Source organism: Scyliorhinus torazame, chromosome 1 (assembly GCF_047496885.1).
Source record: "Scyliorhinus torazame isolate Kashiwa2021f chromosome 1, sScyTor2.1, whole genome shotgun sequence".
Lineage (NCBI taxonomy): Eukaryota > Metazoa > Chordata > Chondrichthyes > Carcharhiniformes > Scyliorhinidae > Scyliorhinus > Scyliorhinus torazame.
The window spans coordinates 358,886,076-358,958,164 of NC_092707.1; positions in this window are offsets into that span (position 1 = coordinate 358,886,076).

A 72,089-nucleotide genomic window follows, 5' to 3' on the forward strand; every position below is an offset into this window, starting at 1 on the left:
GACACCACCATGTCTGCAATGTCTGAAGGAAAAAAGGCAGGTTAATATTTTGAGTGAAAGCCTAGTTCATTCCCTATTTAGGATATTGGCCCCCAACCTCTGGCTAGCGGCGGGAAGCCACGAGCCGCCGATCTTGAAAGAGGAAATGTGCGCATTTACCTGCGTTCCGATGTTGCGAGGAACCTTCCTTTCTCTTCGGCCACCTACGGCCTCCTGCGTCCCGGTATGCGCAGGTTCCAGCGTGGCGCAGGAGGAGTGCAGCCCTGCCCCTTATGACACGGGCAGATTGGGAACGCCCACTGAAGGCGGGCATTTAAACAGATAGAAAACAACAGGCAACCATTTTAACAAGTGTTTTAAAGGTACTAGAAATGAATAAGTTAATTGAAGTAAACAAGGCAGAAACACATTTAACACAGGTAACACGGTGGCACACTAGTTAGCACTACTGCCTCCAGGGACCCGAGTTCAATTCGGACCTTGGGTGACTGTATGGTGTTTGTACACTCCCCCGTCTGCATGGGTTTCCTAAACCATGGAATAGAACCATAAAATTCTTACAGTACAGAAGGAAGCCATTCAGCCCATCATGTCTGCACTGACCCACTGGGGTCAACATCTCAACATCTGAAAGAGCACCCTGCCTGGGTTCGCTCCCCCACCTTATCCACGCAACCTAACCTCTACAAATGTTAGGTGGGGTTTCAATTAACTTATTTAACAGTTGTTTTGCTCTATCTTTTGAACAGGCATTACTATTGTTTATTCTTTCAAAGTAATTTTTCCCTTTTTTTATGAGTAAGGTGATCATTTATAAGTGAATGTATGTTTGGGTATTTGTTTTAAATCAGTGAAACTTAAATTTGCACTATTTTATTATATAATTTAATGAGCGACAAGCTTTAAAATGTTCATAGCTTTAATTTAGATTATGGTCATAAAAGTTTAAAAGTGCCCCAGGGCGTTTTGCTGTCACTGTCCTTGTAACATCCCATTTTATTGTATTAGTGTTTATAGAATCATTGTAGTGCAAAAGAAAACCATTTGGCCCATCAACTCTGCACTGACACTCTGAAAGAGCACCCTACCCAGGCCCACACCCCAACCCATCCCCAAAACCCCACCTAACATTTGTAGAGGTTAGGTTGCGTGGATAAGGTGGGGGAGCGAACCCAGGTAGGGTGCTCTTTCAGTGGGTCAGTGCAGACATGATGGGCTGAATGGCTTCCTTCTGCACTGTAAGAATTTTATGGTTCTATTCCATGGTTTAGGAAACCCATGCAGACGGGGGAGTGTACAAACACCATACAGTCACCCAAGGTCCGAATTGAACACGGGTCCCTGGAGGCAGTAGTGCTAACTAGTGTGTCATCGTGTTACCTGTGTTAAATGTGTTTCTGCCTTGTTTACTTCAATTAACTTATTCCTTTCTAATTATCTCATAATTAAATGTTGTGTTCCGATGTTGCAAGAAGATATTTGTAGAAGCTTGTAAAGTTCAATGTAAAACATTTATTAACAAAAATAATTTTATAAATACAAAACTTTGAAACTAGTTTACATTTAGCTTAATGTTTAACTTTATCAGTTCTAGGTGGCATGATGGCGCAATGGCTAGCACTGCTGCCTCATGGTGCCGAGGACCCAGGTTTGATCCCGGCCCCAGGTCACTGTCCGTGTGGAGTTTGCACATTCTCCCCGTATCTGCATGGGTCTCACCCCCCACAACCCAAAGATGTGCAGCGTAGATGGATTGGCCACGCTAAATTGCCCCTTAATTGGGTACTCTAAATTTATTTTCAAAAACTTTATCAGCTGAACAATGATATAAAATTACCTAATTTTCTTGCAATAAAATATATTTTCGCACTTAAACACAACAGTTCCATCTATTTGTAAAGAGGAGGGACGGAGGAGGAGGGAAGGGGAGGGAAGAGTGGAGGGAGGGAAGAGGGGGCAAAGGGGAGGAGTTTAACATATCAATTGTTAATTGACAAGCTCAACATCTGAAAGCAGCAACTGCTGAAGCGCAGTGTCCTCGCACACATCTGCTCTGACCTCATTTTGGATGATCTTAGGCAGTACACTCTTAGGGGTGGGTGATTGATTCGCTGCAACACCTGTTCACATTAGCTTACAGGAGGCTTGCATATATCAACCAAGGCATTAAACCTTGTTAAACCATTTGAAGTAATCACTGAGACTTCTAAGGATGAACATCACATTAGGGAGACTTGTAATCAACTCAGTTTAAAATATATTTTAAAATCCAGATGTACTTTAGCTCTGAATCAGCTGGGAGGACAGGTGTGCTAACATTAGTGTCCTTGAAGGAGTCAATAGCACCAGTAGCGAGGCCATGATCATCCAAAACCAACTCCGCTGTCAGAATCCTGACTGCCAAAGCAAATCATCTTCACCCAGCTCAAGGAAGGACCCAATCAAGAGGAGGACAAAGGAAGCTCTTCAAAGGCACCTTGTAGGCTTACTTCAAGAAATGGATCATGGACGTCAATGCTCGGGAGACCTTTATTCAGATGAGACCTACTTGGATGAGCCTCCTGATTGAAGGGTCACAATTCTTTGAAAACACCCGATGGCAAGAGGAGGCCCAGAAAAGGAGCCTGAGAAAGGAATACCCGTGACTTAGCATCCAAGAACCAATCCCACCTTTTGGAAACTCCTGCCAAGTGAGTGTTTGAAGATGCAGCTCTAGGATCGGGTTCATCAGCCACACAAGGACCCACGGAACCCATGACTAGTAACATGGAGTATCTTCGGTGGACAACCTGTTCTCGAGTGATCACCGCATTCTATCCATTATAGTTCCTTTAATGGATTTAACATCCTCGTGACAAACCAAAGTTTTTAAAAAATCATTCTTTCACCTTCTGTGACTTCAAATTCGCTTTCTACAGTAAAGTACCTTTTCTGGAATTAATAGCCTCATGGCAAACCAAAGTTGTAAAAAAATCTTCCTGTTACTTAAGCATATTTATAAATGCTAAACATATTAACCAACCAAAATAATGTCTCCCGATGTCTCCTGCCTCTGTTAAACCAAAAAATTTCAGTGTAAATGAAAAGGTGTAAAAACTCGCCTAAAATCTAGGTAAGTGGCCCAATTTAGCGCTGTAGCTGCATTTTTGATTCAGCTGTTCCAGCGCAGCGCGGGGCTTCAAGCTGTCAGGAGTCTGAATGCCGCGCACTTCCAGTGTGCACATCTGTACCCCTGCACTTCCGGGTCATCACTCTGCACATGTGGGGCATACCAGCGACTTAAGTCACAAATCATGCAGGAAGATACGGGCTGATTGGCTTGCTGGAACTCTATTTTTGTTATTTCAAATTTCAAACATTCATAGTTCTTGTTTTAATGTCAAAAATTAGAATCTGTTACACTCGGATAAACAAAGAGAAATTCTGTGAATAACAAGGAAATTATTTGCAATTGTTTGAAACAGAAGTGAATTTATACAAGGTGTAATCATAAAATAATACCCTCTTAAAATAGCTGTTTCTCAGGCTGATACTTAAATTGGTGAGTACATTTCCTAAAATACTTCCGACAGTCTATTCATCAACATGTTGCACTTGAACAGTGATTAAAAACACAGGAAGCCATAGAATGTACCAACGTCACAACTTATGAGGAAAAATGAAGGAATGCAGAGCTCCCCTCGAAATATCAGGTGCATGTTGACAGGCAGAAAATAACATGCATCCATCAATGATCAAGAGGCTTTCCAAAAAACATATACAAAATATTCTGTTCACATGAAAGCAATCAGTGTGACTTGCTATAACCTAACTATCTGGCTTTGTTGTAACTTTGTGCAGTTCCATCCTGTAAGCCATCACAGCAATATAATCAGGGCTTTTGCCAAGGAGAATGTGAAGAGAAGAATTCGACTTATTATGTAAAAGTGATTAAATGCTTTGCGTTTATTCCATTCAGTTACGCAAAGGAGTTAATCCAGTTTGATGGAGTTACGCAGAAACTTTACAAAATGGGATGAAAGAATGAATCAAGAAAATTTCACTCGCATGGATCGTATTGAACTTGAAGATTGTCCGATCTTGATTGGAAGAGGTTTTGGTGTCTCCTGCTGGCTTTTGACAAGCCCATTACTATTCTCGTAACTGGCGCTTCTCTCCAAGATGTAATTGTTGTCTTCCCTGAGCAAGTTGACAAGTTTTAGCCATTTTGACCCAAACTGGTAAATATGTCCCATCATTATTTCTGGAACTGTTAGTCTCTGCAATAATTTTCTGAAGTCGCTGCCAACTTTTCATACCGATCTAGTTGGTATTAGAAAATTCAGGAGACTGTCATGAGCTCTTTCACAACTCGCTAGTTCAATGATTAACAAGCAGGCACATTCTTTGGATCCTCACTGTCTTCAGGTGATGTCCCGGAGGACTGGAGAATAGCCAATGTTGTTCCTTTGTTTAAGAAGGGTAGCAAGGATAGTCCCGGGAACTACAGGCCGGTGAGTCTTACGTCAGTGGTAGGGAAATTACTGGAGAGAATTCTTCGAGACAGGATCTACTCCCATTTGGAAGCAAGTGGTTGTATTAGCGAGAGGCTGCACGGTTTTGTGAAGGGGATGTCGTGCCTCACTAACTTGATAGAGTTTTTTGAGGAGGTCACAAAGATGATTGATGCAGGTAGGGCAGTGGATGTTGTCTATATGGACTTCAGTAAGGTCTTTGGCAAGGTCCCTCATGGCAGACTGGTACAAAAGGTGAAGTCACATGGGATCAGAGGTGAGCTGGCAAGATGGATACAGAGCTGGCTAGGTCATAGAAGCAGAGAATAGCAATGGAAGGGTGCTTTTCTGATTGGAGGGCTGTGACTAGTAGTGTTCCGCAGGGATCAGTGCTGGGACCTTTGCTGTTTGTAATATATATAAATGATTTGGAAGAAAATGTAACTGGTCTGACTAGTAAGTTTGTGGGCGACACAAAGGTTGGTGGAATTGCGAATAGCGATGAGCACTGTCAGAGGATACAGCAGGATTTAGATTGTTTGGAGACTTTAATCCGGACAAATGTGAGATAATACATTTTGGAAGGTCTAATACAGGTAGGGACTGTACAGTGAATGGTAGAACCCTCAAGAGTATTGACAGTCAGAGAGACCTTGGTGTACAGGTCCTCAGGTCACTGAAATGGGCAACACAGGTGGAGAAGATAGTCAAGAAGGCATATGGCATGTTTGCCTTCATTGGCCAGGGCATTGAGTATAAAAATTGGCAAGTCATGTTGCAGCTGTATAGAACCTTAGTTAGGCCATATTTGGAGTATAGTGTTCAATTTATGTCGCCACACTACCAGAAGGATGTGGATGCTTTAGAGAGGGTGCAGAAGAGATTTACCAGGATGTTGCCTGGTATGGAGGGCATTAGCTATGAGGAGAGGTTGAATAAACTTGGTTTGTCCTCAAGGGAACGAAGGAGGTTGAGGGGCGACCTGATAGAGGTCTACAAAATTATGAGGGGCATAGACAGAGTGGATAGTCAGAGACTTTTTCCCAGGGTAGAGGGGTCAATTACGAGGGGCATAGGTTTAAGGTGCGAGGGGCAAGGTTTAGAGATGTATGAGGTAAGTTTTTTACACAGAGGGTAGTGGGTGCCTGGAACTCGCTGCCGGAGGAGGTGGTGGAAGCAGGGACGATAGTGACGTTTAAGGGGCATCTTGACAAATACATGAATAGGATGGGAATAGAGGGATACGGACCTCGGAAGTGTAGAAGATTTTAGTTTAGACGGGCAGCATGGTCGGCGCAGGCCTGGAGGGCCGAAGGGCCTGTTCCTGTGCTGCACTTTTCTTTGTTCTTTGTTCAATCAAGGAAATTTATTAGTCCAGCCTAATTGTGAGTTTGCTGTTTTCCTCTCTTTTTTCTTATTCTATCGGAGAATCGTGGCGCATTCGCGCTGCCTCTGTGAGTGGCATTCAGGTGCGAGTCTCACTCTTTAACCATGCAAATTTATGCATGGTGGAGAGCTCACTGAATTCCATCAGAATCCTGGGATCAGGCTGCCATTTTGAGCAGACAGCCCGATCACAAGACCACCGGCAAGCCCCCCTCCACCTCACAATGCAAATCCTGATCCCCCCCCCCCCCCCCCCCCCGCTGACAAGAAGGGGCATGCTCACCCCCAACACGAGGATAGTAGGTCACGCCTCCAAACCACACTCACATGAGGGTGACCCCCACCCCACCCCCATCAGCCACACTGCATTTCACTCTGGTCCAATTCTAATTAAGGGCAAAGAACAGACGTTACTTTTCAAAAATCAATGATTTAAAGACTTACAAATATAGGAAGTGTGCAATGGGAAAATTGATTCCTGTGCTCACCCAAGGAAGATGGAATCCAATTATCTTACACTGAATTATTTTTTTCTCAATATTTGTTGCAATTAAAATAAAAGAGAAGCTGGAGTTTATGACAAAGCTTAGCACAACACTTATTGAGTATCATTTCATATTGAATATTACATTATCAGTCCATATTTAAAGCGATAAAATTATCCATAATCTGACCCTGATGTTTTCCTGTAAATAATGTTATTATTTTACAACGTATGGAAATTAAGGAGGGAAGGTCAGAGTGAGCTGGAAATTTAACGCCATTACGTTATATATCTAAATGCAGTATAACTAAAGACTGTGAAAGAAGTTTTGTGCTTTAAAGATTTTGCACCATTCCCTCCATTCAATTTCTCACAACACCTATATTGTTTTTTGTAAATGGTAAAAGGTTCATCCCAAATTTTTGTAAACTTCAGGAGATAGTTGTATATCTTGGTAACCAAAACATCTCCTGATTAATGGTAGCCACTCACCAACCCCTTGACCTGACACATGACAGCTAGCAAAAATAATGTTGTTATTATTTAAAACAAAGTACTAAAAGATTCTTGGGAGCCTCCATAGATTGCTTCTTAGGTGTTTTAAGGCAATTGGGTAAAATGAATTCTCTACAACAAGGTTTAGACTGGCAAAGGAAATTGTTATTTTTTTATCCATCAAGCTTGCTTTTAGTGGCATGCTCTATACACAGGGTGTTTTCTGGAGTACACTAACACTTGAAATTCTTTGGGTGCCTTCATCAGTGTCAACTGATGTTTACATATATACTCATCACGCCATAACCTGCATAGCATAGAATCAGTATAATACACCATATACCCTCATGGGAGTAAAGCTGCATAATACTTGGGAAGATAAAGATCAGTGACATTTACCTCCCGGATACTTGCTAACACTGAGTTATTTCCTGGCTCCCTTGCAAAATTAACAAAATGACATGGTATAAATAAACCTAAATCTGTTCATCACATTAACATCATTCTGTCATATTAATGAAAGACTGCTTCAAAATGGTCAGACCACACAATATATCTCGCCTGGAAAAAAATACAGAAACTGATCCAAAGGAGGTATGAATTTAGTTAATGCAAAACATATTGAGGAAAGTACATTACCATTCAAAAAGTATTGTCGGAAGTACTTTAGAGAAATGATGCTTGTTGTTGTTCTTCATCAGAGTTTCTTGGGAGAGATGAGATGCTATGTCGTGCCACCATTTTTCCAAACTGACCAATCTACTTCCAAAAGGAGATGAAGTTATCATCACCTTTTTGCCCTCCGGAGTACATATAAACATTAACATTGAAATCAAACTTATCTGAACAAAAGATTGATAGAAAGTTTACCCTGTTAAAAATAGTTGTGTTCCTATGCAGTTGGTTTTCTTGGGAGTTAGAACATTTGAGTTACAGTCACTACATTTTATCTTTAATCCTAGTACCGAGCACTGACATAAACCTGTAAATTAATCACCCATTTAAATGAGGTGACTGATAAGTGATAATGCTACTCCCAGCACTATCTAAATTGTTATATTCATAGAAAAATGAAAGCAGTGGTAACCTAACCAAATATGGGCAATGCATATTAGCAGGAATATTTTAACTTGATGTTACAACGTTGATGCTATCCTTTAAGATTGCCATGGCATTATGCACAGTACACTGTTGGTGGCACTGCATGTTTGACATGTGATGCAAAATATCTCTGAAATGCGTGCTTTCTTTAGGTAGTGAATCCTTTCCTGGGTACAGTTGAGGCAGATAGCATGACTGGTATATAAACCTTGATCGTAGACGTGCACAGTATTCATACAAAATGGTGTTGATGACAATATCACACATAATGCTATTACTTTGACAATGGGTCATCTGGACTCGAAACGTTAGCTCTTTTCTCTCCTTACAGATGCTGCCAGACCTGCTGAGATTTTCCAGCATTTTCTCTTTTGGATGCTATTCCTTTAAGTGATCTCATTTAACACATATGAAATTAAACCTGGTGTTTTATCCAGCTCAGTTTGCTGCATAGCTGGCTCATGACGCAGAGCGAGGTTAACAGCATGGATTCAATTCCTGTACTGGCTGAGGTTCTTCAAGAAGGCCCCATCGTCTCAACTTGCCCCTCATCTGAGGTGTGGTGCTCCTCAGGTTAAATTGCCACCAGTCAGCTCTCCCCCTCAAAAGGGAAAGCAGCCCATGGTCATCTGGGGCCATGACAACTTTATTTTACTTTTACCCAACTACTGACGTTGTCCTATAATAAATCTTGATTTAGAACTCCATTAAGTATAAAGTTTATAAGAAGTAAAACACAAGCAACAGCATTGTAAAATGCATGAAGTTGCCTTTGTGAGTTGTTTAAGCATTCAATAACCAATAGGACAGCTGGCATATTTTCCATTTGTAGCATGGTTGTATCGCTAAGTGAGCTAAATATTTTAAAAATACCGCTTATGTGCATCATACTCAAAGTTAAGTGCAATTGAACCTTAATTGGTCCAGTGACAAATTCTCTTGGTTCTCCTGACTTCTCACTATATATGCTGCTCACCGATTTAAAATGGGTGCCTCGCAACTTTTAAGCTGTTCATTAAAACATGTCCATTGGTAAAGCTGGAACGGATTGGATTTTCTGCACATTGGATTTTGCTGCGTTATCATTTTTCATATTTGCAACACAAATGTGAGCAATTTTTAATATGTTATTGGAAAGAAAACAGGATCAAATTGTTGCTATCTAATTAAGGGCAGCACGGTAGCATTGTGGATAGCACAATTGCTTCACAGCTCCAGGGTCCCAAGTTCACTTCCCGGCTTGGGTCACTGTTTGTGCGGAGTCTGCACGTTCTCCCCGTGTGTGCGTGGGTTTCCTCCGGGTGCTCCGGTTTCCTCCCACAGTCCAAAGATGTGCAGGTTAGGTGGATTGGCCATGCTAAATTGCCCACAGTGTCCAAAATTGCCCTTAGTGTTGGGTGGGGTTACTGGGTTATGGGGATAGGGTGGAGGTGGGGCTTGGGTAGGGTGCTCTTTCCAGGAGCCGGTGCAGACTCGATGGGCCGAATGGCCTCCTTCTGCACTGTAAATTCTATGATAAATTATGCCTTGGGTTGTATAAGAGGAATTACTGTGAAATCTGCATGAGGAGATAGGATTTGATTTGCTCATTGTGCTGAGAATATCTGTGATTGTTTGGAATGATGATGCACACTACATAAGATGAGTGTTGACGAACATGAATAGAGTGCTGAATATTTTATTGCTTAAGGTGATTTGGCTAATTTCTTGGGTGCATGTGGACAGTAAAGATTTCTCAACTAGCCAGCTGAGGCACTTAATTAAATATATTTTGTATCAGCACCTGGAATACTAGTTTTCATGGTGTTTAATAGTGTTTTTGGAAATAATTGCTGATGAAGGTCAGGATGTGGTCCTCTGAGAGGGATCGCTCTTTATGTGGGGGCTGGTTTAGCTCAGTTGGTTGGACAGCTGGTTCATGATGCAGAGGGAGACCAGCATCGTGGGTTCAATTCTCATACCAACTGAGGTTATTCATGAAGGCCTCACCTTCTCAACCTTGCCCTTGCCCTTGCCTGAGATGTTCTGAACCTCAGGTTAAATCACCACCAGTCAGCTCTTCCCTGAAAGCAGCCTATGGTCATCTGGGACTATGGAGACTTTGCTTTTATAACTCTTTATCTGCCTTACGGTCTTCACCTCTGCTTATCAACAAAAATTATTGGTCACCTTGGTCCAGTGACAAAATAAAAGGTGGACCGCTGGTAATACATTTAATCATGCATTGCATTTGCAATCAATATTTCTCTCATGATATGGAAACCTAGTCATACAGTGACAGATATTCTCTATCTTAAATTAGCAATTAGGGTCCTATGTAGATCATAATATCCCTAGTTTCATGGCTACTGCCTGAGCTGATTGGGCTGTCTGGTTATAGGCCTTTGTAAAAATAACAGCAAGCCAATCATTGACATTAACAGGATAATCACTCTTCTACCCTCATTTTGCCTGCTACTAACCCATTACCACAAATTTTGGCAAGTTATAGTTGACTTCTATTTGTAGAAGCTGACTGTTTAGATATGGGACTGTTATGCATATGCACTCATTTTGAAAAAAAAACAATTCGGGCAATTCCGGATTGGTCAGAGATTACAGTCACCATGCCTATGCACTCACCCATTTCAGTCCAATAAAGTGAGAGACAGTTATGCTCCTTGTCCTCTGCCAGTGCTGCATTATGACCAACTACTAAAATATATATGAAAACAGCCAATGATGACTCACCTGTAGAATTTTCTTTAGGGTAGCATTTGGCCTCACCCTTATAATTCAGCTAAATGTTGGCAGCTCATCACGTTGGTGATAGTAATTCTATTGATAAACCAATGGAAAATCAAAGCCGTTCTTAGGCCTCCGGGCACATGCACAACATTTTGAATAGATTTACCCCACGGTGTAGTAAGACAGAGATATTCCATCCCTTGTCCTGGATCAAATTCTGTGCCTACACCATGTTTGTGACATTCATCATGAGTGGGAGTGTGGCTGTATCATATCTCCAATAGCAAACAGTTAAAGTATTAAAATCCAGTCAGCCATCTCAAGTTACAAATGTCGAAGAATAATAATACATCATTGTCATAAATCATTGTCTGCAAACATAATAGCACTGGTGTTAATAGGATTTTCAATGGAATAGCACAGAACACGTGCAAGTCACTGTCAAGGGTTTAACATCAGTTGTGCTGCAGGGCACATGGCTGTGCATAAAGAAAAGCTTTACTTGGTCATGTTACATGAGGAGTAGAATGATTTACACATATCTGGGTCTGCTGAATAATTGCAGAATGATAGTAACCCAACTGTGATACCAGACAAAATAAATTCAAAGGAAGAAACTTAAGGTAAATCAGTAACTGAAAGTGGAATTTTGCACTCTGGAGATAAAGTTGTCAACTGCCCCCACAGCCTTGGACACACCCATACCTACCATCATAGCTTCAGAAGTTGGAGCAGCCTTCTTGAAAGTGAACTCATGAAAGCAACAGGTCCTGGCGGAGTACCTGGTTGTGCAGTCAGGTCTTGCATGGACCAGCTGGCGGGTGTGTTCGCAGAAATCGTCCAAACCCTCCCTACTCCGTTCTGAAGTTTCCTCTGCTTCAAGAAGACCACTATCACACTGGCACCAAAGAAGACCCAGACAACGTACATCAGCGACTATCGTCCAGTAGCCTTGACATCTATCATTATGAAGTGCTTCGACAGGTTGGTCATGTGACACATCAACTCCATGCTTGCAAAATGCCTTGATCCACTGCAATTTGCATACTGCCACAACCGGTCCACAATAGACACCATCTCCCTGGCCCTACTCTCATCCCTGGAGCACAACAAGAACTCCTACATCAGACTCCTATTCATTGACTACAGCTCCGCCTTGAGCACTATAATCCCAACCAAACTTACATCACAACTCCAAAACCGAGGGCTTGTTTCCTCCCACTGCATTTGGATCCTCGACTTCCTGACCCATAGACCACAATCAGTAAGGATAAACAACAACATCTCCTCCATGGTAATCCTCAATAACAGGGCCCTGCAAGGTTGCATACTTAGCCCCCTACTATACTCCTCATACACACACAACTGTGTGGCAACATTTGCTGATGACACGACCATATGGGTCAGATTTCAAACAACGATGAGTCAGAATACAGGAGGGAGATAGAGAACCTTGTGGCATGATGCGAGCACAACAATCTCTCCCTCAACGTCAGCAAAACTAAAGATCTGGTCATTGACTTCAGGAAGTAAAGTATTGTACACACCCCTGTTTGTACCAATGGTGCTGAAGTGGAGATGATTGACAGCTTCAAATTCCTTGGTGTGCACATCACCAACAATCTGTCCTGCTCCACCCACGCCGATGCTGTGACCACAAAAGCACAACAGCGCCTATACTTCCTCAGGAAACTAAGGAAATTTGGCATGTCAACATTGACTCTTACCAATTTATACAGAGGCACCATTGAAAGCATCCTATCTGGCTGCATCACAGCCTGGTATGGCAACTGCTCGGCCTAAGACCATAAGAAACTACAGAGAGTCGTGAACACAGCTCAGTCCATCACATGAACCTGCCTCCCATCCATTGACTCTGTCTACAGCTCACGCTGCTTTGGAGAAGTCGGCAGCGTAATCAAAGACCCCTCCCACCCAGGTTATTCTCTCTTCCAACCTCTTCCAGAAAATACAGCTTTATACAGCTTCAGAAGTACATCCCTGGTCTCGTATTCTAGCCCTCTTGACATGAATGCTGACATTGCATTTGCCTTTTTAACTTCAGACTGAAACTGCACGTTAACTGTCATGTTGGGTGTTCCGATGCACAAACGATCCAACACGGCTGTAGATGGTACAAGTCTGTTTTATTGTCTTAAACAATGACAACTACTAACTGCTGGCTTAGGTTCGTGCTTCACCAGCTAACCTGTGGACCCAGCCCTATCACTATCTTGGTGAGGCACTCAGCACATGGTGTATGTCTGAGTGGCACGCTGTGAGCTCTGTGCTCAGGGCTATCTCCTGGTAAAATGAGCGGGAACTGTGGTGTTCCCTGTTTTATGGTGCGTGTGCTCTCACTGGTGATTGGCTGCGATGTTGTGTGTGTGTTGGTTGGTCCAACTACCTGTCCATCAGTGCGTGTGTGATTGCACCATGATATGCTGATGTGGATATCATGACATCCCCCCCCTTTCACAAAGGATATGTGCCTACATGCTAATAAATAGAAATGTGTACTGAGTGCGTCTGAGTATGTGTGCGCAATATTTACAACATGTACATGAGGCTAAACTATATACATAGGAAGGTGTCAAGTGCAACAGAGCAACGAGGTTGTACCAATAACAGAACAAATGCAATCAGCAAACGACGGGAGAAAACTTCTGGAACAATAAATGACAAGAGAGAAACACGTTAAAAGTACTGTAAAACTATTCAGTGAGTCCAATGTGCTAACAGGCTCATAAGTCAAGTCTCTCAGGTGGGCGACGAATTCGGGTTGACCGCTTCAAGGGTGGGTCAGGATCCACCGGTTGAGGAATGGGCCTGGCCACGGGCGAGAGAAGAAGAGGCAAAGTGGCAGGAAGCTCAACAAAGTCGACATCAGGGACAACAGGAGGGCGTGGCACCAGTGTATGATCTCGTAGCGAGCGCGGAACCAGACGAAGGGCTCGTCGATTACGGCGGCGAATGGAGCCATCGGGCATGCGAACCAGGAAGGAGCGGGGAGCCACGTGGCAGAGAACTTCGGCGGTTGCCGACCAGCCACCCTCCGGTAGGTGTATGCGTACGTTGTCTCCAAGCCCCAGGGCAGGAAGATCAGTCGCCCGAGCGTCATGTGCCACCTTCTGCTGAGCACGCTGTTGTTGCATCCTTCGCAATACTGAAGCATGGTCGGGTTCAGGAACATGAATGGGCGGCACGGTGGTCCTGAGGGTGCGACCCATCAACAGCTGGGCTGGCGAGAGGCCCGTGGACAGTGGGGCCGAGCGATAGGCCAGCAGGCCTAAACAGAAATCAGATCCGGCATCAGCAGCCTTGCAGAGGACGCCCTTTTCCGCCTTGCCATTCGACTGAGGATGCAAGGGGCTGGATGTCACATGCGTGAAGTTGTATGAAGTGGCAAAGGAAGACCATTCTTGGCTCGCAAACAAGGCCCGTTGTCAGACATGACAGTGAGAGGAATTCCATGGCGAGCAAAGGTTTCTTTGCGTGCCTGGATGACAGCTGATGATGCCATGTTGTGCAGGCGTCTGACCTCTGGATAATTTGAGAAGTAGTCAATCAGAATGATGTAGTCCCTGCCGAGCGAATGAAAGAGGTCCACCCCCACCTTCGACCAGGGGGACGTTACCAACTCAAGGGGCTGAAGTGTCTCAGGGGGTTGCGCTGGATGAAACCTTTGGCAGGTGGGGCAGTTGAGCACCATGTTGGCGATGTCGTCGCTGATGCCCGGCCAGAACACAGCCTCTCGGGCCCTCCAGCTGCAATTTTCAACTCCGAGATGGCCTTCGTGCAATTGTTCGAGGACAAGCCGGTGCATGCTGTGTGGGATCACGATCCGGTCCAACTTCAAGAGGACACCATCAATGACGGCCAAGTCGTCCCGGACATTGTAAAATTGTGGGCACTGCCCCTTGAGCCACCCTTCTGTCATGTGGTGCATTACACGCTGTAGAAGGGGGTCAGCCGCAGTCTCACGGCGAATGTGGGCCAGACGTGTGTCAGTGGCCGGCAGATTGGCCGATGTGAAGGCTACTTGTGCGTCGACCTGACAAACGAACCCCTCCGAGTCGGGCGGTGTGTTGACCGCCCTGGACAGAGCATCTGCGATGATGAGATCCTTCCCTGGGGTGTAGACAAGATGGAAGTCGTACCTCCGGAGCTTGAGCAGAATGCGCTGGAGGCGAGGGGTCATATCGTTGAGGTCCTTCTGAATGATGCCGACCAGGTGGCGATGGTCGGTCTCCACAGTGAACTGCGGAAGATCAGAAACATAATCGTGAAATTTGTCGATGCCGGTCAACAAGCCGAGGCACTCCTTCTCAATCTGCGCATAGCGCTGTTCTATGGGGGCCATGGCCCGCAACGCATAGGCGACCGGGGCCCATGATTCAGTGTCTTCCCATTGCAGGAGTACCGCCCCAATGCCGGACTGGCTGGCGTCAGTTGAGATCTTTGTTTCCCGTGGGGTATCGAAAAACGCCAGTACCGGGGCGGTGGTGAGCTTGACCTTGAGCTCCTCCCATTCACTCTGGTGTGTGGGCAGCCACTGGAATTCCGTTGTCTTTTTGACCAGGTGGTGAAGAGCAGTTGTGTGTGAGGCAAGGTTAGGAATGAACTTCCCCAGGAAGTTGACCATCCCGAGAAAGTGCAGCACTACCTTCTTGTCTGACGGCTGCTGCGATGGCTGCATCGGCTGCACTTTGTCGGCATCCGGCCGCACACCCGACCGGGAGATGTGGTCCCCCAAAAACTTTCGCTCAGTCTGGCCAAAAGAGCACTTGGCTCGGTTGAGGCGCAGGCCCTGATCTCGTATCCGTGCAAAGACACGCTGGAGACGACTGATGTGCTCCTGTGGTGTGGTGGACCAGATGATAACGTCGTCTACGTAGACGCGTTCCCCTTCGATGCCCTCCATTATTTGTTCCATGATGCAATGGAACACCTCGGAGGCCGAGATGATGCCGAATGGCATCCTATTGTAGCAGTATCTGCCAAATGGAGTGTTGAAAGTGCACAGCTTCCTGCTGGACTGATCCAATTGTATCTGCTAAAAACCCTTTGAGGCATCAAGCTTATTTTTGCCAGAGCCATTTCGCTCGGGATTTCTTCTCGTTTGAGTATGGGGTAGTGTTCCCTCATGATGTTGTTATTCAAATCTTTTGGATCGATACAGATCCGGAGCTCGCCGGAGGGCTTCTTGACGCACACCATGGAGCTGACACATGGCGTTGCTCCGTGACCCGGGAAAGCACTCTTTGGTCCTGCAGGTCCTGCAGCTGCTGCTTGAGGCGGTCCTTGAGTGGTGTTGGGACTCGACGAGGTGCATGAATGACCGGGGTGGTGTCCGGTTTGAGCCGTATTCTGTACGTGTAGGGCAGTGTGCCCATGCCCTCGAAAACCTCCTGGTTGTGCGCGAGGAGTGAGTGGAGCTGCGTCCTAAAGTCTGCATCCGGGAAATCGGAGGTGCCTTCTGGAGACAGAGTGTTTACCCGCTGAACGAGGTGGAGGATCTTGCATGCCTGTGTGCCTAACAGAGAGTCCTTCGAGGATCCAACTAATTCAAACGACAATGTGGCTGTGTGTGAGTTGTGTGTAACCTCGAGCTGGCAGGACCCCGTGGCCGGGTGACGTTTCCGTTGTAGTCAACCAGCTGACAGTTGGATGGCAGAATCGGTGGTTTAACCTTCAAGGTCTGGAAGGCTGACCATGCGAGGAGATTGGCGGAGGCACCAGTGTCCAAGCGAAATGTGATCTGTGATCTCCCGGATCAATGCTGTGCACTGGCAGCGGCTGGTATTTCCGACTTGGGGACATCCGGTTCTTGTGGATTACCGCAACGCGAAAGGGCTCCCTGTCTTCGGTATTACTGGTCTGTGTATTGTCAGGGTATGACACAGTGTACGGGGGCTGAATTGCCCGCACGTCCCTGCGAGGCTGGCAGAATTGTTGAGAATTGGCAGGTTGAGCTGCTCGACAGCAGGCAGCGTAGTGGCCCATCCTGCCACAGCGGAGGCATTGTCGCGCTTTGGCCCGACATTGCCGCTTTAAATGGGCGGAGCCACAGTTGCTGCACGTCGTGACGTCATGGCGTTCGTTGCGCCACCGCGCATGCGCGGTGCGGTCCTGCGTAGAGCGCACCTGCGCATCACGTCCCTCTGCATCAACGTCCCCTCTTTTGGCACGTACAAGCGCGGGAGGCCTCGGAAAGCGCGCGCAATGGCTGCCCTCATCCGGGCCGCGGGCCGGGAGGAACCCGATCGACTGGACCCGCTCCGCCTCGTAGGACCCGTGCCGTGCCGTTTCGGCCGCCTGGATTTGGGAGTACCGGCTGGCCGCGTCCTCATGGAGGACGCAGGTCTCGATGGCAGTCACTAGGATGAGGCGCTTAATTTTGAGGAGCTGCTGGCGTAGGGTGTCCGAGGTGACCCCAAAAACTATCTGATCCCGTATCATGTAGTCGGAGGTGGCCTCATAGCCGCAGGACTCTGCGAGGATACGGAGGTGTGTCAAGTAAGATTGGAAAGGCTCATCCTTACCCTGCAGGCGCTGCTGGAATAGGTACCTCTCGAAGCTCTCATTGACTTCCACGCTGAAGTGTTCCTCGAACTTCAGAAGCACCGTCTTAACTTTTGTCTTGTCCTCTCCTTCTGCGAATGCCAGGGATTTGTAGATGTGGATGGCGTGTTGCCCCGCCGTGGAGAGGAGGAGGGTGATCTTCCTGGTGTCCAATGCATTCTCCCTGTCTGTGGCTTCTTGGAAGAGCTGGAAGCGCTGTTTAAACAGCTTCCAATTGACGCCAAGATTTCCAGCGATTCGGAGCGGCTGCGGCGGGCTGATGTTTTCCATGGAGCAGGATGGCGGATTTCTGAAAGGGTGCAGGTAGGTCTCACAGTCGCTGGTTAACTTCCACTACTGGTATCATGTCGTGTTGGGTGTTCCGATGCACAAATGATCCAACACGGCTGTAGATGGTACAACTCTGTTTTATCGTCTTAAACAATGACAACTACTAACTGCTGGCTTATGTTCGTGCTTCACCAGCTAACCTGTGGACCCAGCCCTATCACTATCTTGGTGAGGCACTCAGCACATGGTCTATGTCTGAGTGGCACGCTGTGAGCTCTGTGCTCTGAACTATCTCCTGGTAGAATGAGCGGGAACTGTGGTGTTCCCTGTTTTATAGTGCGTGTGCTCTCACTGGTGATTGGCTGCGATGTTATGTGTGTGCTGGTTGGTCCAACTACCTGTCCATCAGTGTGTGTGTGATTGCACCATGATATGCTGATGTGGATATCATGACATTAACATTAAGGGAATCTTGAACAAGGACTTCCCAAGTCCCCTTGTGCTTCTGATGTCTGAAGCATTTCCCCATTTAGAATATAGTTTATGCCTCCATTCCTTCTTCCAAAGTGTATAACCTCATACTTTTTCACATTGTATTCCATCTGCCACTTTTTGCCCACTCTCCTAGCCTGTCCAAGTTCTTCTGCAACCCCTCATCTTCCTCACTACTACCTGTCCCTCTACAAATCTTTGTATCATCTGCAAACTTAGCAACTGTCATTAATGTATATTGTGAAAAGGTGTGGTTCCAGCACAGACCCCTAAGGCACGCGACTAGTCACTGGCTGCCATCCTGAAAACGACCCCTTTATCCCCACTCTCTGCATGCTGCCAGTCAGCCAATCCTCTATCCATGCCAGGATCTTACCCTTAACACCATGGGCTCTTAACCTATTTAACAGTCTCCGATGCGGCACCTTGTCAAAGGCCTTCTGGAAATCTAAATAAATCACGTCCAATTGTTCTCCTTTGACTAGCTTCGTTGTTACTTCCTCAAAGAACTCTAACAGATTTGTCAGACATGGCCTACCCTTGACGAAGCCGTGCTGACTAAGTCCTATTTTATCATGCACTTCCAAGTACTCCGCAATCTCATCTTTAGTAATGGACTCTAAAATCTTACCAATGACCGAAGTAAGGCTAACCAGCTTATAATTTTGTCTTATGCCTCCGTTATCCACCTGCAGACATTTCAGTTTCCCCAGAACCTCCTCCTTAGTGATGGCCACTACACTCACCTCTGCCCCTGATTCTCCTGGAGCTCTGGAATCCCACAAACCGAAAGGGCAGCACGGTAGCACAAGTGGATATCACTGTGGCTTCACAGCGCCAGGGTCCCAGGTTTGATTCCCCGCTGAGTCACTGTCTGTGCAAAGTCTGCATGTTCACCCCGTGTCTGTGTGGGTTTCCTCCTGGTGCTCTGGTTCCCTCCCACAGTCCAAAGATGTGCAGGTTAGGTGGATTGGTCATGATAAATTGCCCTTAGTGACCAAAAAAGGTTAGGTGGAGTTATTGGAGGGTGGAAGTGAGGGCTTAAGTGGGTCGGTGCAAACTCAATGGGCCAAATGGCCTCCTTCTGCACTGTATGTTCTATGTTAATGTCTTCCACTGTGAAGACTGATGCAAATAAACTATTCAGTTCCTCTGCAGTTTCTTTGTTTCCTATTATTACTTCTCCAGCCACATTTTCCAGTGGTCCAATGTCTATTTTTGCCTTTCTTACCTTTTATATATTGAAAAAACTCTTCCTATCTTCCTTTATATTACTAGATAGCTTGCACTCATTCTTCATCTTCTCCCCTTATTGCTTTTTTAGTTGTCCTCTGCTCGCTTTTAAAGGCTGCCCAATCCTCTCGCTTCCCACTAATCCTCGTCACTTTGTATGCTTTTCTTTTGCTTTTATGCTGTCCTTGACTTCCCTCGTCTGCCATGGACACCTTGTCCTCCCTTTAGCATGTTTCCTCCTCCTTGGGATGAGTTTCTGTTCTGCCTCCCGAATAACCCCCAAAAACCCCTGCCATTGCTGATCCACTGTCTCCCCTGCGAGGCTCCTTTTCCAATAAACTCTGGCCAGCTCCTCCTTCATGTCTTTGTAGTTACCCTTATTTAATTGTAATACATCTGTTTCCAGCTTCTCCCTCTCAAATTGCAGGGTGAATTCTATCATATTGTGGTCACTGCTCCCTCAGGGGGGATTTGATGAAAACATTTTTACCCGGAGAGCGGTGAAGGTCTGGAATGCACCACCTGGGAGGGTAGAGGCGGGTTGCCTCACATCCTTTAAAAAGTACCTGGAATGGCACTTGGCAGGTCTTAACATTCGAGGCTATGGGCCAAGTGCTGGAAAATGGGATTAAGACTGGCAGATCAGGTGCCTTTCATGTGGTGTAGCATAACTCGAAGGGTCAAAGAGCCTTTTCTGCACTGTATTTTTCTGTGATTCTGTGAACTCCACCAGGCACGAGGGACCCTGTACAAACACGGAAACAAAGCCAGTCGCATGCTGGGTCACCAGCTGAGAAAGCAGGCATCCACAAGGGAAATAGCTCAGATTAGAGACAGCAAAGGCAAACTTGTAGCAGAGCAGAAAAGGTCATCAAGGCATTCAACACCTTCTACTGGGGAATGTACACCTCCAAGCCCCCCGCAGGGGACTTGGGATGAAACAGTTCCTCAATGGACTGGACATGCCGTTTGTGGGGGAAGATAGAAAATGAGGGCTGGAAGCATCACTGGGACTGGGAGAAGTCATGGAGAGTATTAATTCCACGCAGGCGGAGAAGGCGCCGGAACCAGATGGATTCCCAGCAGACTTCTACAAAAAATATGCGACAGCATACATATCCTACAGACCCATTTCACTGCTAAATGTGAACGTGACAAATACTGGCCAAAATTCTAGCCAGGAGACTGGAGGACTGCGTACCAGAAGTGGTAGCAGAAGACCAGACGGCTTTGTCAAGGGCAGATGGCTAACACTGAACATCAGGCGCCTGCTCAATGTGATAATGACCCCATCCAGAGAGAGAACACCAGAGGTGATCATCTCCCTGGATGCAGAAAAGGCCTTCGACAGAGTCGAAAGGAAGTACCCCATAGAGGTACTGGAGCGGTTTGGGCATGGAGCAGGTTTCACCACCTGGGGGAAATTCTTGTATAGTGCTCCCATGGCGAGCTGATGGACAAATACCACCAGCTCGAAGTACTTCCAGTTGCACAGAGGCATAAGGCAGGGATGTCCATTGTCCCTCCTGCTGTTCGCCCTAGCGATCGAACCACTAGCGATTGTACTCAAGGCAGCAGGGAAGGGGATTGGAGAGGAGACAGACAGCACAGAGTCTCACTCTATGCGGATGATCTTCTCCTCTACATTTTGGACCCACAAAGCGGCATGGAAGGAATCATGGTGCTTCTGAAAGTGTTTGGAGCCTTCTCAGGCTACAAACCCAAACTGAGCAAACGTGAGATCTTCCCAGTGAACACGCAAGGAGGAGAGGCAGAGCTGGATGGGCTGCAATTTAAACAAGCCCGACACAATTTCTGCTACCTAGGGATCCAAATTGCCCCTGACTGGACACGGATCCACAAATGCAACCTGACCAGTCTGGTGGAGGAAGTTAAAAAGGACCTGTAGAGGTGGGATACCTCCCTGGCAGGTGTAGTGATCTGCACATCTGTATGTATGTAAAGGGTTAATAAACAGAAGTAACAGCTAGATAACCACTAGATGGCAGCGCTAGAGATGTGTATAAAAGATTAACTCAAGGAGAGTTCCCATCTCTTTGTGTTTGGAGTGACTAGTGATCAGAGGTAGAGAGTTAGCTTAGTGTGTAGGTGCAGTTAATCATAGTTAATATATATTTAGTCTTGTTAGTTTAATCTATAGTTTAGTTGTTGAAGAGAGAACAAACTCATAGTTAAATTGTTATCGTTACTCAATAAACAGTATTTGCTTTATTTGAAGACTTTGAGTGTTAATCAATATCGAGTGTATGACCATCTTGGCAGAAAGCAAATGAGTAATAAAGAACAAAGAATTGTACAGCACAGGAACAGGCCCTTCAGCCCTCCAAGCCTGCATCGACCATGCTGCCCGTCTAAACTAATATCTTGGACATTTCGGGGTCCGTATCTCTCTCTTTCCATCCTATTCATGTATTTGTCAAGACGCCCCTTAAACATCACTATCGTCCCTGCTTCCTCCGGCAGCAGGTTCCAGACACCCACTACCCTCTGTGTAAAAAACTTGTTTTGTACATCTCCTCTAAACCTTGCCCCTCGCACCTTAAACCTATGCCCTCTAGTAATTGACCCCTCTACCCTGAGAAAAAGCCTCTGACTATCCACTCTGTCTATGCCCCTCATAATTTTGGAGACAAAGATATTACACAACATAATATAACATGGCACCAGGGCTTAACTTCAAGAAAACTAAAAAGATTAGATTAGAAAAAGCGAGAAAAAAGAACAAATTCATACCGACTATTGAACTGGGGAGGCTTCGCAGCATTCAGATCCCTCGCAGAAAAATCACCTCGATGGACCACGTCCAGGCTTCACATCAACTCAAGACACCCGGTAATCTTAATCCCAATTGGAAACTGTTCAAACAGCAGTTTCAGATTTGTCCAGAGGCACATGATTTAACCACCGCTACTGAGGCTAGGAAGATTGCACTGCTTTTATCCATGGCAGGACAACAGGCAATAGAAATTTATAACTCTTTCATCTACTCTGAAGGGGAGGACAAAAGCAAATTCGATGTAATAATTAACAAATTCGTGAACATTGTGAAATTCAGACAAACAAAATCTTTGAGAGATTCAGATTCAACAAAAGTTTACAAAAAAATGGCGACTCTTTCACCAGCTTTGTCATCGATTTAAAATTACTAGCACAAACATGCAACGATGCATCTTTGCATGATTCGCTGATAAGAGATCAAACTGTCTCTGGCATGTGATGAGAGTCTAAGAGAAGCATTGTTAAGACAGCAAGATTTAACCCTGAAAAGTGTTGAGCACATGAACAGAGTAAAAACCAGTATATTGAATTTTATCACCCTCAAAAAGGTGCGAAAGTCAACAATGAGGTTGAATGTGTTAAAATGGCAGGCAGTAAAGAAGCACATTTCAGACGGCAGCTATCTTGTGCATGCACTCTCCAAACCGGACATGCGCACTTCGCCAGAAAATGCGAGAGGGAAGGAAAGAAGTCTGCAAATGCGCGAACGTGTCTCATGCACCAGAGAGACGACGTCATGACTTAAAAAGGAAATGTCCGGCTCAAGGCAAACAATGTTTAAAGTGTGGAAAACTCAATCACTATACATCACAATGCAGATCAACAGCGCAATTTCAAACTCCGAAACCAAAACAAAGGAATATCAACGTTCGAATGTGGATACCTCGGAGCAGAAAACCGAAGGGAGTTATTCATCAGAAGAGGACCATTTCTGATTAGAAAACACATTTTTTGTGGGAATAATTGAAAACAGTGAGGAACCTAAAGCTACCACAAGCACTCCTCAACGAGTAAACATGATCAACTCCAGCAGTGAATGGACTTCAATAGTGTAAGTTAACAATTTTCCCATATTGTTCAAGCTTGACACCAGGGCTTCAGCCAATCTACTGATAAGCAAAGATCTCAAAACGATTCCAGGAGAACATGAGATGCTTCCAGCTGCATGTCGGCTGAAGGACTACAATGGTAATCAGATCACTTCAATGGGATTGTGCCACCTCAAAGTCACAAACAAGAAAATAAAGAAGACACTACGATTTGAGATCGTGGCAAATGAAAAATCATCACTGTTAGGCGCTCAGGCTTGCAAAGACTTGCAGCTTGTTCAAAGAATCTATATGACTACTCAGGACACATTACGAATGGAAGATGAAATCCAGAATATCCTTCAACAGTACCCTGCTGTATTTAAAGGTATGTCCACTTTACCTGACCAGTACAAGATCGTACTAAAAAAGGATGCAAAAACTGTAATTCATCCGCCTAGGAGGGTTCCAGCTCCTTTGCGAGAAAGGTTGAAACTAGAACTTGACCGACTTACAATCACAAGGAATCATCTCTCGAGTCACGCAACCGACTGACTGGGTCAGCTCAATAGTATGCGTTAAAAACACACCTGGATATCTTCGAATCTGCATAGATCCGAAGGACTTAAACAAAAATATTCGTCGGGAACACAATCCCATCCCGAAGCATGAAGAAATCACATATGAGAAGGCAAATGCTCCCATCTTCACAAAACTTGACGCTTCGCTGGGTTTCTGGCAGATGCAGCTTGACGACTCGAGCAGATTATTATGCACTTTTAATACTCTATTTGGACGCTTCTGCTTCAATTGCTTGCCTTTTGGAATAATATCTGCTTCAGAGATGAGGGTATCGATGGTGTAAAATCATTTGGTCCACGACCGAAGAAAAATACATTTAAAAAAGGTTTTTGAACGAATCCATAAGTTTGGATTGAAATTAAATCAGTCAAAGTGCACATTTGTACAATCATCACTAAACTTCCTGGGAGATACCATATCCTCTCAAGGTGTCAGAACTGACAACATGAAAATCTCTGCAATTAAAAATATGAAAACTACAGAAGATAAGAAAGCTGTTCTAATATTTCTGGGTTTTGTAAATTTCTTGGGCACGTTTATCTCAAACCTGTCATCCAGAACGTCAGCATTACGAAATCTGATCACAAAGTCCACCACTTTTGAATGGGCACAAATTCATCAAAATGAATGGGGAAGTCCCAATCGATTCCCATTATCCACCATCCTCCTTCACCTGGTTGAACTTCTCTCACTGAGAAATTTCTCATTAAACTTGTCTCACGTCCTTTAAATAAAAGGTGTTGCTATGGGTATCCACATTTCCCCTAGTTCTGCAAGTCTTTTTGTGGGGTATGTGGAACATTCCCTGTTTCAATCCCAGGTCACCTCCCACCAGTGGAGGCCCTATATTTTTGGGGCCCTGAAGCTTGAACTGTTATGGGGGCCCCTTCGCAACCAGCAACGAGGTCTGGGTAACCACTGTTATCTTCTTCAATGGGGTTGTTCCCTGACAGATCACCACAAATCTTTTTAAAATTTAACCACTACATCTCAGATTTTGATTAAAGTTGCTGTACTGGATTATCTCACATGTCAAAGTCACTGGTGTGAATAAAAATTGCCTTATAGTTTTCGAGTTATGGGGGGATGAAAATTAGGGAAATGTTATATACATGCATTATGCATCATAGAATGATGAAATAAAACATAGAAAAGACCACAGTCAATATAATCTTTTATTTTAGACACCAATGAGAATACATACTACATGAAGCACATTTTACAAAATACTCTTTTTTCTAGCAACATATTCACGTACAGTTTTGTCATATGAGAGCTTCCTTGCAATGTCATTTTCGAGAGACAATATGCATAAAGAATTTAAGCGCTCTTCAGTCATGGTAGACCAAAATTTGTTCTTTATAAAAGATAGCTTTGAAAAATTCCTTTCTGCTTCACAGCTCGTGATAGGCATTGTCAAGTACAGATTAAGCGCAGTAGTAATATTGGGGAACACTTCAATTAGGTGTTGTTCACAAATAAGCTGAAGAACTTCTGCGCATTGCATTGTGTTTTCTTCTGTGTTCTGGGATTTCCTAAGGTGCAAATATTCTTTGAACTGATAACACTTGTTTACTAATTTGTGGTCAATATCATCTTTGTAATGCAATATTATAAGTTTAATACTGTCCTCATCAATTTCAGAATTGTTCACCAACTTGAACCTTCTCGCAATCTGTTCATATGGGTCAATCCTCTTGCGTAACTGGATTATCAAGCAGTCATAGAGTTGATATAGAACATCTATCCTAAATTTATCAGCTCCTCTCAAAGAAGCAATACCACTTGTTCCATCTGAAAATGTCCTTGTAACAATGCGTTTGTAAGCATCAGAATAACTTGAGGTGATATCTTCACACAAACCTTTTGCTTCTGATTCATAGTGTGCAATCCTATCGCATGAATTTTCTCTGAGTTCTTTAACAAACGAATGTAAAGATGATAGCAGAAGATGACCTTCAAATACATCAAAACTAGGGGCTTGGAGTTTCTTACTTGTTTTGTTGAAATGCTCCAGCACTTCTTCCCAAACGACTGTTAAAATAGCACATTCCAGCTTTACCAACTTGTGGTATAAATTCTTTGTATCTCATTTACATTCAGGCTTCTCTTCTGAGTCTTCAAAAATATGTTTGAGAGTTTGTAAATACCCATATATCCATTTTCAATTGCCTGGACTGCTTCATAGTGTGCAGACCATCTAGTTACACTTAAGCTCTTTAGAGAAAAATGTAGATTGCCCTGTTTGTTTAAAATCCCCCATCTTCGTGGAGATCCAGAAAAGAAAACATACAGCTCCTGCAAAATGCCAAAATGGTCAACAATTTCAGGTACAGTAGACACTGCCTTTTCTCCAACAAGGTTAAGTGAATGGGCTGCACATGGTACATAGTCTGTGTACCTGTTAATGTTTTTAAAGAGTGCTTGCAGCCCTTTCTCCGAGCCCTTCATGTTAGGTGCATTATCGTAGGACTGACCACGGATATTTTCAAGTGGAAGCTTATGTTCACCCAGGACTTGTTGTATTTTGTTGAACAAGGTCGTGGATGAATGGTTTTCAATCGGTAAAAATGTTAAGAATTTCTCACAGGGTTTTCCATTATAGCAGTATCGAACCACAATTACCAGCTGGTCAACATGTGTCAGGTCAGGTTTAAAAACCCCTTCTCAGAAAATAAAGCACCATTTTTTAAGATTTATAATAAATAAGCTAAATAGACTAAACTAGGCTATGTTCAAGCTAGTCTACGCTAGGCTAGACTAAGTTAGGCAAGACTAGGCCACCAAAACTCATAGGCTAAGGTAATGTCACACAATTTTACCATTATTTGAACACTTTTCATAATAAACGCCTGTAATTTAACACAAATTCACCCTTTTATTACTTTTTCATAAATACTTGTAATAGAGTATTAGCCTAGGCTATGCGGTCGTAGCCTACCTTCCGTTTACCTCCTCATAAAAACAATAGGCTTAGGCTAATCTAACACTATTTCATCTTTATTACTTACCTTACTTTTCTAAATATAAAATTTATTTTTGAGTCGGGGTAATTAAAATATTGTGTCCTTATGAACACTTTATTGAAAAAAATTCTTGTCTCGATCGCTATCACGAGTGCTATCACGTTGAAAATTCACGTTAGCATTGTGATTGCCTTTTCAACGGCTCCCCTTTTTTGTTACGACACGTCATCTACTGTTTGTATTTCTGTCATAAATGTTAATAGTGTTTTAAATTATTTAGAATTGTTTTATATTAATTATATCTAGAATGAAACATCCTTAATTTGAAATTTTTTTCATTTACGGCTAGCCTACATGATACTTTAATAACCTTTTAATTTTTATTTTAACTATTATTTTGTACTGAATTACACTATATTATTAATATTATTATTTTTTAAAAACCCCTTCTCATACAGTAGACCCCAAATTTTTAAGCAATGTGGACTAAAGTCGCTTCTGGAGCCCCTCCGGGATTAGGGGCCCTGAAGCTTAAGCTTCATTAGTTTCATAGTAGATCCGCCTCTCACAACCCTTTTTCCGCATCGATGACTGGATCGGTGCTACTTCCTGACTTCATCTGGAACTGGAAAACAATTAGCAATTATGTTTCCAATTTCACCCTTCTCACCTTCACAGGGTCTATCCCCGACACTTCCCTTCTCTTCTTTGACTTCTCTGTCTCCATTCCTAGGGATTAATTGTCCACTAATATTGATTACAAGTCCACTTACTCCCACAGATGCCTCAAGTGCACCTTTTACACTCTGTTTTGTGTAACGACCCCAATTCAATTCTCCCAGTTTCTCCATCTCAGTCAAATCTGTTCTGATGATGCTTCCTTCCGCAATGGCACCTCTGGTGTTTCTTTCTTTCCTGAATCAAGGACCTGCCCCTTTACTTCCTCTCTCAACACTGTCCTAAACCCCAAACATTCCTTCCAGGTGAAGCAATAATTTACTTGCACAACTTTCAATTTAGCCTACTGTATTTGCTGCTCACAATGTGGTCTCGGCTGCACGAGGGAGACCAAACAGACTGGGTGACCACTTTGAGGAACACATACGCTCAGTCCGTAAGCATGATCCTGAACTTCGATTGTTAGCCATTTCAATTCACCAACCTGCCCTCTCATGCACATTTGTGTCCTTGACCTGCTACAATGTTCCAGTGAAGCTCAACACAAGCTGGAGGAACAGCAACTCTTCTCTGATAAGGTACTTCTGCACTCGACATTGAGTTCAACAAGTTCAGACTATGCACTCTGTGCTCCATTTAGATTTGATTTCTTTTACCTTCGGGTATAGTCCGTATCCAGTTTTCATGTTTTTGCTTTCAGATGGAGCTATCCATTATTCTGTCATTAACACCTACTCCAGACCAATGCTTTGTTCCTTTACAACAAATATTACCACTCCCTTTGCCTTTTGTTCCATAACATCTTTGTTATTTAATCTCTCCCACCCTTTAACCAATCCCTGACCTTTCATTTTGTTCTACCCTCCCCTCTTTGACAGTAAATTCCGATCATATTTCTATCTCACTTCAGTTCTGAAGAAGCGTTGTATTTGACTGGAAATGTTAACTCTGTTTCTCTCTCCACAGATGCTGCCAGAAACATTGGCCGTGATCTAATGGTCCCATTAGCCACGGGTGCTGTGGTGGTATGTATTAGGGGTAATACAGTACCTGTGAAGCCGAGAGGCTATTGGCTGACAGGTCCCGGGTCCTGGTTGGATCTGCCGCCTTCTGGTTCCGCCCTGAAGGCGGAGTATAAGAGCTTGAGTTCTCCCAGCAGCCGCATTCTGTAACTGAGCTGCTGGGGAACAAGTCTTGCTTAATAAAGCCTCGATTGATTTCATCTCTTCTCGACTTGAGTGAGTAATTGTTGCGCTACAATTTATTAAGCAAGCTTAAAAGACTATGGAGCTTCGGATCGCCCCAGAGTGTCTGCGAATCAGCCCCCATGCAGCAAACTCGGCGGCCGTGTTTAAACACTGGCTAGCATGCTTCGAAGGTTACCTTCGAACGGCCCCCGGCCGGACCACGGAAGATCAGAAAATGCAGGTCCTGCATTCCAGGGTGAGCCCGGAGATCTACACGCTCATCGAAGAAGTGGAGGATTTCCCGACGGCACTCGCCATGCTGAAAGGAGTCTACATTCGGCCCATAAACCAGGTCTACGCACGCCACCAACTCGCGTCGAGACAGCAAATCCCCGGAGAATCGCTCGACGAATTCTACAGCGCACTCTTGATTTTGGGGAGGAACTGCAACTGCCCGTCAGTGAGCGCGATCGAGCACACGGAGCTACTAAGCAGAGCTGCGTTTGTGGCAGGTATGACTTCTTCTCAAATTCGCCATAGACTGTTCGAGAGAGACTCGTTAGGACTCACAGAGGCACGGGCCCTTGCGGCCTCCCTCGACGTGGCCTCACAAAACGCCTGCGCCTACGGCCCCGACTGCGCGGCAGCCCCTTGGGCTCCGTGGACCCCCGTTGCGACCGACTCCCCGGCACCCCCCACCCCCCCCCCCGCAAGTCTGCACGTCTAGAGCACCAGACCATCCCGGTGGGCCCCGCTGCTATCTTTGCGGGCAGGCGAAACACACCCGGCAGCGCTGCCCGGCCCGCTCAGCTATTTGTAAAAGCTATGGCAAAAAGGGGCATTATGCAGCGGTGTGCCAGTCCCGGGGGATCGCCGCAATCCCTGGGGGAGAACGGGGACAGCAGAATCAGCCCCCCCAACGATCCATGTGCGGCCCGCGGGCGCTACCATTTTGGGTCCCGGACACCGCACAGGGAGGATGGGCGCTGCCATCTTGTGACCCCCCGGCCACGTGCGATTCATGGGGGCGGCCATTTTGTCCACCCCCGACCGCGTGCGATCCATGGATGGACGCCGCCATCTTGGCTGATAGCCAAGGACCCCAGCATAGACGGCGCCACGGGGTCGGAAGAAAATACTGCGACGCAACAACCACGACTGGCTTCGGTGACCCTGGACCAATCGTGGCCCCGGACGCTCCAGACGGCAACAACAACGGTGCTGATCAACGGGTACGAGACGCCATGCTTGATTGACTCTGGGAGCACGGAAAGTTTTATCCACCCGGATACGGTAAGACGCTGTTTTCTTTCCTTTCGTCCGAGCACCCAAAAGATTTTCCTGGCAGCGGGATCCCATTCCGTAGAGATCAAAGGGTTCTGCATCGCGAACCTAACAGTGCAAGGGAGGGAGTTTAAAAAGTATAGGCTTTACGTCCTCCCCCAACTCTGCGCTCCCACTCTATTAGGGTTAGATTTCCAGTGTAACCTCCAGAGCCTAACGTTCCAATTTGACGGCCCAATACCCGCACTCACTATCTGCAGCCTCGCAACCCTCAAGGTTGAACCGCCTTCCTTGTTTGCGAACTTCACCCCGGATTGCAAATCCGTCGCCACTAGGAGCAGACGACACAGCGCCCAGGATGGGACATTTATCCGGTCCGAAGTCCAGCGGCTGCTGAAGGAAGGCATAATCCAGGCCAGGCATAGTCCCTGGAGAGCCCAGGTGGTAGTTGTGAAGACCGGGGAGAAGCAGAGGATGATCGTAGACTATAGTCAGACCATCAATCGGTACATGCAGCTAGATGCGTATCCTCTCCCCCGCATATCCGACATGGTCAATCGGATTGCACAGTACAAGGTCTTTTCCACCGTGGACCTCAAGTCCGCATACCACCAGCTCCCCATCCACCCGAGTGACCGCAAGTACATGGCCTTCGAGGCAGACGGGCGGCTCTACCATTTTTTAAGGATCCCATTTGGCGTCATGAACGGAGTCTCGGTCTTCCAACGGGAGATGGACCGAATGGTTGACCAGCACGGTTTGCGGGCCACGTTCCCATACCTCGACAGCGTAACCATCTACGGCCATGACCAGCAGGACCACGACGCCAACCTCCGCAAATTCCTCCAGACCGCTAACGCCCTGAACCTCACCTATAATGAGGAAAAATGCGTTTTTAGCACCAACCGCCTGGCCATCCTGGGATACGTAGTGCGCAATGGAGTGATAGGCCCCGACCCCGAACGCATGCACCCCCTTATGGAATTTCCGCTCCCCCACTGCCCAAAAGCCCTGAAACGCTGCCTGGGCTTCTTTTCGTATTACGCCCAGTGGGTTCCCCAGTACGCAGACAAGGCGCGCCCGTTAATCCAGTCCACTACCTTTCCCCCTTCGACAGAGGCCCACCAGGCCTTCAGCCGCATCAAAGCGGATATCGCAAAGGCCACGATGCACGCAATCGACGAGACCCTCCCCTTCCAGGTCGAGAGCGACGCATCCGATGTAGCTCTGGCGGCCACTCTCAACCAAGCGGGCAGACCCGTCGCCTTTTTCACCCGGACCCTCCACGCCTCAGAAATCCGCCACTCCTCAATGGAAAAGGAAACCCAAGCCATAGTGGAAGCTGTGCGACATTGGAGGCATTACCTGGCCAGCAGGAGATTCACTCTCCTCACTGACCAACGGTCGGTAGCCTTTATGTTCGATAATGCACAGCAGGGCAAAATCAAGAATGACTAGATCTTGAGGTGGAAGATTGAGCTCTCCACCTATAACTATGAGATCTTGTATCGTCCCGGAAAGCTGAACGAGCCGTCCGATGCCCTATCCCGCGGCACATGTGCCAACGCACAAGTAGACCGCCTCCAAGCCCTCCACGAGGACCTCTGCCACCCGGGGGTTACTCGATTCTACCATTTTGTGAAGTCCCGCAACCTCCCTACTCTGTGGAGGAGGTCCATACAGTCACCAGGAACTGCCAAATCTGCGCAGAATGCAAACCGCACTTTTTCAGGCCAGATAGAGCGCACCTGATAAAGGCTTCCCGTCCCTTTGAACGCCTCAGTTTGGATTTCAAAGGCCCCCTCCCCTCCACCGACCGCAACGCATACTTCCTGAACGTGGTGGACGAGTACTCCCGTTTCCCCTTCGCCATCCCCTGCCCCGACATGACAGCGGCCACAGTCATCAAAGCCCTCGGCACCATCTTTACACTGTTCGGTTTCCCCGCGTACATCCATAGCAACAGGGGGTCCTCCTTCATGAGCGACGAGCTGCGTCAGTTCCTGCTGAGCAAGGGCATTGCCTCGAGCAGGACGACCAGCTACAACCCCCGAGGGAACGGTCAGGTAGAGAGGGAGAACGGTATGGTCTGGAAGACCGTCCTACTGGCCCTACGGTCCAGAAATCTCCCAGTTTCCCAGTGGCAGGAAGTCCTCCCAGATGCCCTCCACTCCATCCGGTCGCTGCTGTGTACCACCACTAACCAAACGCCTCACGAGCGCCTCCTTGTCTTCCCTATGAAGTCCTCCTCCGGAACGTCGCTGCCGACAAATCATCGGCGCACAAATCGGACCCGTTGGTCGAGAGGGTTCACCTTCTCCACGCAAACCCCCAGTACGCCTACGTGGCGTACCCCGACGGCCGACAGGACCCGGTCTCCCTGCGGGACCTGGCGCCCGCCGGAAACACACACACACTCCCAACACCGATCACCCCCTCCCTGCCACCGGCGCACCCCACGACCGCCCCCTTCCCGGGTGGATTGGTCCTCCTCCCGTGCCCACCCAGGAGTAAAGAAACAGGAACGAACAGAGCAACGCTCCCAGAGACGACAGTGCCCGAGCCAGCACCTGCACCACCACTGGGGCTGAGGCGATCGACAAGGACGACCAGGGCACCCGCTCAACTCTTGGAATCCGCGTGACACCAGAAAAACTTGTAAATAACTCTGACAAAACCTGTAAATAATAATTCTGACAGAACTTGTACATAGTTAACTGTTGGGCTAAATGCATAGCCACTGTTCGAAATTTGTTCCAGGACCAGCCTTGTAAACCCCTACCACCACCCTGCCGGGTTCGTTTTTAACAAGGGGTGAATGTGGTGGTATGTATTAGGGGTAATACGGTATCTGTGAAGCTGAGAGGCTATTGGCTGACAGGTCCCGGGTCCTGGTTGGATCTGCCGCCTTCTGGCGGAGTATAAGAGCTCGAGTTCTCCCAGCAGCCGCATTCTGTAACTGAGCTGCTGGGGAACAAGTCTTGCTCAATAAAGCCTCGATTGATTTCATCTCTTCTCGACTTGAGTGAGCAATTGTTGCGCTACAGGTGCAAATCCCATAACGGCTGTTAAATCTCGTGAATGGCGAAACAGAATTTGCGTCGGCGAGATCTTAGTTTGAGATCTTCTCCGCCCTCATCAGTGCCACAATCAGATTCATGCCCAGCGAGGGGTGAACCTGATTTCCATAGTCTTTAATACATTTGAACAGAATTAATGGGTTTGACACCATAGCATCCACACACAATACACCATTCCCCTCTGGCACCGTGACGTCATGTCGGCATGAATCACTACTGTTTTTCAAAAGCCAAAACCAGTCATGATGACCACACCAGGGCCACAGAGATGCCTGCAGACCGCAGAGGTTGAGGAACAAGGCTGGGCATTGTCCCCTGACTCCCTGAGGAACAGGGGGAGTGCCAAGACAGCAGTGCCAAGGGGGGACATGAATTGGGGGAGTGCCAAGGGGGCTCTGGCAGGGGGCTGACCCTCTTCCATTGGGTGGGGGGGGGGGTTCACCTTATATTTGTGGGGGGAGAAGAGCCACAATTCTTCCGAGGGAGGAGTGGGGGAGAGGGGAGTGCCCTGATGTCTGCAAGGATGGGTGTGAAGGGGAGAGTGACTGCAATATTCTGTGGAGGTGGGGGTGGGAGAGTACCCCCTGATACTTGTGTGATGGTGGTGGGGGGAGGGGTGGTGGGGGAAGATGCTCCCAACATTTCAGTGATAAGGTGGTGGAGCGGCTGTCCAAGTACCTGGAGGGGGGAGAGTGGGGGGGGGACGACTATATTTGAAACACAGATTGTGCAGCTTTTAAAGATGGAGCCCCTATTTCTGTGGAGCTGGCCTCGCTGGCTACACTAGACCCCCCTACTACCACAGCAAACCACTCCCCAATATTTTCTGTCCACTGAGTGCCAGAAAATTGAGTCTGAAAGCCCCGATGTCTCTGGTTTTCAGTCATGGCCTGACATTCTGGCGGGGGATTTCCCATGCCCCCCCCCCCCCCCCCCACCCCCCCCCCCCCCCCCCCCCCCCCCACCCCGTGCCTCTCAGCTTTTGGATGCGGCCACTGTGGCCAGGCAGCAAGATCTCCTGTTCATTGGGATTTCCAATTGATTTGACCCCTCGCTGCTGTGAAACCCATTGCGGGACCATGCCATCGGCAGGATCAGACGATCCCGCTGGCGAGAATGCATGGAAAATCCCTCTTGAGACTGGCAATAAATTTCTTCTTTAATCCATTCTCCAACGCCTTCAGATGAGGAAGCGTCAGCCATAGACCCAGCACTACTTGCTACTACAAGTGGCAGGCTCCCAGAGCCAATTCCTCTGGGGCAACAACTCAACTGAGAGAAGAATTGTGTGAATTTACCTCTCAAAGACTTTTTATTCTTTTAGGAGATGTGGCATCGCTGGCTGGATCAGCATCTATTGCCCATCCCCAATTACTCTTGAAAAAGTAGTGGGTAAACCATCTTCTTGAATCATTGCAGTCCATGTGGTGTAGCTACACCCACAGTGCTGTTCGGAAGGGAGTTCCAGGATCTTGACTGAGCGACAGTGAAGGAACAGCGATATATGGGGAGGGGATAGTGCAGCATTATTGTCACTGGACTAGTAGTGCAGAGGTTCAGGGTAGTGCTCTGGAGACCCAAGTTCAAATCCCACCAAGGCAGATGGTGAAATATGAATTCAATAAAAAGTCTGGAATTAAAACTCTAATGAAACAATTGTTGTAAAACCCTATCACTAATGCACTTTAGGGGAGGATATCTGCCACCCTTACCTGGTCTGGGCTATGTGACTCCAGGCCCACAGCAATGTGTTTGACTCTGAAATTGCCCTCTGATCAAGAGCAATTAGGGATGGACAATAAATGCTGGCCCAGCCAGCGATCCCCACAGAATAAAAAAATATTTCCACGTCAAGATATTGGGGGCTTGGAAGTGAACTTGTAAATAGTGGTGTCTCTATGCATCTGCTGCCCTTGCCCTTCTAGATGGTAAAGGTTAGGGGGTTTGAAAGATGCTGTCAAATGTACCATGGTGAGATGCTGCAGTGCATATTTTAGATGCTGCCACATTGCGTTAGTGGTGGAGGGAGTCAAATGTTTATGGTGGTGGATAGGGTGCCACTCAAGGGGGCTGTTTTCTCTTGGATGGTGTTGAGCCTGCTGAATGTTGTTGCAGGAAACTATCCCAGTCACTCATCACTTTACATCATCTCACTGTTATCATTTCTCAAATGCACAAATGACACAGTGAATAATAATAGAGAAATAAATCATAGGTTAAAAATATCACATGTGTCAAGAGGTTACGGTTAAACACCAGACATGTTTAAGCCATTCAGTCGCCTCAAATCAACAGTACGGAATCTGAATATTTCTCCTGGTCGCCCAACATGAAAAGAAACAGCCATGCAATAGATATGCAGCATATGTAACTGCACCACACAGACATAGAAGCCTAATCATGAGACCAGATTGGATCATTTGCGGCGCATGTTAATACTCACCATTATCAGATGGAGTAATGAGTCCTTGTTATTATTTTTGTGTGGAAAGACTTTAGCCACACAGGGGTACAATATTCTCCAACTGACAGAGAGTAAGCTCCGAGCCACATAATGTTTCATAAGTTGAAACTGCAGGCTGATATTTTTTATCTCAATTTTCTGCTTCTTTTTGATGAGTTGGTCCATGTAGTTAAGTGTGAAATATAGAGATATTCCTCACCCCACTATTCATAAAGCTCTGGTGGTCTTTTGCAGCTTTCCATGATTAGGATTGAAGTATAATGATATCCCCTTTGCCATTCTTGGCTCAAGTTTCCATTTTTTGTAATCAATCCACCAATGACTAATATTTCAGTTCAAGTTGCCCTTAATCTTTCCAAAGTATCTCTCTTCTGAAGCATCTGTTTGCTTGAATGGATTGCAGATTGTTATAGGCAGATCATTTGAAAATATGTTGAAAACAGTTGAAGCAAGAATACATTCTTGAAGGAATTCATTCTTCTAGACTATTCATATGTTTTCCTTGCTATCTAGCTGTTGAATCCACCAAAGCAGCACTAATGAAACAGTAGGTAGAGAACGATGAAAAAGGTTTATTAGCAATGCAACCAAACTCTTCACTCTCCGAAGGGGCTCCCTCCTCGACCTGCACACAGGTCAGGGTTTTTATACAAGTGAGGCATCCCCTTTTTAAGGGAAAGCACCCCCCCCCCCAACCCCCACCCCCATTACTGGGGAAGTTCATATTCCATGGAGGTAACGGGGAAATCAGATCATCCTTATTCCTTGACCATCGTGGGGATTATAACACTCCTCTTCCCCAAAGTCTGGAGTGACGTCCAGGTCGGTAGACTGACACCAAGGGTCTGTCGGCTTCTTTGCCCGGGGACAGCTTTCGGGCATCGCCAATGTGCTATCCTGAGGTATATACCTGACCGGGTAGCGGCGTTTTTGCGAGAAGCACCTGGGCGACGCTGACGAGGCTGACTTGATTACGGGTTCTGGGCCGACAGACCCTGGTGTCGGTAAAGTATCCATGTCTGATTCAAAATCAGAGCTGGGTGAGACTTCATCCTGCATCCCGGCATCTTCGACGTCAGTGTTCAGACTCTTGGTGGCCGGCACAACCAGGCGCAGTCGAAGCGGCGGCAGTGGTAGCAACAAAGGCGGTAGATGATACTGGATCAGGCTTTCTGGAACTGGGTCTGGTACCTTGCTGCCTATATTTGACCGCGACTGTTGGTCGGGCCAGTGGTTGCCAGGGGTTCCCCCGTATAAGTGGCAAGGCGGGCATTGATATCTCGAAGGATCAATGTTTGGAGGCCGAACCTGATCCGGTCAAAAGTGTGGCGGCTGATCACAGATTCTGCTGCTCTGTTATCGAACTCCATCTGAATGTCCATTTACTTGCAGGGAAACCTGAATCGGGGGGACCTACAGTGATGCCACGTAGTGTAACTTTGGTAGGAGCTGTCGTCGCCCTTCACCTAGTGAGTCTGATCACCAGAATGGTGATCATGCCTGGTAGGATGGCAAGGGGGGAGGTGGCCCCTCACGATGTAGCTGGCCCTCATAATCTCTGCGGCCTGTGGCTGCCAGTTGGTACCCATACTCTGCAATGTCCCAGTTGGGTGAAAATGTACAGCGGCGCTCCGGGCCCCAATGGTAGCGGCCAGTGTCTCTGAGGTAGCCATCCAACTGTCAGGTGAGGAAGGAGCAGTGCTCCGAAAGCTAGTGTTTGAAACAAACCTGTTGGACTTTAACCTGGTGTTGTAAGACTTCTTACTGTGCTCACCCCAGTCCAACGCAGGCATCTCCACATCATTATTTTCATTGGCAGCACTGGGTGTTAGGTACTCCTCAGGAGCTCTGATGGGGCCAATGCACATTGCAGCAGGATGGATCTATAAGTTAAAGGTTGTAGCGATGCTGCCATTGTTTCCGAAAAGGCTTTACTGATGTAGATGGCCTTTTCACCATACAATTTAATTGTGGATGCCTTGAGGAAGTGATACAGTGTTGAAAGCTGTAATTGATGGCAAATTGGGTGAAGTATCCATTTGCAAATTGTGGACCATTATTGGACACCACCCAGTCCAGGATGTCATGGCTCCCAAACATTTCCCTCAAGGACCTCACAACCTCCTCGGTGGGTGTTGAGTGGAATTGTAGCACTTTGATCCATCGGTAGAAGGACTCTACCGCAATGAAGAAGGACAAGATATTCTAATGATAAAATTGTTGCAAGGTGGGCACCCTTTACAGAATTGGCAATGCTCGACGTGTAAGTATGATTCAAAAGTGGCCTAAGATTGTAGTTAGTGAGGATGGAGTGGTTCTTCCTTAGTTTTCAAACAGCGAACACAGTATAATGTTCCACCATATCTTAAATGTCTTTCTCTCTTGGATGATTTGGAACGAGAAGATTGACTGCAGGCCAACCAGGTGGCACTGGAGCAGCATTTTATTGGCAGTAGTAAATTGGAAACTGGTGAAAGTTAAATGGCAACAAAGATAGCCCTTGTGTTAAGACATATTTGCAGAAAAGGATAATTGATTTTAACTATTCTTCTTGGTGAATATCACTTAAAGTAAGGTCAGCTTAATTACTCAGAGTTATGAGGTCATCTCTGTATGTTTTCAAATTTGGAAATTGGATGATAGCATGGAAAATCAGGCAACTGTCTCATAAAGAGTGTTTGAAGATTTTTTTAAAGTATATTTATTGAGATTTTACGTTTTGAAGAATTACACAACAAAGTTACAAAATAATACATCTCCATAAGTAGGTAGAAGAAGAAAAGGCTTAATATATATAAGTATAGAGTGGAACATCACAATTGGTTCGATACAATCATTGGGCAGGATTAGGCACTCGTATAGTCCACCAGAGACCAAAGGATTAACGGGATAAAGTCAGAAAAACATGACAAGCCAAAACGGTGCACTCCCTCCCACACCCCACAGGCCCACAATCACCACGAAAATCATGATGTGTCTCCTGTGCCATGGTCGGCTGCGCACCAACATACATCCCCCTCCGCTCCAGCAATGCCAAAGGCATCACAGACTCATCACAGCCACTTCTTCTTGGATACCAGACCTATCTGCACCCATGTAGAAGCCAAGAGCAGATCCATTCTTTCAGAGAAAAAAGAAAATGCACAAGAACCCCAGTCGTAAGGGGAGTTACTTACGTACATGCCACACAAGCAATTAAACCCCAATCCAGGCCCTGGCAGAACCAAGATCATTCCAGACAAATATGAAGAGAGAATCGACAGAAACACATTCAGATCACGATCAAACTGACAGGATCTCCCAGAGAAACAACCTCCTCAATAAGGTGAAGAACGTAAGAACATAAGAAGATAGAGCAGGAGTAGGCCATCGGGCACCTCAAGCCTGCTCCGCCATTCAATAAGATCATGCCTGATCTTTTTGTGGACTCAGCTCCACTCACCTGCGCGCTCACTGGAACCTTTTATTCCTTTACTGTTCAAAAATCTATCAACCTTTGTCTTAAAAACATCTAATGAGGTAGCCTCAACTGCTTCACTGGGCAGGGAAATCCACAGATTCACCACCCTTTGGGTAAAGAAGTTCCTCCTCAACGCAGTCCTAAATCTGGTCCCCCTTATTTTGCGGCTATGCCCCCTAGTTCTAGTTTCACCAGCCAGTGAAAACAACCTCCCTGCTTCTATCCTGTCTATTCCCTTCATAATTTTATATGTTTCTATAAGGTCCCCCTCATTCTTCTAAATTCCAATGAGTATAGTCCCAGTCTACTTAGTCTCTCCTCATAAGATAACCCTCTCAACTCCGGTATCAACCTAGTAAATCTCCTCTGCGCACTCTCCACTGCCAGTACATCCTTTCTCAAGTAAGGAGACCAAAACTGTACACAGTACTCCAGGTGTGGCCTCACCAACACCTGACACAGCTGCAACATAACCTCCCTGCTTTTAAACTCCACTCCTCTAGCAATGAAGGACAAAATTCCATTTGCCTTCTTAATTACCTGCTGCACCTGCAAACCAACTTTTTGAGATTCATGCACAAGGACACCCAGGTCCCTCTGCACAGCAGCATGGTGCAATTGTTTACCATTTAAATAATAGTCCATTTTGCTGTTATTCCTACCAAAATGGATGACCTCACATTTACCAACATTGTACTCCATCTGCCAGACCCTGGCCCACTCACTTAAACTATCTATATCCCTCTGCAGACTTTCACTGTCCTTTGCATACTTGGCTCTACCACTCATCTGCGAACTTTGACACCTTACACTTGGTCCCCAGCTCTAGATCATCTATGTAAATTGTAAACAGTTACGGACCCAAAACTGATCCCTGAGGCACACCACTAGCCACTGATCACCAACCAGAGAAACACCCATTTATCCTCACTCTTTGCTTTCTGTCAGTTAACCAATCCTCTATCCATGCTAACACATTACCCGCAATACCATGCACCTTCAGCTTATGCACCAGCCTTTTGTGCGGCACCTTGTCGAATGCCTTCTGGAAATCTACATCCACCACATACCGGTTCCCTGTTGCCACCGCGCTCGTAATGTCCTCAAAGAATTCCATTAAATCAGTCAAACATGACTTGCCTTTCATTAATTCATGCTGCGTCTGCCCAATGGGACAATTTCTATCCAGATGTCTCGCTATTTCTCCCTTAATGATAGATTCAAGCATTTTCCCCACTACAGAAGTTAAGCTAACCGGCCTATAGTTACCCGCCTTTTGTCTACCTCCTTTTTTGAACAGTGACGTCACATTTGCTGTTTTCCAATCTGCTGGAACCATCCGAGAGTCTAACAAATTTTGGTAAATTACCATAGCACATTTGCCATTTCTTCCTCTACCTCTTTTAGTACCCTGGGATGCATTCCATCAGGGCCAGGAGACTTGTCTACCTTTAGCCCCATTAGCTTGCCCAACACTGCCTCCTTGGTGATAATGATCGTTTTCAGATTCTCACCTGCCATAGCCTCCTTGCCAACAATTATTAGCAAGTTATTTGTGTCTTCCACTGTGAAGACCGACACAAAATACCTATTCAATGCCTCGGCCATTTCCTCATTTCCCATTATTAAATCCCCCTTCTTGTCCTCTAAAGGACCAATGTTTACCTTAGCTACTCTTTTTCATTTTATATATTTGTAGAAACCTTTGCTATCTGTTTTTATATTCTGAGCTAGTTTACTCTCATAATCTATCTTACTTTTCTTTATAGCTTTTTTCGTGGCTTCCTGTTGACCTTTAAAGATTTTCTAATCCTCTAGTTTCCTATTAAACTTTGCCACTTTGTATGCATTTTCTTTCACTTTGATACCCTCCTTTATTTCCTTATATATCCATGGCTGATTATCCCTTTTCCTACAGTCCTTCCTTTTCACTAGTATCTACCTTTTCTGAGCACTTTGAAAAATCTCTTGAAAGTCCTCCACTGTTCCTCAATTGTCCCTCCACAAAGTCTTTGCTCCCAATCTACCCTAGCCAACTCCGACCTCATCGCATCGTAGTCTCCGTTGTTTAAGCACAAGACACTAGTATTGGATTTTAACTTCTCACCCTCCATCTGTATTTTCAATTCATCCATACTGTGATCACTCATTCTGAAGGAGAAAAAAAGACAACAAGGGAGTGGAAGCCAAATGCCACTCCCCCATTTTGCACCTCCCCATGAAGAGAGAGAGGTCCAAACAAAGGGAAAGAAAAATAAGTCAACCTCAAGGGAGAATCAGAAGGAACCCATTCCTCCACAGGATAAAGAAATCTGCCCAGGCCGTCGCAGGATAAAGACACGGGGCGTGATTCGGCAGACTCAAGTTAAAACTAAACGCCGCATTTAGTGGGGTGTCTCTTGGCAGCTGCAGCGCTGAGAAATATCCCACGGTCCAACGGCACTTTGCTGTTTTCTTTGGCTTCGGGGAGATTCTCTCTGCTGAGGCCCCACTTAGAGGGATTTCCTGCTGGCGAGCTGTTCAAGCACAATTTTATCCAGCAGCCCTTATCTTTCCCCCCCCGCCCTCTCAGGCCCCTCCCCGCTTTTGTGACCCCCTCTCAACCTCCCAGCCTTGGGGAGTTCCCAGGGAACCCCCCTCACCCCCCCCTTCTAATTGACAAGGTCCCCTGGGCCGGCCCCTGACCGTGTCAACCTGACACCCGGATATCCTGGTACTGCCAGCCTGGCACCCTGGCAGTGATGCCCAGGCACTCTGGCAGAGTCAGTGTGGCACTGCCAGGATGCCCAGGTGGCTCTTCCTCCCAGAAACCAGTCAGGAACTTCCAGGAATATAGTACACGCCATGTAACCCAGATAAAAATGAAGTGTGCACCAGGATAGAATGACGGACTAATGGATCAGCAGAGCTGGAGCTCACGAAAACATGATCGCTCCCGTACTCACATCACCCCCCCCCCCCCCCCCCCAACCCCCCACCCCTGCAGGTGGTTGAACTTTTGAAACATGTGGGACTTTGTAAAGGATTTCTGTGTGTGAGGAAGGGTCGGCATATGTGTAGTGACTTTATTTGAAGCCAGCCCCTAATTATTGAAAGTTTTGGCGTATCAGTTTGCTTTTTTGATTTGGCAGCTGGTTCTCCTGTTACATTTCCTCACCTTCTTGTCCATTTTCTTTGTGATAAGAGGGGACTGAAATAAACCTTCTTGGTCTCTTGGCTCTTGTAAGTGATTGCAATGAAGACACCTTTAGCCAGCAAGGTCTGACTCTCAGAGCCTCCCATCTAACCACTTGCATGTCTTCATCTTCCTCCTCTAAACAGTCAAGATGATAACATCCGCAATGAGAAATTTATGTTTCTTTTGAGAAGGTTTAATTAAAAGTACGGACTCAACCTCCTTCAGGTGCCATTCCCTAAGAGGGCAATGGTAACCATGGACGTCCATTGGATCGGTCCATGATTCTGCTTGACAAGTACTGCAGTGGTTTGTCATTACCTTCTGCAGAATGGCTGACCAGGAAACTCTCCCACTCTTTACCAAGTCAGGTGTATTGGAAGGATTTGCAGATTACCTGTTTGGCCATGTCATGCATGCACCTTCCGTGACCATCAGTTCCTGAAGTGGAATTTGATACCGGAGCTTCTGTCCCAGTAGGAGGGATGCTACCGCTGGACACAAGACCTCCTTTATTCAACCGCCAAAACCCTAAAAAATTATTATGCAAGCAAAGAAACACCAATCTTCAGTGAATGCTTCCTGTGTAATATCTGCCTCCGGGATACCTTGCAGCTGCATTCACTGGTATAGAGGTGATTGTTATTTCGGGCTGATATTGAATCAGAAATTAATTAAATTAATAAGGTGATGGAATGACCTCCAAGGGAATTTGTGGTTTTGGGAGGAGAATACAGGTGCAGTTTTTGTTCACAGATTTGAGGCGGTAACTTATAAAAATGTATTTAATTCCATTTATCGCTCCAAATCTGGCGTAAAAATAGGTGGTAATTAAGAGCAAATCTAGGTGGGGGATTGTTCTGGGGGAGAGGGGCAGGTTATGCACTGGTTACCAGGAGAAATGTAAGACTGTTTTGCGAGAGCAGGTGCTTCAGGTGGAAAGACAGTAACTGAAGAGTCCAAGTGACAAGCAAGGATCTGATTTTGTTTTCAGTTGTTGACCTAGTGAGATACCATTACTTGGTGTGGCCAAAAGAGCATGCTATAATCCAGTGACAGGATCAGGTGTTGCTTTTGAGCTCGATAATGGGTTTCTGTACGATTCTGAAACTTGCTACTACCTGCTGACTTCTGTTCGGTTGTCTGCAGGTTTATAGTAAATCAAGAAACCACATATGATACAAAAATGAGTACCTTGTTGAAAAATGAGAATCGATACTTGTTTATGAAAGGTGATGAACAAGGGATCATTGTTGCAATGCATAAGCCTCTGGCAAGGAAGTGCTTGTTTAGCAATTACAGCATGATAATCTGTTCCAAGCCCTATTCTGAAACTTGTTGAAAGGTAGCATATGTTTGCTTTCTCGAAACATTGGCATCACTATATTTGGTGCTCCAGCAGCACTATGGAAGCCCCAAAGTCATTAAATGACATGGAGCGTGCAGGCATACCAATAGCCTGAGGAGAGGTTAGATAATGACGTCTATCAGCCATTCTGGCTAATCTGAGGTACATCTTTTGAACTGAAAATTTATGGAGACCCTGCGTTGCCCAAAAGTCAAGGTTCCCCTCTCAACCTCTCTGGTTAAGTCCAAAGGAATGCAAGGCGTTACATTTGGCACTAGCTTGGTTGTAGGAGTTCCCAGAAAGATGATATGTTCAGACATCAGTCCGCCCTTTGGGCTCCACTCCAGATTTCTTGTCATGGTTTACTCCCTTAGCCTTCAATTCTCCTGAGGTTTGCAGAAGGCTATGGAGCTATTTGCCCATAGCTGGGAGTTTGGTTCATGAGTGCCTGGGTATGTCCACATGATGGTGGGCCAGCACACTGCATGTCTGGTGGTCAAACCTCCTCTACGTTCCTCTGAAGCTGTAGCCTGGGGCTGCAGGATTCTGTGCGTCGCCGTGTGGAGGCAGAGCTGAGGACTTGCCAACAGGCGCCGGAATGTGGCGACTAGGGGTTTTTCCACAGTAACTTCATTTGAAACCTACTTGTGACAATAAGCAATTTCCATTTCCATGGAGAGGCTGTGCATTGACAGGGAGAGACTTGCACATTTGGCTCTCCTTTTAGCTTTGCTGCTAGCCACCGACTTCAGCTAAAAATGAGAAGCAAGCTAGCACACAAAAGCAGAAAGCATGTTAAGCTCTCTTCACCCACAAACTTGATGTATCACATTGACCTGTCGACATCACAGCAACATTACACTCCAATGTGGCTGGACCTTTCCAGGCAGGAGTGGATGCGTATCCAACGGTAAGCCATCCATCAGTGCATCTGGGAGGTGACAAGAGATCCTAGAGAGGTCAATTACATTGTTTTCTCTCAGAAGGAGGAGAAACAGATATTTTTAAATCCAATTCCCTGATGTACCTCAGCAAATTCACCCCTCAAAACTCTATAAGTGGCTTTGTTTAAACTTTCAACCATATTTAACCACGTCACTCTCAAACCTGACACAAAATTCTTTCCTATGATGATCACTCTTCCCCAGTGGATCCTCTAACATTGCCTCATTAGACAGTACAAGATTTAAAATGTCCTCTTCCCTAAATTGTTCCTCAGCATTTTATTCTAGAAAACTGTCTCAAATGCATTCTATGAACTCATCCTCCCAAGTTATTTTTTGCCACTTTAGTTTGCCCAGTGCATTTTAAGATTTACGGCTCCCAGAGCTATTGAATTGTTCTTGTTATATATTCCTATAATTTCTCAAATTACACTCTATCCAAAAATGTGGTTGCTGTTAGTGGGGCCTATAAACTAACCCCACTAGTGTTTTTGTTCCTTTTTTACTTCATAACACCTTTCATGGAGTTTCTGTATCCTGATTTTCTGAGTTATGTTGCTTCCTCACTGCTACCTTTATGTCACCCTTTGTTACCTCACTTCCTTTTCCATCTTGCCTATCTTTTCTAAAAGTCATATACCCTAGAATATTTTGTTCCCAACTTTGGCACTCTGCAACAATAAGATCAAATTAATTTTTCTTTATTTGCTCTATTATTTTTTCGATCTTTTTACAAGTGCTTTGTATGTTCAGATATATACCTTCAATTTCACTATTATTATTTTTCCCTGATATAGTTCCTAATGTTTTATTTCTGTTATTAAGCTCTCTGTCGCTTCCTGAAACAATCAGCCTAACTTTACCTACTCTACAGCCTTGGCTTTTCCCTTAAGACTTATAAATTTACCCTTAACCTGAACTTTCTGTACCTTTTATTAGTTTAATGACTTCAGACTGATTACGTGTGATTTTCTCTTTATCTATAGTATAACATTTCTAATAGGGACTTTCCAGAATCAAATATTGTGCACAAATACAAGAAACACATTGAAGAGAACCCGGAGAATCTAGATCATCAGACCTCAGGAATACAATTAACAAAAGCAACGACTAAACTGTATTTTTTTAAAAATCCGAATAACTAGTAACATTTTTCTCAGCTGTAACTAAATTCCTATTACAAAACATTCGCTTCCAATAACACCACCCATTGAAGAATAGTTGCAAACAAATATTGATTCGAAGGGGCTCGGTCACCTCAGTTGGCTGGATGGCTGGTTCATGATGTAGAGGGACACTAACACTGCAGGTTCAATTCCTGTACCGGCTGAGGTTATTCATAACGGCCTCGCCCTTCTCTACCTTGGCCCTCACCTGAGCTGTGGTGTCCCTCAGGCTAAATCACCACCGATCTGTTTCCCCTCAAAGGGGAGAGAAGCCTCTGAGGCTGTGGCGACATTTACATTTAATCCCATACACCTCAGATAACAAACATCAACTTCCAACAGTTGGAAAAGAAAACATAGTGAACTGTACATCAGCTGTGTGAATCGCTGAACTCAAAGAATTGAGAAAGTGACTTTCAAATTTGTGGGGTATCCCAAAATGCATAACTGTCAATGAATTACACTTTAAGTGCATTATTGCTGTTTTGTAGACAAACTCTCCAATTTGCAGCAACTGACTGACAATTTAACAAAGAACATAAGAATAGATTGGGAATGAGAAAAGGTTTTTTGGCCCACGCTCAATCCTCTATTCCCCTGTATCCCATTATAATACTATTTACAGTTCTAATGTTCCTGTACCCAATACTCTGATCATAAAGTAGAAAAATCAGGAACTTTGAGTAACACAATTTTTCCTAAATGTGTTTTAAGGTATTTTTCACAACTTTAAATTGTATATCCTTTTGTTTTGCTATGGGGCTTACTTTGAAGTAATATTCTGGGTTTACGTTTTCTTTGAGATGTTCAATTCAGTGAGTGGTAGCACTTTTGGGCTAAATCAGAAAGTTGTGTGTTTAAAATCCATGGCAGCATTCAAGCATGTGAACTACACAGAGACTTCAGTCCAGCGCTAAGGGAATCCTGCACTGTTGCTTGTTCACATGTTCTTCAATTTCAAAGGAACCAACCAGCAGGTTCTTTATGTTACTATTCAGGTGAATGCAAAAGCTCCTACTTGGAGATGAGGAGGGAGATCTTCCAATGTCCGAAGACTTTTTGTACATTGCTTCACTCACTTTAAAAAAATGAGCTTTTTTGACGCTGCGACAACGGATGAACAGACATCGCGTGACAATCGCCAGGCAGGAATGTTCCCTTCCAGTCGGGGAACACTTCAGCAGTCAAGGACATTCAGCCTCTGATCTCCGGGTAAGCGTCTCCAAGGCGGCCTTCAGGACGCGCGACAACGCAGAATCGCCGAGCAGAAACTTATAGCTAAGTTCCGCACACATGAGTACGGCCTCACCCTGGACCTTGGATTCATGTTGCATTGCATTCACCCCCCACCATCTGGCCCGGGCTTGCAAAATCCTACCAACTGTCCTGGCTTGAGACAATTCACACCTCTTTAACCTGGGGTAACCCCATCTCTGGATCTGTAAAGAATTAATTACCTGCAAATGCTCGCATTCTAAGCATTGTCTGGCATCTTTTGCTTTGTCTATATATAAGTTTCTGGAACCTACCTCTTCATTCACCTGAGGAAGGAGCGGTGCTCCGAAAGCTAGTGATTTGAAACAAACCTGTTGGACTTTAACCTGGTGTTGTAAGACTTCTTACTGCACTTAAACAAAAACAGTGGTTAGATGTGAAATGTGCTTCAATGATATGTAAATTGTTTTAACAAAATTAAGAGGTGAAAGGTATTACATCAACATGAGTTTTCCTTTTTGCCGCACCAGTAAACATTTTACATGCCTCAATGGAGACCTTACTTCTTTCTAGATGGTAAAGTTTGAACTTCTCTAATCTTTCTATCGTTGGGATTGGCCTGTGTTGTGGTAACCAATCCTTTGCAGAGTCACCAAAGAATTGTATTCTACAGTACTAGCCAAATATTACAATATTTTTCTAATTACTCCATCACATTTGTCGTGTTGGGTGCTCTGCTACACAGACGAACCAACGCGGTTGCAGATGGTACAACTGTTTTATTACTATCAATAACAACATCTGTAAACTTGTTACTGTGGTTCGTTCATTACCCTTTAACCTGTGGACCCAGTCCTAACACTATCTTGGAGAGGCACTCAGCACATGGTGAATGTCTGAGTGGCTTGCTGTGAGCTCTGTGCCCTGAGCTGTCTCCTGCTGGAATGAGCGGAAACTGTGGTGTTCTCTGTTTTATAGTGCGTGTGCCCTTGCTTGTGATTGGCTGTGATGTTGCGTGTGTGTTGATTGGTCCATTGATCTGTCCATCAGTGTGTATGTGTGTTTGCACCTTGATGTTTATCTGAATATCATGACATCCCCCCTTTGTTTTACAAAAATATGTGCCTATGTGTTAATAAATATAGATGCGTGCTGAGCGCAGCTGACTGTGTGTGTGCAATATCTACAACATGTACATGAGGCTAAACTATATACATAGGAAGGTGTCAGGTGCAACATAGCAATGAGGTTGTAACATAACAAAACAAGTGTAAATATCAATCATCAAAACGAACTCCCATAACGACAAAAAGACAAACATATTAACATTGTGGCATACAACTTTAGTGAGTCCAAAGTTCAAACAGGCTCATAAGTCCAGCCTAGTAGGTGGGCGACGAATTTGGGTTGACTGCCTCAAGGGTGGGTCAGGATCCACCGGCGGAGGAATGGGCCTGGCCACAGGCGACAGAGGAATGGGCATGGTGGCAGGAAGCTCCACAAAGTCGACATCAGGAACAACAGGAGGGCGTGGCACCGGTGTATGATCACATAGCGAGCGCGGAAGCAGGCGAAGAGCCCGGCGATTGCGCCGGCGAATGGAGCCATCAGGCATGCGAACGAGCGGGGAGCCACGCGTTGGAGAACTTCGGCAGTTGCCGTCCAGCCACCCTCTGGTAGGTGGATGCGGACGTTGTCTCCAGGCGCCAAGGCAGGAAGATCAGTTGCCGGAGTGTCAGGTGCCACCTTCTGCTGAGCACGCTGCTGTCGCATCCTTTGCAGTACTGGAGCATAGTTGGGTGTAGGAACAAGAATGGATGGCACAGTGGTCCTGAAGGCGTGACCCATCAACAGCTGGGCTGGTGAGAGGCCAGTGGCTAGTGGGGCCGAGTGATAGACCAGCAGGGCTAAACAGAAGTCAGATCCAGCATCAGCAGCCTTGCAGAGGAGCCGCTTGACGATATGAACGCCCTTTTCCGCCTTGCCATTGGACTGGGGGTGCAGAGGGCTGGACGTCATGTGTGTGAAGCCATACAAAGCAGCAAAAGAAGACCATTCTTGGCTTGCAAAACAGGGCCCATTGTCCGACATGACAGTAAGCAGAATGCCATGGCGAGCGAAGGTCTCTTTGCATGCCCTGATGACAGCGGACGATGTCAAATCGTGCAGGCGTATGACCTCTGGATAATTCGAAAAGTAATCTACGGTGATGAAAAGCGCATGAAAAAGGTCCACACCCACCTTCGCCCAGGGGGATGTCACCAACTCATCGGGCTGAAGTTTCTCAGGGGGCTGCGCCGGCTGAAACCTTTGACAGATGGGGCAGTTGAGCACCGTGTTGGCAATGTCGTCGCTGATGCCCGGCCAGTAGACAGCTTCTCGGGCCCTCCGCCTGCACTTCTCAACCCCGAGATGGCCTTCGTGCAGTTGTTCGAGGACCAGCCTGTGCATGCTGTGTGGAATCACAATCCGGTCCAACTTGAGGAGGACACCGTCAATGACGGCCAAGTCGTCCCGGACATTGTAGAATTGTGGGCACTGTCCTTTGAGCCACCCTCCCATCCTGTGGCGCATCACACGGTGTAGAAGGGGGTCAGCCGCAGTCTCCGGGCGAATACGGGCCAGACTTGAATCATCAGCTGGCAGATTGGCCGATGTGAAGGCCACGTGCGCTTCGACCTGACAGACGAACCCCACCGAATCGGGCGGTGTGCTCACAGCTCTGGATAGAGCATCAGCGATGATGAGGTCCTTTCCCGGGGTGTAGACCAGTTGGAAGTCGTACCTCCAGAGCTTGAGCAGAATGCGCTGGAGGCGAGGGGTCATCTCATTCAGGTCCTTTTGTATGATGCTGACCAAGGGGCGATGGTCGGTTTCCACGGTGAACTGAGGGAGACCATACACGTAGTCGTGGAACTTATCTATGCCGGTTAACAAACCCAGGCACTCCTTCTCGATCTGCACATAGCGCTGTTCTGTGGGGGTCATGGCCCGCGAGGCATAGGCGACCGGGGCCCATGATGCAGTGTCATCCCGTTGCAGGAGTACCGCGACAATGCCGGACTGGCTGGCATCAGTCGAGATCTTCGTATCGCGAGAGGTTTCGAAGAACGCCAATACCGGGGCTGTGGTGAGCTTAATTTTGAGCTCTTCCCATTCCTTCTGGTGTGCGGGCAGCCACTGGAACTCTGTGGTCTTCTTCACTAGGTGGCGAAGAGCCGTTGTGTGGGAGGCAAGGTTGGGAATGAACTTCCCCAGGAAGTTGACCATCCCGAGAAAGCGTAGCACTGCTTTCTTGTCTGCCGGCTGCGGCATGGCTGTAATGGCGCTCACTTTGTCTGCATCCGGACGCACTCCTGACCGGGATATGTGGTCCCCCAGAAACTTTAGCTCAGTTTGGCCAAAAGAACACTTGGATCGGTTGAGGCGCAGGCCGTGTTCTCGTATCCGAGCAAAGACATGCTGGAGACGACTGATGTGCTCCTGTGGTGTGGTGGACCAGATGATGACGTCGTCAACATAGATACGCACCCCTTCGATGCCCTCCATCATCTGTTCCATGATTCTGTGAAATACCTCGGATGCCGAGATGATGCCAAACGGCATTCTGTTGCAGCAGTACCTGCCGAAAGGAGTGTTGAAAGTGCACAGCTTCCTGCTGGACTGATCCAGTTGAATCGGCCAAAAACCCTTCGAGGCATCAAGCTTTGTAAAAATCTTTGCCTGGGCCATTTCACTCGTGATCTCTTCCCGTTTGGGTATGGAGTAGTGTTCCCTCATGATGTTGTTGTTTAGGTCTTTCGGGTCGATGCAGATCTGGAGTTCGTCAGAGGGCTTTTTAACGCACACCATGGAGCTGACCCATGGCATGGGCTCCGTGACCCGGGAAAGCACTCCTTGGTCCTGGAGATCCTGCAGCTGCTGCTTGAGGCGGTCTTTGAGTGGTGCTGGGATTCTACGAGGTGCGTGAATGACTGGGGTGGCGTCCGGTTTGAGCCGTATTCTGTAAGTGTAGGGCAGTGTGCCCATGTCCTCGAATGCCTCCTGGTTGTGGGTGAGGAGCGAGTGGAGCTGCGCCCTAAATTCTGCATCTGGGAAGTCTGACGTGCCTTCTGGAGACAGAGCGTGTACCCGCTGAACGAGGTGGAGAACCTTGCACGCCTGTGAGCCTAGCAGGGAGCCCTTCGATGATCCAACTATCTCAAAGGACAGTGATGCTGTGTATGCATTGTGTGTGACCTCGGGCTGGCAAGATCCCATGGCCGGGATAACATTTCCGTTGTAGTCGACCATCTTAAAACGGGATGGCCGAATCGGTGGTCTGACCTTCAAGGCGTAGAAGGCTGACCATGCTATTAGGTTGGCAGAGGCACCAGTGTCTCAACGGAATGTGATTGGTTGACCGTTAGGGTGGCACACCATTCATCACCCGGATTGACGCTGTTCACTGGCATTGGCTGGTGGGTCCTGCTTGGGGACATCCGGTTCCTGTCAATGACCGCAACACGGAAGGCTTCCCGGTCATCTGCATCACCGGTCTGTATATCGTCAGGGTATGACTCGGTGTATGGAGGCTGAACGGTCCGCACGTCCCTGCAAGGCTGGCGGAATTGGGGAGTGTTGGCAGGTTGAGCTGCTCGACAGCAGGCAACGTAGTGGCCCATTTTGCCACAGCGGAGGCATTGTCGGTTCTTTGCTGGACATTGCCGCTTTAAATGTGCGGATCTACAGTTGCCGCACGTCGTGACGTCATGGCATTCGTTGCGCCAACGCGCATGTGCAGTTCGGTCCTGCATAGAGCGCGCCTGTGCGCCACTTCCCTCTGCGTCGACGTCTCTTTTGGCGCGTACAAGCGCGGGAGGACGCGGAAAGCACGCAAAATGGCTGCCCACGTCCGGGCCGCGGGCCGGGAGGAATTTGATCGCCTGGACCCGCTCGGCCTCGTAAGACCCCTGCCTTGCCGATTCGGCCGCGTAGGGCCCGTGCCGTGCCGATTCAGCTGCCTGGAATTGGGAGTAGCGGCTGGTCACGTTTTCATGGAGGACGCAGGCTTCACTGGCGGTGGCTAGGGTGAGGCTTTTAATTTTGAGGAGCTGCTGGCATAGGGTGCCCGAGGTGACCCCAAAAACAATCTGGTCCCGAATCATGGAATCGGAGGTGGCCTCGTAACCGCAGGACTGCGCGAGGATACGGAGGTGTGTTAGGAAAGATTAAAAAGACTCATCCTTACCCTGCAGGCGCTGCTGGAAGAGGTACCTCTCGAAGCTCTCATTTACCTCGACGTTGAAGTGTTGCTCGAGTTTAAGAAGGACCGTCTTGTACTTCATCTTGTCCTCACCTTCCGCGAACACCAGGGAGTTGTAGATGTTGATGGCGTGTTGCCCTGCCGTGGAGAGGAGGAGGGCGATTTTCCTGGTGTCCGAGGCATTCTCCCTTTCTGTGGCTTCTAAGAAGAACTGGAAGTGCTGTTTAAACAGCTTCCAGTTGACGCCGAGGTTTCCAGCGATTTGGAGCGGCTGCGGCGGCCTGATGGTGTCCGTGGCAGGATGGCGGATTCCTGAAGATGTGTAGGTAGGTCTCACAGTTGCTGGGTTCCAATCCTGGTACTATGTCGTGTTGGGTGCTCTGCTACACAGACGAACCAACGCGGTTGCAGATGGTACAACTGTTTTATTACTATCAATAACAACATCTGTAAACTTGTTACTGTGGTTCGTTCATTACCCTTTAACCTGTGGACCCAGCCCTAACACTATCTTGGAGAGGCACTCAGCACATGGTGAATGTCTGAGTGGCTTGCTGTGAGCTCTGTACCCTGAGCTGTCTCCTGCTGGAATGAGCGGGAACTGTGGTGTTCCCCGTTTTATAGTGCGTGTGCCCTTGCTTGTGATTGGCTGTGATGTTGCGTGCGTGTTGATTGGTCCGTTGATCTGTCCATCAGTGTGTATGTGTGTTTTTACCATGATGTTTATCTGAATATCATGACAACATTGTCCAAACATGTAAAATGATGAGTCTACTTTAAAAGGCCCCTTCCAAACATCCTCTCCTATTCATTGTGGACTAGGATACATTTTTGATATATGTGCAATACTTTACGTGTCATTTTAAGTTTTATTTACAGAATCACTATATATAGTAGTAGTCAGAGACTTTTTCCCAGGGTAGAGGGGTCAATTACTAGGGGGCATAGGTGTAAGGTGCGAGTGGAAAGATTTAGAGGAGATGTACGAGGCAAATTTTCTTACACAGAGGGTAGTGGGCGCCTGGAACTCGCTGCCGGAGGAGGTGGTGGAAGCAGGGATGATAGTGACGATTAAGGGGCATCTTGACAAATGCATGAATAGGATGGGAATAGAGGGATACGGACCCAGGAAGTGCAGAAGATTTTAGTTTAGATGGGCAGCATGGTCAACGCAGGCTCAGAGGGCCGAAGGGCGTGTTCCTGTGCTGTACTTTTCTTTGTTCTTTGTATAGTGCTACAAGTCTTCTGCGGCATCATCCATCTTTCCTGCAAACCTTATTTCGATAAAATCAAGTTTTGAAAGCTTTGAAAGTTTTGGTATCGATATCCAGTTCATTCATGTAGGTTAGAAATGTAAAGATTCCATTCAACGTCTTCTCCAATTTTATATTTCCGATCTCATGCTTTCATGAGAGCTCTCTATTTTTTATTTATAAGCCAGTTTCTAATCAGATTACTGTAGATTTTAATTTAATTTGAAGTCTTGTTTTAAAGCTTGAGAAAATCTTTCTGGGAGTTCAAATAAATTACATCACTGGGGGGTTTGGCACATGGTTTATCCATAATATTACTTAAAGAAAATGATTGTATTTATATAGCAACTTTGACAACCACAGATTAGTCCAAAGCACTTTACAGCCATTGAAGTACTCTTTGTTTAACTATAGTCACGGTGTAATGTAAATGGCAGTCTGATTTCGTGACACCACAACAGAGGAGCCTGTTAAAAACTCAGTGAGTCTGGCAGCATCTGTAAGGAAAGACATTTTGAGTTCTTTTGACTTCTCGTTAGAACTGACTCCCTTCTGACACATGGACAAGAGTGCTGCCAACATAGCCACAGCAAAAAGTTAAGAAATCAAGGAGGGTCTTTAAGGCCATAGCTGTGCGTATATTCTTCCAGTCAACTGTTTAGAATAGTTTCTAGGATTCTATGTGCTGCCGATTTGGAATAGTGGCTTATAATTGTCTGGGTTTGATGCAGTTTTTAAAAACAGCTGTTGCATGGACTTCCATTTCTAACCAACATTCCTCCCTCAATCAATGCTGCCACTGGATATGCAATGTAGCTGGTGCTTCACTCATCACCTCAATAGACACCACAGAGCTTAGCCCAAGGCATGTGACAGTCATGACTCATCAAGTGTTTGTTAGAGATTTCTCTAATGCCATTGATCTCGCTGAGATTGCATGGTTAACGGGACGGCACGGTAGCATAGTGGTTAGCACTGTTGCTTCACAGCGCTCAAGTCCCAGGTTCGATTCCCGGCTTGGGTCACTGTCTGTGCGGAATCTGCACATTCTCCCTGTGTCTGCGTGGGTTTCTTCCGGGTGCTCCGGTTTCCTCCGAAAGACGTGCTTGTTAGATGAATTGGACATTCTGAATTCTCCCTCAGTGTACCCAAACAAGCGCTGGAATGTGGCGACTAGGGGCTTTTCACAGTAACTTCATTGCAGTGTTAATGTAAGCCTACTTGTGACAATAAAGATTATTATAGTATATAATGTGATCATTAGTCAATAGCAATAAACTAAAATATAGCTCTCTGAAATCACAACCATCCAACCAAGCATCTTCCCAGCAACCTTGACAATCCATAAACGATATTCAACTGCACAGAAGGAAAGACAATAATAATACACAATGAAAGTTAATTACTACAAGGTAGATTTATTTTACTTTCTGAGGGTTGCCTTTATTTCATGTTCATACCAACTAAGGAGGCCAGCTCTCACATCTGAACAGTTTCAGAAGCTATCCATGTCTCAAGTGGTAACTTAAACAACTGTTGCTGGTGGTATGTTACAGTTCACTCAGGGAGCAAGGGTTGCCATGGCAACATGTATTTTTGCATGCATATTATAATCTGGAGGTATGGGCCGTGATGGAGGCTCCATCATATGGCTGAGGAAGAGCCTCTCCTCCTCTTGCCACCTGTGATTGGGGTGCATTGGAGTGATTGGCAGATTGATCCTCAACCTGTTTGGCCATGTTATGAAAAGTAGCTGTTCTGTCCCTTGATTATCACCATTTTAGCAATGATATTCAAATTCTTTGAGGAGGTGAAATTCTTTGAGGAGGTGACCAAGCATGTGGATGGAGGTAAAGCAGTGGATGTAGTGTACATGGATTTTAGTAAGGCATTTGATAAGGTTCCCCATGGTAGGCTTCTGCAGAAAGTAAGGAGGCATGGGATAGTGGGAAATTTGGCCAGTTGGATAACGAACTGGCGAACCGATAGAAGTCAGAGAGTGGTGGTGGATGGCAAATATTCAGCCTGGATCCCAGTTACCAGTGGTGTACCGCAGGGATCAGTTCTGGGTCCTCTGACATTTGTGATTTTCATTAATGACTTGGATGAGGGAGTTGAAGGGTGGGTCAGTAAATTTGCAGACAATACAAAGATTGGTGGAGTTGTGGATAGTGAGGAGGGCTGTTGTCGGCTGTAAAGAGACATAGACAGGATGCAGAGCTGGACTGAGAAGTGGCAGATGGAGTTTAACCCTGAAAAGTGTGAGGTTGTCCATTTTGGAAGGACAAATATGAATGCAGAATACAGGGTTAACGGTAGAGTTCTTGGCAATGTGGAGGAGCAGAGAGATCTTGGGATCTATGTTCATACATCTTTGAAAGTTGCCACTCAAGTGGATAGAGCTGTGAAGAAGGCCTATGGTGTGCTAGCGTTCATTAACAGAGGGATTAAATTTAAGAGCCGTGAGGAGATGATGCAGCTGTACAAAACGTTGGTAAGGCCACATTTGGAATACTGTGTACAGTTCTGGTCGCCTCATTTTAGGAAGGATGTGGAAGCTTTGGAAAAGGTGCAAAGGAGATTTACCAGGATGTTGCCTGGAATGGAGATTAGGTCTTACGAGGAAAAGTTGAGGGTGCTAGGCCTTTTCTCATTAGAACGGAGAAGGATGAGGGGTGACTTGATAGAGGTTTATAAGATGATCAGGGGAATAGATAGAGTAGACAGTCAGAGACTTTTTCCCCGGGTGGAACAAACCATTACAAGGGGACATAAATTTAAGGTGAATGGTGGAAGATATAGGGGGGATGTCAGAGGTAGGTTCTTTACCCAGAGACTAGTGGGGGCATGGAATGCACTGCCTGTGGAAGTAATTGAGTCAGAAACATTAGGGACCTTCAAGCAGCTATTGGATAGGTACATGGATTATTGTAAAATGATATAGTGTAGATTTATTTGTTCTTAAGGGCAGCACAGTAGCATTGTGGATAGCACAGTTGCTTCACAGCTCCAGGGTCCCAGGTTCGATTCCGGCTTGGGTCACTGTCTGTGCGGAATCTGCACATCCTCCCCGTGTGTGCGTGGGTTTCCTCTGGGTGCTCCGGTTTCCTCCCACAGTCCAAAGATGTGCAGGTTAGGTGGATTGGCCATGATAAATTGCCCATAGTGTCCAAAATTGCCCTTAGTGTTGGGTGAAGGTGCTGACCTTGGGTAGGGTGCTCTTTCCAAGAGCCGGTGCAGACTCAGTGGGCCGAATGGCCTCCTTCTGCACTGTAAATTCAATGATAATCTATGATTAATCTAGGACAAAGGTTCAGCACAACATCGTGGGCCGAAGGGCCTGTTCTGTGCTGTATTTTTCTATGTTCTATGATATCAGAAATGTGTTTGTACTGTTAAAGCAGCACCTGCTGCACTCAGGATCTAAGGATTACCTGACCTATATTCAGCCAAAGGAGAGGTGCTGAAAGTGGCTGCAGTTACCACCAAAAGATAAGTTCATTTAATAAGGAGCTGGCAAGAGTGGGTATGGTTCCCTCAGCTTCTCAGAACCTTTGTGGATTGTGGTTACTTTTCATCTGCTCAGTGTAGACAGAATCTTATCAGCTTTGAAATGTTCTGCCTTTGGGACCAAAAGCGGTCCTGACTCCACTGGTGATAGCTGGCCAGACGGTGTTGCGACTTTACAGAGGTGGCCAATTAAGAGGCCACCTCCACATTCACTATCCAAGTAAGTGCAGGGGGTGAGTTCTGAGAGGGGGCCCGAAGCTCTGAATGGCAGACAGCCCCTTTGAGAGAAGTGGGCATTGATGAGGCAGGTAGGAAACCGGGAAACTCAGAAAAGAGATAATCTCAACTCTTCTGAGAATGTAAAAATAAAGAATGGTCACAGCTGTCAGTTTCTCATTATGGAAGAGTAACAGGATTGCTTGTGGCCAAGGCCCTTCTCATCCCAGAAGCTCTGTAATTTGGGGATTGAGAAGGGGCCCTCCAACCTGCCAACAGGAGGTCACCTGCAGGTACTCGCCTTCTGCCTTAGGGGGAAATCCATCAGATATTGAGAAGATTCCGGCGGTGACAGTAACTTACCCCCAATTGATCTATTTGGCTGCCTGTCACTGTCATTTGATTCTGCCTCCAGCAAAATTCCTACGAGGCGGGCACACTATTTTCAAATGTTGCTATAGTTCCTGCTCCATCCCAGCTTCCACAGAGCTGATGATTCCACTGCCCTATCATTCTGTTTTACAGAATTGACAATTTCTCAAAGATTTTTAAGGAGTTACATGAACCATAAATCATGCAACTCAACATCATTGGACTCGGAGTCCAATGTCTCCCATGTCTACATTGCATTATCAAACTCTTCATAATGGCAATAATTTTGCTGCTTTTCATTTGTTTGTTCCTGCATGGATATCCAACGACAAGTATTATCATCCACGGACAACTTATAGTCAAATTAACCTTGCCAAAAAAACAAAGTGACAAAACCAAAGCAACAAAATCAGCAGAAAGATTCTGTCAATTGGTTCTGAAGAGATGTTTTAAGCAGCTTTTTAGGTCCAGTCAGAAAGCAGAAAGGATCTTTTGGGAGATGCCTACAGCCTTCTGTTTATAATTCCTTATTTTTCTGAATATTTTTTTTAAAATCCTATCAAGTATACTGCACAAGAGACTCAGGAAATAATTGTGTGGCTTTTAATTTCAGACTATAACCTGGTCCGTTTAGTTGGGGTTTGATTATCAAACAAACAGAAGAGCTTTATGAGGTTATAACAAGACTCAGAAACACCAGAGGCCACAATGCTCTGTCTAGTCTACTCAGGAACACAGAAGGCCATCTACTTCATATTTTATCCAGACCATATACAATATTCCCCCAAAGGCAATTCTTCCATTTGTGGGCAATTTCCTTTGGTAGTTCCAGACTGAATATCATTAGAGAACAGAGAAAACAATCTGTGTCTTGGCAAGGACTGAGCTAATTAAATATTCAAGTTTTCTTCTCAGAATTGCCTCTGTGAGCCTTTTCCAGCAGGTGGGTCACTTTATTATTCTGGTTCGATGGAAAGGTCCATTCTTTTTTTCCAGATTGGAAAGTATTCACAGATTACTGTGATTTTACAATGAATACTGATCTTAATCCCAATAATTGTAAAAATATTGAAAATATGTTTAAGTATTCAAATACTTTTCCTGTGCATTTACCTTGATTAAAAATATGTTTTCTTTAATAAACGATGCTATAGCATCAGTATAGCAAATGGTTTGAAGACTGACAGCATCACAGAATACTACAGTGCAGAAGAGGCCCTTCAGCCCATCGAGTCTGCACCAACGCAGGAAATGCCCTGACCTGCCCACCTAATCCCACTTGCCAGCACTTGGCCCATAGCCTTGAATGTTATAACGTGCCAAGTACTCATCTAGGTACTTTTTAAAGGATGTGAGGCATCCCGCCTCTACCACCCTCCCAGGCAGTGCATTCCAGACCTTCACCACTCTCCGGGTAAAAATGTTGACCCTCAAATCACCCCAAAACCTCCCACCGTTCACTTTGAACATGTGACCCCTCGTAATTGACCTTCAACTAAGGGGAACAGCTGCTCCCTATCCACCCTGTCCATGCCCATCATACTCTTGTACACCTCAATCAGGTCACCCCTCAGTCTTCTCTGCTTCACAGAAAACAACCCAAAACTATCCAACCTCTCATTATAACTTAAATGTTCCATCCCATAAACATTCTGGTGAATCTTCTCTGCACCCCCTCCAGGGCGATTACATCCTTCCTAAAATGTGGCGACTAGAATTGCACACAGTACTCCAGCTGTGGCCTCACCAAAGTTCTATACAGCTCCAACATGATTTCCCTGCTTTTGTAATCTATGCCCCGGTTGATAAAAGCGAGTGTCCCCTATGCCTTTTTCACCACCCCATTAACCTGCCCTCCTGCCTTCAGTGATCTAAGGACATGCCAAGGTCCCTTTGTTCTTCGGAACTTCGCAGTGTCAGACTTTCATAGTATACTGTTAAATTACTCCTTCCAAAGTGTATCACCTCACACTTTTCAGGATTAAATTCCATCTGCCACTTATCAGCCTATTTGACCATCCCGTCTATATCTTCTTGTAACCCAAGGTGTACACTCAACCTCAGCTGTTAACCATCCAGCCAATCTTTGTGTCATCCGCAAACTTACTGATCTTACCCCCACATAGTCATTTATGTCATTTATATAAATGACAAAGGGGGGGCCCAGCACAAATTTCTGTGGTACTCTACTGGTCACTGGCTTCCAGACACTAAAACAGCCGTCTATCATCACCCTCTGTCTCCTACCGCTAAGCCAATTATGAATCCACCTTTCCAAATCACCCTGTATCCCATGTGCATCTGCCTTCTTGTCAAAGGCTTTGCTGAAATCCATGTAAACTACATCAACTGCACTACCCTCATCTATACACATGGTTACATGCTCAAAAAAATCAATCAAATTTGTTAGGCATGACCTCCCTCTGACAAAGCCATGCTGGCTATCCCTGATCAAAACCTAGAGATGTAAAATGAATATCCGGACCCAGTCTAGGGATATATTGCAAATCAGGATGTGCGACTTAAGGTTAAAATCGTCTCAAAATGGCATTAAGACAATTGATATGCGCTGTTCTGTGGCTTCATCTTTCAACTAGTTGAAGGAGGCCATTTATTACAACAACTTCCTTTTCCTTCCTCGCTATTTTGTGTCTGTTGTGTCTGTGTAACCTCTCAAACTGATGTGGTAACTTTTATTTCCAGTCAAAGAATAAGAAAATAATTCAAGAGAATATATTAGAGGTAAGGGTGTTAACTCCCATCGTCAGGAGATGATCGGGAGTTCACGTAGCAATATGCTAGTACCATGAATGTCCCTTCTGATTTGCCAACTCATGACCAGCTGTTCCTCCTTTTGCTGGTGTCATTAAATTTCATTTTGAGGTTGACTTGATTTGACAACCTCAGGAAAAATTCAACTAAGTCCAGTTTTGATTATAACCCCTGCTATATTTAGAATGAAAACAATCATTGAAAAGTAGATGTAAATGACTAAAAACACAAATTCAGTGAATTCATAATTCAGTTAAAAGAAAGTGCACTCCACTGGTGACACCAACACTACTCCTGTGCTTCCTGCTAGGGTGAGTGACCAAGAGGCACCCATAGTGTCAGGCCTGAATCATAATGGCCGCGAGCAGGTACTCAGAGCTCCTCAAAGGTGTCTACTCTGCTGCTCATGAGGAACACTTGATACCACTACATCCAGTTAGGGTTCAAACCTGCACTTGTCCCTTGTTGGTCATTAAAAAATGACAATCCTCCTTTGGAGAGAAAAATAAGTTGGATCTCGTCTAACCTCATGTGTAACAAACCAACCATCTTCCAACTTTGTCTGTGCTCCTGACTCAATTATGAGTCATTTATCATGTCAAAATAACACTTAAATGTCATAATACGTCAGGTTTAAAAATTCCTAAGGGTTCCATTTTAAAGTATGCAGGAAGTAAAACAATATGGTTGCTCTCCTATATTTATATGTAGACAGTAGGAAAAGCCCAATGAGCACAGATCACCACAAGATGGAGTCCCAGGTTCTCCAGTCTCCTCTGGCACCCCTCTTTCTGAGATTCTATCTACAGTCCTTCCTGAACAGCTACATTGTAGAGGACACAACAAACAAAAATGACGCAAGGGAATAGTTTGCGAGCAAGCTGCAGCACCTCTCTAAATCTATCAAGGCAGAAATCCTTAACTTCAGAACTCTGAATGTCCTCTCGATGACCATTCTAGTTGACGATTGGGTCTAATTATAATCATATTCTGCTGCTGAGTTTGGAACTCAGCGTGAGGTTAGGAGCCAGGGAGGCAGGGGTTTGCTTTGTTTCCCAGTTGCCACCTTGGCACTTCACTGTTTCCCCTGAGTGTTGGTGGAAGGCTAGAGTGCTTCATGATGAATACATTGGGTTCATTGGCACTGATCAAAGATAATTTGAACACTGAAAGGGTGGAGTTCCTTTTTATTCACAGTGGGTTCATGGTCGGAGCCTTAACGTAGTGCAATGTGAGTGATATTTACTGTCCTCTTGAACCTTGGCGACCAGCAGCAGAATAGAACTAGATAACCCATCTCAAATGGATGGCATTAGTCACTCGTCCAATGCATGCTGGATTTGCACCTTGGCTAATGTTACAGAAGTCTTGAGCTTCTGTCTGCAAGGAGCTATTGCCATTAAAGCTGTACTGCAAGCCACTGGCAGAATGTTTAGGCACTTGATCTGTGCCGCAGGCTATTGTGCAGAAGGTGGCATAATTTGTTCAGTCCATCCTTTAGTAAAACAAATTCATCAAAATACTCTGATCAAAAAATATTCCTGAGACTGCATGGGGGCTAAATTCAATGGCCCCCCAAAACAGGCGGGGTATCGCAATGCCTGACCAACTCACGCTAGTCAATTGTAATGCTGGCCACACACCAACCTCTTGCTGCCTGCTCATTTCAATGATTTCAGTGTCCAATCAGTGCTAACTATGATGATGATTGGCTGAATGCCAATAAATGGGACAATATTTTGATGAGAGTATCATTTAAAATGAGCCAGCACTGCTTAAAGCTAACCTGTCCTGCTTAATGGCGAGATGCATTGCTTCTGAAACAGGTTCTGGAAGTTGTTCAGGACGTGATTCTAATCTGGGAAACAGTGGAGAATGGCATATGAAACTGCGGGATTCAAGGGCCGGGACTCTCCGGGACTCGGCGCAGGGGTGAAGAGTGGGCATCAGACCTGGGGCAGCACGGTAGCCTTGTGGATAGCACAATTGCTTCACAGCTCCAGGGTCCCATGTTCGATTCCGGCTTGGGTCGCTGTCTGTGCGGAGTCTGCACATCCTCCCCGTGTGTGCGTGGGTTTCCTCCGGGTGCTCCGGTTTCCTCCCACCGTCCAAAAGATGTGCAGGTTAGGTGGATTGGCCATGATAAATTGCCCTTAGTGTCCAAAATTGCCCTTAGTGTTGGGTGGGGTTACTGGGTTATGGGGATAGGGTGGAGGTGTTGACCTTGGGTAGGGTGCTCTTTCCAAGAGCCGGTGCAGACTCGATGGGCCGAATGGCCTCCTTCTGCACTGTAAATTCTATGATCTATGATCTATGATCTGTGATTGGGTCCGACGCTGCTCCCGCGATTCTCCGGGGACCAGAGAGTCACCGGCAATCGGCGCGCGCGGTCGACGAGGCGCCGGTCGGGGACCATTGACAGAGGCCCCCGCGGCGATTCTCCGTCGACAACTGGCCGTGTTCCCGCCGGCATGGTCCACTCATGGGTCCACCGGGGAGCTCGGAGTGGCGGCTGCGGCTCACTATTGGGGGCCACCGATCGGCCTGCGTACGCGATCTCAAGGGGGCCTATATTGTCGGGGCCGCTCTGGAGAAAGTCCAGGGCAATTCTCCGTTTTGCAGGGACCTAGCAGGGGCCCAGGAGTCATCCTCGCAGCTCCGGCTGCCGATACTGGGCCCTGCAATTTCGGCCGCAAGTCTGCACTTGCGCACGGCGTCCGCCTATGGCGGCCCGCGCAACATGGCCAGCCCCGACAATATAGGCCCCCCCGAGATCGCACTCGCCTGCCGATTGGTGGCCCCCAAACGCAAGCCTGCCAATCCTGGAGCCCCCCCCCACCGGTGATGGATCCCCCGCCCCCCACCAGGGCGGCCGCGGACTGAGTCCGCGGCCGCCACTCCAAGCTCCCGGGCGGACCCATGAGTGAACCATGCCGGTGGGAACTCGGCCAGTTGTCGGTGGAGATTCGCCGCGGGGGCCTCTGTCAATGGTCCCCGACCAGCGCCTCGTCGACCGCGCGCGATTAGCAGTGATTCTCCGGTCCTCCGAGCGTGATTGCTGTGATCAGCAAGGAGGGATGAGAAGGAAACTCTCCAGATACTTGAGCAAAAGGCAGTGGGAGCATACAACCAGGGAGGTCAATGCCAGGAACCACGCCTTGATAATCTAGATGCAGTTGCAGAAGACAATGACCTCACACAAGCAGTCTAGGTTAATGAATACATCGTAAACTGTCATATTCTACCTACTGCACCTCTAGTCTCAGACACCAAATTCCTATTACTCACCTACCAACAATCTCGATCAATCAAACGAACATACGAATTAGGGAACTCCTCAAACCTGCTCCCTCAATCAATAAGATCATGCCTGATTTGATTTTAACCTGAACTTCACATTTCAGCCTACTCCTAGTAACCTTTCACCCCTTTGCTCATGAAGAATCTATCTGCCTCTGCTTAAAAATATTCAAAGACTCTGCTTCCATTCTCTTTCGAGTAATAGAGTTCCAGCGGCGCACAAACTCTGAGAGGTAAAACTTCTCTTCCTCTCTGTCTTCAATGGGGAATCCCTTATTTTAAAACAATGACGCCCTCGTTCCAGATTCTCCCACAAGCGGAAAAATCCTCTTCACATCCACCCTGTGTTGAGATACTGGACCAGAGCATAACATTTGTTAGGATACCAGACAAGAACCCCAAACAATTTTCCACTTTGTAAAACTGTGAGGAAAGGATACTTCACCCTGGAGTGATGACTTTGACCAATAGGTATCCTTTATGATAAAACAAACTTTAATTTAAACACATAATTAACCACAATAACATCAAAGAAATAGCTTTACAATGATCAGTTGAACAGTTCTGAAATAAAAGTAAAAACTTTGACTTGCTATCTACACCTGCCACTATATTCCAATTAGGCAACCCAACACCATTCAAATGCCACAAATAAATAAAGTTAACAATCTGGGTAACTTGCTTTTCTGTGCAGGTCTTTGGAGAGAGAGACCCTTTCGCGAACAACCTGAAAATCCTTGTCTTGTCAGACTAAAATCCTATGGCAAACTGCTGTTCAACTTAAAATCTTCTAGCAGACTGAAAAACTACAGACTGACCTGGCTCCTCCTATTAATTACATTATCTGTATCCCACTAAGTTGTCCCATGACCTGCTAAACTATGACCTGCTAAACTAAGACTAAACACCACTTTCTCCTAAATGATCTACACCCCAGGGAATCTCCAGCAATCAAAACAATGTTCCATTAGCCAACTCTCTGTAAACAAGTAAATAGTTAAAATGAATGATTACCTCACCTTGTATGAATCCTTAATTACAGCTTGAGTAGGCACACCTCCTTTATGTATTTTAAACCAGGTTTTTTTTCATAACATTACTTCCACAAATATAAAGCATAATATAAACATTTTCTACATTCATCAGACCTGTCAATACCACTCAGAATCTTGTATGTTTCAATCAAGTCACCTCTTACTCTTTTAAACTGCAGTAGATACAAGCCTCGCCTGCCCAGCTTTTCCTCATAAGGTAACCCACCAATTTCAGGATTAGTCTAGTAAACCTTGTCTGAACAGCTACTAACACACTTCCTTAAATACGGAGACCAATACTATACACAGGACTCCAAATGTGGTCTCACCAATACCCTGTTTAACTAAATTGAACTCACTACATTTATATTCAATTCCCCCTCAATAAACAATGATATTCTATTAACTTTATTAATTAGTTGCTGTATCTGCATACTAACTTTCTGTGATGTATGCACTCGGAAATCCAGATCCCCCTGCATCTCAGAGCTCTACAGTCTCTCGCCAAAATGTGTTTTGTTTAATTTTTCCTGCTCAAATAGAAAATTTCACATTTCTCCACATTATAATCCATTTTCCAGATCTTTGCCCACTCACTTAATCTATATAAGTTCCCTTCCATCCTCTTTATTCCCTCTTCCTATCTATCTTTGTGTCATCTACAAATTTAGCAACCATTCCTTTGGTCCCTTCATCAAAGTCATTTATATAAATTGTAAACGGTTGAGGCTCCAGCACTGAATCTCTATGGCAGATCGCTTGCTACATCTTGCCAATCTGAAAATTACCCATTTATGCCTACCATCTGTTTCCCATGAGCAAGCCAATCTTCTAGCCATACCAATATATTACCCCTTACACCATGAGCTTTTATTCTCCACAATAACCTTTGATATAGCACCTTGTCAAATGCCTTCTGGAAATCTATGAACAGTACATCCACTGGTTCACCTTTTCCACAGCACATGTTACTTCTTCAAAGAACGGCAATAAGTTGGTTAAACATGATTTCCTTTTCACAAAATCATATTGATTCTGCCTGATTATCTTGAATTTTGAAAGTGCCTTGCTACAACATCAAATAATAACTTCTAACATTTTCCGTATGACATGTTAAGCTAACTGGCCTGTAGGAATCTGCTTTCTGCCTCCCCTTTTGAATAAAGGAGTTACATTCACTATATTCCAACCTGATGGAACCGTCCCCAAATCTAGGGAATTTTGAAAAATTAAAACCAACGCATCAGCTATCCTACTAGCCACTTCTTTTAAACCCCTAGGATGAAGCCTAGCAGGACCTGGGGACTTGTTAGCCCACAGTTGCAACAACTTGCTCAATACCACTTCCTTGGGGATTGTAATTTTCTTGAGTTCCTCCTCCTTTCCATTTCCGGATTTATTGATATTTCTGGGATGTTAGTTGTATCATCCATAGTGAAGACCAAAGCAAGGAACCTGTTCAGTTCATCTACTGTCTTGTTATGTTCCATTATTAATTCCCTCGACTCAATTTGTGTAAGACCAATGCTCACTTTGCTAACTCTTTTCTTTTTACATTTTTAGCTAAAATCTTTTTATCTATCTTTATTTCGAACTAGCTTTTTCTTGTACCCTCATTTTCCCATTTAGCAATCTTTTAGTCATTTTTAAAATATTCTGTCCTATCTTCTGATCTGTTACCCATATTTGCACAATTATGTGCGTTTTCTTTAAATTTGATACTATCTTTAACTTTTTTAGTTAATCACAGACTGTGGATCCTGCCCTTGGAATTTTTCTTTCTTGTTGGTATGTATCTGTTCCGTGTATTCTAAATATCCCCTTAAATGTTTGCCACTGCATTTCTATTGATCTATCCCTTAACCTTATTTGCCAGTTCACTTTAACCAACTCTTTTTCATGCCCGAAAATCGCCCTTATTTACGTTTAAAATACTAGTCTTCCACCCACTCTTCTCTCCCTCAAACTGAATGTAATATTCATAATCGCTGCTACTTAGGGGCACCTTCATCCAAGGTCTTCAATTAATCCTATCTCATTGCACAATACCAGGTCTAGTGCAGCCTGCATTCTAGTTGGCTCCTCAACATGTTTTTTCAAAGAAACAAGCCCAAAAACATTCCAGGAACTTCTCATCTCAGCTACCTGTGCCCAAATGATTTCTCCATTCGATTTGTGAATTAAAATCACCCATGATTATCGCCGTACCTTTCTGACAATCTCCCATTATTTCTTCCTTTAGACTCCATTCTACCATGGCCTGCTGTTAGGGATCCTGTGCACCACTCCCACATTATCATTTCTCATTTCTACCCAAAAATCTCCGACATCCTGGTTTCCTGAACTTAGGTCATCCCCTCCAATATGCTAATATAATCTTAATTAACGTCCCCCCCAACTTTTCCCAGCTTCCTAATCTTCCTAAATATCATGTACCCTTCAATATTCAGGTCCAAATCTAAGTCATCCTGCAGCCATATTTCTGAAATAGCTATCTGTCGTACTTATTTATTTCTATTTGCATTATCAGTTCATCTATTTCTTTCAAATGCTTTCAAGGGGCTGGTTTAGCACACTGGGCTAAATAGCTGGCTTGTAATGCAGAACAAGGCAGCCGTGCCAATAAGCAATTATTATTATTATTAGGTGCAGTATGCATTCAGATACAGAGGCCGGGATTCGCCAACCTGGCGCCAGGTCGTAGAATCCCCGGGGGGGCGCGAGAATCGCACCTCGCCACCCTGGCGCCGGCTTCCCCATTCTCCAGCACCGTTTTTCAGGCGCTGGTGGGATCGCCGCCACCCCGGTCGGGGGCCGTTGACAGCAGCCCCCCCCCCCGACGATTCTCCGGGCCCCGATGGGCCGAGTGGCCGAAGAGTTTGGCCGAGTCCCACCGGCGTGGATTACTCACCTCCCACATGGCGGGACCTGGAAGGTAAGTCTGCGGGGGCTGTCCAGGAGGCGGGGGCCCCCACGGTGGCCTGGCCTGCGATTGGGGCCTACTGATCGGCGGGCGGGCTGGTTCCGTGGGGGCCTACTTTACTCTGCGCTGGGCCCCCGTGGGGCTCCACCATATTGCCCGAGGGCCGGTGCGGAGAAGGGAACCTCCGTGCATGTGCGGGAATACGCCGGCCGTTCTGTGCATGCGCGGGAATACGCCGGCCATTCCCCGCCGGCTGGAGCTGCGAGGACTACTCCGGTGGCAACCTAGGCCCTTAGAAAGATGAGAGTTCCTCACTTTCAGGGGACGTTGATGCCAGAGACGTTGGCGCTGGTTTTCACGCCAGCGTAGGAACAGAGCCCTATTTTCAGAGAATCCTGCCCAAGGTCTTTAGTTTTATTCTTTTATTATTTTTGCAATATCTCGCTTTGACTGCTGATTTATTCTCAGGTTTGTACTCTCTACCCAATTCTTCAACCATGTGTGTGGCACTCCCTGGCACGCTTACCACTTTCCTGTAGGTCAATGTGGCACACAACTGGAAACAACAGGAACAAACAGAAAATGGGTAGGTGTGCCCAGAAAAGGAAACAATGCTGGCCTGTGCTAAAACCTTGAATAGTAGTTGTGCTGAAACCATCAAAGATGACAGTGTCTTTATACTTAATCTTCCTTTTCACATCCACAAGCTGCAAATGGTGTAATGAGACACCTCTTGCGATCATCTCCACACTCCTGGACCACTACCAGCCGCTTGTGCCTTTCTCTTTTCAGACACCAAAGTTCAACTTGGCCACACAGAAGACAGTGACGATGGAGACTCAACATAACCTTATTTCACATTCACAGCCATCAGCTCAGATTCTGACACGATGCATTTTTAGAGGCTAGATTAGAGATAGGTTCGGCATGGGCTTGAAAGGCCTGCAGCCAGGGCAGGGAACAAGGATAGAGCTGGTGGCAGCTCAGAGAGGGTGAGGTCAACAGTGGTTAGCACTGTTGCTTCACAGCACCAACATCCCAGATTCGATTCCCGCCTGGGCCACTATCTGTGCGGAGTCTGTACGTTTTCCTCGTGTCTGCGTGGATTTCCTCTGGTTGCTCAGGTTTCCTTCCACAAGTCCCAAAAGACGTGCTTGTTAGGTGAATTGGACATTCTGAATTCTCCCTCAGTGAACCCGAACAGGCGCTGGAGTGTGGCGACTAGGGGATTTTCACAGTAACTTAATTGCAGTGTTAATATAAGCCTGCTTGTGACAATAATAAAGATTATTACCTGTGAGTTCTGCTGCAGAGGACTCATAAATTGTTTGCTGCAGATGCATGAAAAGCAAGGATGTATACATGCTTGGTGCATTGGGAATCCTGCTGAAAAGCCTGCGGTCAATGCCAAGCAGCATGAAGGAGTCTGCCACCAATTTAGCGCAGGGATTTGCACAGAGATTGAAACCTATCTTCCAGCAGGGAAGTGGCAGCCAATTCTATTACACACTTGTGGACTCCTGTTAATCAATGTCACAGCTTCCAGTGTAGCACAAGCAACAGCTGCCCAAACTGGGCAACAGCTGTTTGTGGGCAGCACAGTAGCACAGTTGCTTCACAGCTCCAGGGTCCCAGGTTCAATTCCCGGCTTGGGTTGCTGTCTGCGTGGAGTTTGCACTTTCTCCCCGTGTCTGCGTGGGTTTCCTCCGGTTGCTCCAGCTTTCTCCCAAAGTCCAAAAATGTGCAGGTTAGGTGGATTGGTCATGATAAATTGCACTTAGTGTCCAAAAAAGGGATGGGGTTACTGGGTCACGGGGATCGGGTGGAGGCGTGGGCTTGGGTAGGTTGCTCTTTCCAAGGGCTGGTGCAGACTCGATGGGCCAAATGGCCACCTTCTGCACTGTAAATACTGTGATAGCTGCCCAAACCGGGAGCCTGCCCACCATTGCCTGGCGATGAGATCTTCTGGTCCTGCTGTTGTCAACGCGTTTTCCCATTGAATACACCCCTCCCCGCCGGGAAACCTGTGGCAGGAGTGCACCGTCGGTAGCACCATAAAATTCTAGCCGGTGCTTTTGAGAATTATCTAAAAATTCTCATGGAATTAGCTGACACAACATATAATTCTCGGTCTCTGGAGAGGCAATTTTTGAATCGGCAGCAATTCTAAACAGTCACTGGAGATGTCACGGTCACTTGGTTCAGATTTCCTTGTTGACTTTCCTAAGTTGGTCGGATGGCACCTAATTGACCCCATTATCGATGCAAGAGTTTAAAAAGGACCAGGAAATTACCCTCAGCATGATGACAACTAAAAGCTGAATTCAAACCAGGATGGCGAACAGGGTAGGGGCAGTGGCCACATTGACACCTTGGATACCTGTCCTATATCCATTGGTTGGAAGGGTTTGAACAGTGATTGACACTAGGTAAGCTGCTAGCCCTCAGAAATGAAGTATATTAACAAGTTCTCTTGTTATGTTAGTGATGGGATAGTGCTCATCAGGAGGCAGTGCTAGTGAGGTGGCAGTGCCCACTAGCACCTAGTGTCAATTACCGTTCAAGCCCTTCCGACCAATGGATATAGGACAGGTACCCATGATGTCAGGGTGGCCACCGCTGGTGAGATGACAGTGCTCATCCGGGGGAAGTGATCGTGAGGTGATAGTGCCTGTCAGGGGGCAATGCTGGTGAGGTGGTAGTGCTTCTCCAGATGGAAGGTGGACCAGGGGAGAAGGATAAAGAGCAAGGGAAGACTTCCCTAACACTTCGACCAGCTATCACCAGCTACCGCGATCACCACACTCTGAGCCAACCGGCTGTCTGACCTCTGAGATCAGGGGCAGGATTCTCTGACTCCCCCGCCGGGTCGGAGAATCGCTGGGGGGTGCGGCGTGAATCCCGCCCATGCCGGCTGCCAAATTCTCCAGCGCCGGGAATTTGGCGGGGGCAGGAATCGCACCACGCCAATCGGTGGCCGTTGGCAGTGGCCCCCCCCCCCCGGCAATTCTCCAGCCCACGATGGGCTGAGTGGCCGCCCGTTTTTTGCCAGTCCCGCCGGCGGAAATTGGAGTAGGTCCTTTCCGGTTGAACCTGGCGGCACGGGCGGCCTCCGGGGTTCTTGGGGGGGGCGCGGGGGGATCTGGCCCCGGGAGGTGCCCCCACGGTGGCCTGGCCCGCAATCGCAGCCCACCAATCCGCAGGCGGGCCTGTGCCATGGGGGCACTCTATTCTTCCGCACCGGCGGCTGTAGCGGTCCACCATTGCCGGTGCGGAAATGAAGCCATCTGCGCATGCGCGGGGATGTCGCCAGCACATGCTGGCGCTCCCGCACATGCGTCAACTCGCGCCGACCGGCGGAGGCCTTTCGGCGCCGGCTGGCGTGGCGCCAAGCCCCTTCCCCACCAGCCAGCGGGACGCAAACCCTTTGGGGCGGCCCGACGCCGGAGTGGTTCACGCCACTCCTCGGCGCCAGGACCCCCCGCCCCGCCAGGTAGGGGAGAATCCCGCCCCAGTTAACAGCTCCTGTCAGAGGTCATATCATTTCTCTGTCCAATTAATTAATCCATAACATCTAAACTTTTATTTCTTAATGAGCTATCGTAACATTACTTATGAATAGTCGACTGCCATGTAAGGTATCTGTGGCCCCTGAATCCAAAATCTTGTACCATCTGGAAGGACAAGGGCATCAGATGTATGGGAACACCACCACCTGCAAGTTCTTCTCCAAGCCATATTGTATCCTGACTTGGAACCATGGGCAGGATTTACCATGCAACTCGCCACAAAGGTGACCCACCGTGAAGGTGATGCACCATTGGCCCGTCAGCAGGATCCACTGGTCCTGCCGTTGTCAACGGGTTATCCCATTGAATGCACTCCTCATCGCCAGGAAACCCACAGCGGGTGGTGCGCCATCGACGGGACGGGAAGATCCCGCTGGCGTGAGATGCCAGAAAGTTCTGACCGAGATTGCCATTCCTATACTATCACTGTGTCAAATTCCTGGTACCCCCTCCATAACAACACTGTGGATGTACCTAAACCACATTGACTGCAGCAGTTCAAGAAGGTGGATCATCCTCACCTTCTCAAGGGAAGTTAATCATGGATAATAAATGCTGGCTTAGTCAATGAAGCCCACATCCTGTGAAAGAATAAATATAAATATGCTGGCCAAATTAGCAGCGACGTTTTAACTGCCATTTCGCACATTGTAACAGGATGGTGTACATGACAAACTTTCCCCCACAGTCTATATTCTTGAAAATTATTCAATTTGATTTAATTTCCACTCTTATTACAATCATAACTAAACAGTGAAAAATATATTATGAAAGGAAACAAATAAAACAAAAACACACCAGTGTCATTTGAGTGAAGAGGCACTTCTTGATTATGTGTTAAATCAGAAAACATTTACATCTGAAGGCACTTGCTGTGTATATTTATCTATTGCTACATGTGTGAGAACAGCTGCACAGAAATCTAGTGGAGGACTAGCAGTAATACCTTTCGCACTTATGAGTGCATCAATGTGTTAATTATTAATTTGACTGTTGAAACCAGACACTGCCATCATCAGCAATGATGGTGGTGTGAGGTTGCCAAGAAGAAACATGTTACTGGTGCCATTTTAAAGATTGAGCGTCATGTTACCACAGCACAGTAAAAGACAAGCTAGTTGAAGCAACATTTGCTCCATTAAAAGAAAGGTGGGACAGATGTAAGATGTAGGCCAGGAAATTGGGTTAGTCTGCATCATTTTTTTGAGTGCTATGAGTACCGTTAGTGCTCCAAAATGACATGTGTGGTGTAC